Source organism: Hibiscus syriacus, unplaced genomic scaffold, assembly GCF_006381635.1.
Source record: "Hibiscus syriacus cultivar Baekdansim isolate YM2019G1 unplaced genomic scaffold, ASM638163v2 tig00110221_pilon, whole genome shotgun sequence".
In the NCBI taxonomy this organism is placed as follows: Eukaryota; Viridiplantae; Streptophyta; class Magnoliopsida; order Malvales; family Malvaceae; genus Hibiscus; species Hibiscus syriacus.
In genome coordinates this window covers 3,463,641-3,535,729 of record NW_024062635.1, presented here as the reverse complement: position 1 = coordinate 3,535,729, position 72,089 = coordinate 3,463,641, and the positions used below count along the sequence as shown (strand labels likewise).

Genomic DNA, 72,089 nt, shown 5'->3' with positions numbered 1-72,089 from the left:
TTCTAATGGTCCTTGTCATTCTCAGTTGCCTGTTCGGGGTAACTTTGATATCTTATATACTGGAGGATATCATAGTACCAAGGTCCTTCATCATCTTCTTCTTCAATGTTAAAGCAGTGGGCTGGATACTCATAAGCCTTCATCTCAATAGGCGTCATTTGAATGCTCGTTCATCTTAAAGGCCGCTGCCAAAGTAGCCAAGGCGTCCGCCATTTGATTTTCTTCTCTGGGGAGGTAATTGAAAGTCACTTCTTCGAATTCTTCAATAAGTCCCAGAACTAATTTACGATATTCCACAAGTTGGGATCTTTGGTTTCCCATTCACCTCTGAGTGGTAAATTACCAAAGCTGAATCCCCATATACCCTCAGCATTTTGCTTTGAGTTCAATAGCTGCTCTAAGACCCATAACACAAGCCTCATATTCAGCCATATTGTTTGTACAATCAAAATTGAGCCGACTGGTAAAAGGATAATGCTCTTCACTTGGTGAGACCAAGATTGCCCAATCCCATGCCCCAAGGCGTTTGAAGCACCATCAAAGTTCATCTTCCAGTATTTACCGTGAGAGCAACTGTTTCTTCCTCCGCGATAGCCATTAAATCCTCATCTGGAAAATCGAAGTTCAACTGTTCATATTCTTTTGAAGCCCTACTCGCAATGAATTCTGCTATGGCGCTCCCTTTAACTGCCTTCTGGCTTACATACTGGATATCAAATTCGGACAACAGGATTTGCCAACGGGCTAACCTTCCTGACAATGCAGGACCCCCATTAGATACTTTAAAGGGTCCAGCTTAGATATGAGCCAGGTAGTATGATACAACATATACTGTCTAAGTCTTCTGGTAGCCCACACTAAAGCGCAACACAATTTTTCAATTGGTGAGTATCTGGCCTCACACTCCGTGAACTTCTTACTGAGTAGTAGATAGCCCTCTCCCTCTTCTCAGTTTGATCATGTTGCCCCAACACACATCCCATTGAATTGTCATAAACGGACAAGTAAAGAATTAAAGGCTTTCCTGGGATAGGTGGCGCTAGGATCGGAGTATTCGAAAGATATCTCTTACTGCCTCAAAAGCCTCTCTGCAATCTTCACTCCATTCTCCTGAATCATTCTTACGAAGAAGGCGGAATATGGGATCACATCTTCGGTCAGCTGCGAGATAAACGAGCGATGTAATTTAATCTCCCCAAAAATCCTCGAACCTCTTTCTGTGTTCTTGGGGCTGGCAAATCTTGAATGGCTTTTACTTTATCGGGATCTATTTCGATTCCCTTTCGGCTCACTACGAATCCCAACAGTTTTCCCGATGTCACCCCAAAAGTACACTTATTTGGGTTAAGTTTTAGTTGGCACTTCTTTAATCTTTGAAAGAGCTTCCTCAAATTCTCGACATGTTCCTCCTCCGTCTTGGCTTTGACAATCATATCATCGACATAGACTTCAATTTCTTTATGCATCATGTCATGAAACAACGTCACCATGGCCTCTGATAGGTTGCCCCTGCATTCTTTAATCCAAACGGCATGACTTATAGCAAAACGTCCCCACATAGTGATAAACGTTGTTTTCTCCATATCTTCAGGGTGCATTTTAATTTGATTATAGCCGGAGAAACCATCCATAAATGAGAATAAGGAATTTCCAGCAGTATTGTCCACTAACGTTCTATATGTGGCAAAGGAAATTATCCTTTGGACTAGCTATTCAGATCTCTATAGTCGACACACATTCGTACTTTCCCATCCTTCTTTGGTACTGGGACAATATTTGCTACCCACTCAGGATATTTGGCCACTGTGAGAAACCCAGCATCAAATTGTTTTCACTTCTTCTTTAATCTTGAGCAGCATCTCGGGTCTCATTCTTCTCAGTTTCTGTTGTACGGGCTTACAATCAGGCTTTATTGGTAACTTATGGACAACCAATTCTGTATCCAGCCCTGGCATGTCCTCGTATGACCAAGCAAATACATCCTTGAACTCTTGAAGTAATTCTATCAAGCTTTGCCTCCCTTCAGTAGACAGGGTGGTACCAATCTTTATTTCCTTTCTATCTCATCTGTACCCAGGTTCAAGATCTCTGTAAGCTCTTCGTGAGGCAGGATCTGCTCATCTTCCTGTTCCACCATCTTTAGTAATTCTGAGGGTGGTTCACATCCCTCATCATCATCACAACCTTCGATCTCCCCTTGACATATGGGCATCTCGAAATCAATCTCCGGGTCAGAGTCATTAGCATTCGTATTATTGATATCTGAGTTCCTGAAAGGATAACGAAAAAGAAGATATATACATATATACATATACATATGGGAGAATCTTTTCCCATATAAACAAATAGAAAGAAATAATATATGTGTATATTCAAACAAAAATGCATGAGGAAGTGTTGCCATTCGGAATTAACAAAACACATCTTTTATTGAAAGCAAGTAAAAACACACAACTTAACCCTTTACATCAAATCACCTACTGTCCCAGGGTATGAACAATAGGAAGAGTTCAGTGTATTACTCTGCAAAAGATTTGTAAACTACGGGCAATTCCTCCGCAGTCCAGTTGTTCAACACAAAGCCCAGTGGCGCAGGGTAAATGCCCATAGCTCTCATTTCTTTGAACTCCTCATCGGTTATGACATTAATGCCCAAGTCCTCCAAGGCATTCTCAACTATCCCTTTACTGCTTTCCAAAGTCCCTTGAAACATATATCCTCCTGATACGAAAATGCTGCTCAATGGGGGAATGTCATGGGCTCCCACTTGGGTCCTCACCAGTCAATCTTGCCTTTCTCAATTCCTGAATCTTCTTGATGCTTCTCATTTTTTCTTTTAAAGTTGGCTGATACCCTAAACCGAACCTGTCTCTTTTAGTTACAGGGTAGATTGGGCCCACCAGTCCTTGCAACCGACGTCCAAACCTTTGCCAGTTTTTGCTCCTTCCAAGAGTCAGCTTAAGCCCCATTTTGGTGCAGTTTGACAATCTAGGCTTCGGGATCTTCTTTCCTTCTGCCACAAACATGGCATTGACGTATTCCAACGATCTGAAAGAACATTCAACAGCTTGCTCTTCCACTTCAACGTATGGAGCAGTAGTAGAAACCGAAGCAATAATGTCTTCCTCAGCATGAATGCATATAAGCCTCCATCCATTGCAAATTTTATCCTTTGGTGCAACGTTGACGGAACCGCACCGGCCTGATGAATCCAGGGCCTTCCCAATAAATAGTTGTATGTAGGCATGATGTCCATCACAAGAAACTCCACTTCGTATATCGCCGGGCCAATAGTCAAAGGGATATCAATCTTGCCTAGAACTTCTCTCTTCGTTCCATCAAAAGCTCGAACCACACTTTGACAGCTTCTCATCAGGGTGCTGTCCACTGGCAATTTTTCAGGGTCACCAAGGGCATCACATTTAACGCCGAACGTATCTATCAGTACTCTGGATAGAACATGCCTTTGCACCTAACTGTGATGTGTAGGGCCTTATGATTGCCAATCATCCAGAAGGGATCTCGTCCTCAGAAAAAGATAAAAAATTATCGGCCTGGATGTTGGCAACTAGTCGGTCCAGCTTTTCTGTGGGTATCTCCTTCGGGACAAATGTTTGGTTTAAAACTTTTAACAGGGCGTTGCGATGAGCCTCTGAACTAGAAGAAGTGATAGGACAGAAATACGGGCGGCAGCTTGTGCAATTGCTCAACAATACTGTATTCACTAGTTTCAGAAATTTTAAAAATTCCATCGCTTCTCCGTTACTGGCTCATTGACGATGGGTTCATCTTCTTATCTGCACATCGATACTTTTTCCTTTCTCGACAGCAATCTTTTTCTCAGGTTCTTTGTGATAACATACCATTCTGGTCATGTGTCCCACTTCATCTACCTCTTCCTGTTGCTTTGTCACCTCTCCTATTTGACAAGTATATCTCCAGGGTACCTGTTTTTGTCTTTGTACAGGAACGGAGAGGGAGGTGTAATAATCACCTTTGGAGCTACCTTCTCAGCCACTCGATTCTTGGGAGTAATGACGAGGGGACAACTAGCACTATAGACCTTTGGATGATCCCTCAGAGGCGTAAACTTCCGCTTCTTCTTTCTCAGCCCCTTCTTTGAAGAACTCGATTTCCTTACTATCCATCATCTCTTGTACCAGCCCTAAGAAATCAGAACACTGTTGTATACTGTGTTTGTGCAGTTATGGTAGTGGCACATCTCTTCGTTATTGAAATGTTCACGTGGCAGATTAGTCTTTAATAGTCCTACCTTGACCATTTGGCGCCACACCCAAGACATGGGTGACATCACCTCCCTAACATTTACAGTCGTTTTTCCTTTCTCTCAGCGACTGCATTAATCCCGGCTCCTGCATGGTTTGGCAATGGATTCTGGGCTATGTTTGGCTGTTCACTGTCACCAAAGTTGATGACGTTTCTTCTTCTCAGAGCTTGGACGACCTTTTTGAAAGCGGGACAATTTTCAATAGAATGTCCGGAAACCCCTGCATGGTATTCGCACTTAGCACTAGCATCATACCACTTGGGATACGGGGTTGTATAGGGTCCACATGATAAGGTGAGACTACATGTCGATCTATAATTCGTGGAATAACTCCTTATAAGTCATGGGAATCGGATCAAATTGAGGCCTCTCTCTCCTTGGATCTCTTGCCCCTGCCTATTGTCAATTGGGGTGATGCTACCGTTCCCTGTGGTCGGGACACTGTGATATTATGGGAATCATACTGCCTTATTTTGTTGACTTCGTTTTCCTTCTTCCTCATCGGTTGTTCTTGCTGGAATCCTCCCTCAAGCTTCCCGCTTTTGATCGCCATTTCAATCATTTCTCCGCCGTAACTATATCAGCAAAACTTCGAGAAGGATTACCAACAAAATGTGAGAAAAATGGAGCCTTCAAGGTATTAACAAAAAGTAGGTTCGTTTCTTCCTCTACCAACGGTGGGTGGATTGTACTGCTATCTCTCTCCACCTCTGAGCATATTGTCTGAAACTTTCACTATGCTCTTCTCCATTGCTTGCAGCACCATTCTGTTAGGCCTGACGTCCTTCACATGTTTATACTGGTCGAGAAAAGATTTGGCCAGGTCTTTCCATGTCCTGACATCAACTCTCCTTAGTTGATTATACCATCGCAATGCTGAGCCTACTAAGCTTTCCTGGAAACAGTGGATCAACAGCTGGTCGTCCCCTACGTAACCAGTCATTTTCCTGCAGAACATTGTGATATGGGCAGAAGGGCATTGGTACCGTCGTATTTCTCGAATCAGGGTTTTGAACTTGGGAGGTAGGACCAGATCAGGAACTAAACTCAGTTCCTTAGCGTCGAGACCATACAAGCTGGTATCTTTTCATAGCTTGTACTTCATTTGCTAGTGCTTATATTGCTCCTGCAACAACTTGTTTTCGCTCTTCTTTGCTTCTTCATCAAGGTCCGGGACTGGTGATATGGGCTTTCTTCGGGATGCGAACAAGATCCGGTTGCGGATTCACTGCAATGCCGTCAGGATTTATGTGTACTTTGGTATGGACAGAGTTCCTTGGATATTCGGAGACTGTACCGGGGTAAACCCTGGGGGGTAAAGTGGTTCTTCACTTGTTTGCTCATGGGCCTTTCCGTGTCTGGATTTCTCCCTCCCAGCATATTTGCCAACTTAGACAACATATCCTCTTGAGCCTTAAGCATATCTTCTTGCATTTTCTCAGATCATCTTGCAACTGCATTGAGTTCTTTCTATTTGAGCAATCTTATCATCCATGGCCTTCCTTGTTATAGTGATGCTTGAAATTTCCCAGTATTCTGTAATGTATCCCTTATTGTTAATTTTAATGCTTTGAGGATGAATGCAAATTATGTGAAGTGCGATAAAAATGCAATACAAAAAACTTAAATTGCAAATAAAATGCAAATGCATGCAGAAAGACATTGATTCATAAGACGCGATCAGTCTTAGAACAACTTCATTTAGGACAAAAGCATCTTTACAAGAAAAGTCCACTACAGAAATGGCCTAGCTCTCATGTTCAGCTCTACTATTGACTGACAAGCCAATCGACCCTTTCCTACGCCTGATGCTGGATTGGCATAGCTCTGGATGACTTTTGCTTGGAGGTCCATCTCTCCCAACTGCCTCGCAACGCTTAACTGATTCATGGTCTCTCGGATCACGTGATTCACGTTTGTCTTCCAGTCTCTAAAGTGATCGTTTGAGTTTTGCCATTGCAGTCTGGTGCCTTGGACGGTGCGCTCGAGACCAGCGATTTGTGTCTGGCAGCTTCGTAAGGCAGCCTCTAAATCATGAATCTTCTTTTGCAAAGCAGCGTTCTCCTCGAGGCTAACCCTTTGATCCACTTGGCAACGCTGACTGTTTTCTGCAGATAAGGAACTTTCAAGTGCATAACGTAGGCACTGTACTCTTCATTCTTTGCCTTGGCTCGAGCTAACTCTTCCTCATGCCTTGATTCCATTTCGTGCATCTCTTGATTGAGTACCTCTCCGTTCGTTCTTTGCTCCGCACCTCTGTATCCAGAGGAATACTTCATCCTGTTTGCCTTGGAGCACATCTCCCGATGTTGCCTTTCTAATTTTACTCTTCTTTGCTTTGCCTCTTCTCAGTTTTGAGCTCGTCGATTCTTTGCTTTCGAACCTCAAGTTCAAGTTGCATGTTATTGCCTTCATTCTGAGTTCTTCAATATTAGCATGCAATTCTTCTTCTCGCTTCTTGCTCAAGGTGTACCTTTGTCTTAACTCTTTAGCCTCTGTCCTTTCGCTCTTCATGCCCTAACCCAGGACCTTCTCTCGGACTCAAGTTCTTGATTTCTTTTCTTCTTCTCTGTCTCTACTTCTCTGACTCGGTGCTCTCTCTCGGCTCTGACGTCTCTAACTCGGCGATCCCTCTCAGCCCGGAGCTCTAACCGCCCATGCTCTGAAGTTCTCCCGAGGCAGCAATTGCCGTGCTCGACTCATTTTTGGTAATCGCTCTGTAAACTAGTGAGATTGGCCTCCACTTCATCCTTTCTCTTGCGCATAAGCTCAAACTGTGTATTATAGAACCCCCTATCGATGTCCAACATGAAATTTTTGTCTAAGGGCCTCACACTCCGCTTCCTTCCTGGCGATTTCCGCTTCGAATTCACTCTTCAGTATCTCCAACTTAGACGGTACGTATTTAAACTGTACTTCCAAAGGAATTGTTTGGTCGCGATCCGCCAACGGAAGGATATCATTCTTTCGCACCGCCCTCCATGCCACGTAATCTGGTGTCAGCATGACCTCAGCCGCTATGAAATCAGTTCTAAAGGTTGACTTCCACGCCTCTGACATTGCACGAGCAGTCTTCTTGTAATGATCTCCACAGTACACAAATTCAGATGCCTTCAGACGGATGTAGCTGGGACGAATTGGCGTGCCCCAAATTGCCTTAGTACCATCAGTGGCGCATAACCTACTCCACCCCATAACCCTAATAGGGTTACCCAATCGGAATCCCCGCATTTGTACAACACATCCACAAAAGCTAACCAGGGGACACGCCACACTATATCATGTTCCTGTAAATTTCTGAAGAGTGAAACCCAATCTTCCTGGTGAGATGCTCTGGCCACTCTTTAGTGAGGAAATCTTTAAGGGTGAATAGGCCGTAGAAAACCGTCGATACTCTCGGTCAATTTCCAGAAGTGACTGCGTATCCAAACAGTAAGCAGCTGGACACACACCGGTGAAGCGGCTACTCTCAGCTCTTCTGCAATCGCTAAGTGCTCTGAATGTTTCAGCCAAAACCGCAGGAACAGGGTTACCTTTCTTTCCAAACGCTCGAATAAATCGACCACTGCGGCTTCCACGTGATAAAGAACTTTCGGGAAAATCATCAAACCATAAATTCCCAAGGCGAACATCTCCATGCTCTTCTCGATATCGCTATGCTTGACGATAAGCTCCTTGAGGCATGACCAAGGGAAGCAATCGGACTCTCCCTTCTTTTGGATTCGATCAGCAACCCACTTCTCTCCCATCCCAGTAAGCTTGCTCTTAAAGGATTGGGTCCTTGAGGCTTTTGAGTAGATACGGTCCAAGTGTATCGTCTCGAAATGAAACAAGGAGGTGTATTCTTCTAACGTGGGAGTCATGTCTTCCTTGTTGAAAGTGAAGCAGCTATATGCGGGATTCCAAAACTGGATGAGAGCTTTGATTAGGGGTTCGTTACTTTCACTACAACAGAAGGGCGATGTCACCATACTTTTGCCAGAAAGAGTATTTCACCTCAGAATTCCAACTTTCCCAAATTTCGCGTAACTCTTGCAAATCGTTTTGCTTTAGACTGACCGGAGCAACCTTGGTAGTACTGATGTAATCTTCAGTCAAACTGTCGCCTTTCTTCCTCTGAGTTTCCTCGGACCACGACCTCACTTCTGCGTTATCCACTTCCTTGTTATGAAAGCTCTTGTCCATTTTATGACCGCCTTCTACTTTTATGACCACCTTGTGAATCAACACCTTTCTTCATGAATGATGATGCAATGCAGCGGTAATAAATAAACACAACAAAAATAAAACTGTGTTAGTATATACAATGAATAGTCAAAGAATAAACAAACAACATGAAGATAGAAAATATATAAATCCTAAACCTAATTCACATGGTATCTACCCAACATGGCGTCTACCGAATCATGCTTTAGTAGATCCTACCCGACATGATATTTACCCACATGTTTTGTTACTCATAAAAAAAAAATCCTAACCGCATGGTATCTAATTCACATGCATGTTGAAAAATAAACCTAACCACATGATCTCTAGTTCGCATACTTTTTGCAAAAAAAAAATAAATTCGAGGGAAAGTTAGAATGAGTTTCCCCTTTGTGTCTGTGGACAGAGATTCAACATAAGATGGGCAGAGTTTCAGTATTTCTAAAAGGGTCCTCGAATTGTCCTTTGCTGGTGCCCCCTTGGGCTTGCCAGACCCTCGATCCTCGCCCATTATAGGCTTAAAACCGGATCAAGTTCAATTTCGAGAGGATACATTTCCCTATGTCCATGCGAGGAAACTCAATGTTTCACTCGTAAACATAAGGCATGTACCCCAGAGGTTACTAGCTAAAGCCCATGCGGAGAAAAATAATTTTTCTCACGTAAGCGTAGCTTTCACCCCTACCGGGACAGAGCACAGTAAGAAGGCTCTAAACATCGAAATGGTTGTAACGACAGTGAGGGGAAACCCATAATCCTTTGCCTCGATCCAAGAAAAACAAAGACTAACGAAGGTCAGAAAACTGAAACATGTAAAACACACATTAGTACAACTATTTATTCATTAACCAAATTACAAATTAAGATGTAAATAAACTTCAAACAAACAAGGGATCAAAAACCAAATTAAAGCGAACTTATAAATTTCGTTTGCAAAGACAATTAATTAATCGACGATCGGCCTGACTCTCTAAAAAGTCCCCAGCGGAGTCGCCAAGCTGTCGAAACGATTTTTACGCGGAGCGGGGGGGGGGGCGAGATTTTTGAAACCGCGTCATTTTTAATTATTATCTTTTCAATTGGATTTTAATTAAAAACATGCGATTTTAGAAAACCTCTCGTTTCGAAAAATTAGAAATTCCTTTACGATGAAAATATAAGGTTCGAGGAGTCGCCACCAATCTTTGATTAGGGTGTGATTGGGCACCCAAAAAACATTTTGTCATTTTAAATTAATTTTAATTAAACGACAAAGAGGTCTGCGTTATCAAAATCTGAGTTCGGGAGTCGGATTACGTGTGGGGAAGGATTAGCACCCCCACAACGCCCTAAATCGGTACCTAGTCGATTAATTAATTTCTTTGCAACGAATTTCACAAGTTCAAATTGATTTGATTAATGATCCCTTTAAACGACAAACATGCCAATTTGCAACATTCAAAGCAACAAAATAGATTTAATTTAAATTACCAAGTCATTAGAAAGATAAAGAATATTCGATTATTTAAAATATCGAGACCAGATCTTTAGTTCAGTTCTAACGACCTTTTCTCGAAAAGTTTAAATAGTCGAATATTTCCTTTTCTTTCGCTCCCAAATTTTACAATGACATATCCAAATTTAATTAGGCGTTACTGACGGGATACCATTTTAATTTAAAATCGTCAAACAACTTTCCTGTAAGTTAAGGAAAGCCATTCTGATAATTTTAGATTAAAAGGGCATTACCCTTAATTCCGATTATGCAATAATGTCAAGTTATGATATGAGGATATCATGCAAAAATATACAAAGTGATGTTAATGCAAAAATAATTAAATATGCGATTAAAGTGAACGAATTCAAACATGCTCATAAAAATAAACTACACCTACGTGCGTATGAACAACATGCTTAAATAATATATACATGCATATATTTTAAAATAAATCTAAATTAATCTAACAATCATGCATAAAATATTAAAAGGACTAAAACATAAAGAAAAATAACAACAACCTTTTCATAACATTTTCATTCTGGGTACTGCAAACAGAATATAACCAAAATATTGCATAGGATCAAATTGAAAGCTTCTCAAATTACATATCCCAATGCAAAAAACAAGAAAATGGCCATAACCATGATAGGACCAAAATAAAATAATCTGGAAACCAGGAGGTAAGATTAAAATTCCCTAAAGCTCGGTTTAAGGACCAATGTAATGAAACAAAAGAGGAAGGACCTATTCTGTTGTTAGCCCAACGTCCTAAAACCCGGTTCTCCTTCCTAGCCTTAAACGTTACCGTTTCATGCCTCCGTGAAACTACGCCGTTTTGGCGTTATAACAAATGGGATATTAGGGTAAACTCCTGAACCCATTCTACCCTTAGCCTAAACACCCCTCACCGTTCTCTGCCTCTCCCATATCCTCTCTGCTCTCCCGTCTCTCAACCCTAAACGAGACAGAAGGCCACCGCGGCCTCCGTCGTCAAATGGCTCCGATGAGGAGCCTAAAAGGCCAGAAATCGACTCTGGTCAAAACCCACTCAAAAGATCATCTCCAAACTCAAATCCAAACCCTTACTATCTTAAACCCATTTTATTTCACTTACCCAAACACCATGGAACCACCGCGGTTCTGACTCCGATGAAGGGCCACCACCTCTCTATCTAACCAAATATTCACTAGTCTTAGACCGAAACCCCCTAAATCCCTGAAACCTGAGTCTAAAACGGACTACACGACTGGAAAACCACGAAAGATGAAGGATTTACCTTCTCACAAGCGGGGTAGGGATTCCTAGCTGGGACGACGAGAGCCTTAGATCAGGTAAGTAAGTTTTCGGTTTACCAACGTTTTTTTTGGATTCGCTGTTATCTCTGGTTGTGTTCGCTGATAACTCGATCTTCGGGTATTTTTCTCTTTTTTGTTCTGTTGATGGCTGATCTTCGATTTTAGGATCACTCCTCCCTTGTTGGTTTTTTTCGTTCTGTCCTTCCCTCGCTGATGACTCTCGGTTTTTTTCTTAAATATTTGATATTTATTGCTTTTCTTCCCTGGAAAAATACCTGAGGGTCCAACCCTTTACAACATTTGGTTCTGGTTTATATAGAACCAGATTTTACAATATTTTTGTCTTCTGATTTCTCTTTCAAAATCCCGTGAGTCTACTGCAAGTTTTTCTTCGTTGACTTGGGTTTTGCTGCCTTGAAACTTGGTTCTGAGTCTTCTGTCGTGTTCTCTGATATTGCAGGTTGTTAAGGTTCACGTGGGATGGCGACCGTCGTAATTGGGTCCAACGGCGGTGGCAACTTAGTGATCGAGATGGGTTGGCAGCAGAACGTGATCTGGACCGTTGGATGGGTCCAGATCCGAAGGTTGCGCTTCAAGGTGGCGACTGAAGGGTCCTAAAACCCTAATGACTAAAGCATGCATGCCGTTGGATCTCCCTGAATCCAACGACTCTTGATGCGCAACGCCAGAGGGTTAGGGAAACCTTATCAAAATTTAGGGTTTCCCTTAGGCTTGGATCAGTTCTGGCCCCAAACGGGTCTTGGGTTGGGTTGCTGGAATTGGATCAATGACCCTTTGTAATTTGGGCCTGTAAAAATCAAAGACCATTTTTAGTGCATTTTTAATTGTTTAATTGTTTGCATATATATATATATATATATATATATATATATAATACCTACAAAATACCAAACTTATGCTAATAACCGAAATTGCAATAAAAACAATAATAAAACCCGATTAAACACGAATAACACCCCGGACAAATTGAGCGTCTACAGTATAATTTAGAAAACTATAATTGATAGACCCAAATAAAATACAAAAATAATTGAGTGACTAAATACGTAATTTGTTTCAAGCCTTAACGCCTAAGGAAAGACTAAATTATTAAAATGAAGGGGAAAGGAGGAGCTACTAGAAGACTCGGCAGCTCTTCTGCCACGTCAACCGCGTTTTTTTCCCGTCATCACTCGTTTTCACCTTTGTAAATCGAGAATTATTTACATTCTCAAGAGTGGAGATTAATTTAATAATTTGATTTTCGATTTTGACAAGTTGACACCTAACCTTAAACAGCTTCCACGAAATTTCTCAATTTCATACCCCTTTAATCTATTTAATACCCCTTTAAACCTTGGTTTGTCCCTCATTGCCTTGCTTTAAGCCATAGCAGTTTCGTAAGTTAATACGGATTGAGCTCTCTCTTTTTGTTATCCAGTTAGCGAAATTATCTTCCGTTAGATATGGAGAACAACCAGCATCCTTTTGGCAGTTCAGTGATCAACTAAGAGTCCAAAATTCAAACTTTGCTAATCTTTCACTCAACGATTCCATATGGAGCAACTCTTATCTTCCCAAGAGGCCCGATGAGAGAGGAATTTCGATATCAGAGTCGGCGGTGACGTTAATTCCGTCAACAACTTGAAGCCAAAGGTCTCCGATTTCAACTCTTTCAACAACGATGGCTGGAAAATAGGAGCCGCTACCAACAACGCATCGGGTTCGGTCCAGTTGGATCCCAGATGAATTTAGGATCAACGGAGGGTTCACTAAAGGGATTTATTCAAACCCAGCAGGCAACAATAATTTCAATGTTAATTTGAAGGCTAACAGAAACAAAACAGAGGAGAATCATGGAAGCAAAAATGGGAAGAAGAAGAAGAACAAAACGATAAATAGCAACGACAACAGGATAAAGATGGGAAGACCGCTGCTGATAAGAGGTTTAAAACACTGCCACCATCTGAAGCTTTGCCTAGGAATGAACTGTCGGAGGCTATATCTTTGTATGCAACAACGATACCATGGAAGAGAATCTCAGAAGACACCTCTTTGGTATGTCTTTGTCCTCTTCTTCTCCTCTGTAATTGTAAAGGATTGATCCTAATTTGTTGTTATGAATCGTATGCAGGATTGCCTCCACGTTACCGAGATTCAGTCCGGGCAATAACTCCGGGCCTGCCTCTGTTCCTCTACAACTACACCACCCACCAACTCCATGGAGTTTTTGAGGTGCCGACACGATTCCTTAACTCTGACTACTGTTTTTTTTCCTTCTAAATTTATAATGGTCTCATGTCATTGTATTCAGGCTGCAAGCTTTGGTGGATCAAACATCGACCCAACTGCCTGGGAGGACAAGAAATGCCCCGGCGAATCACGATTCCCTCTCAGGTATTCATTCGTTCTTACAATTTATATAACAGCAAATTATGTCCTTGTTAGTATCTTTTGAGCAATACCATGGTTTTTTGATTCTCCACAGGTTCGTGTTATTACAAGGAAGATCTGCGAGCCTCTTGAAGAAGACTCATCAGACCAATTCTCCATCACTACGATGGTCCAAAGTTCCGGCTTGAACTCAGCATTCCGGAGGTAAAATTTTCACACGGCCAAAACTGTGATGCTAATTCAGAAATATTCTTAGTTTTACCAAGCCTGGGTTCTGATATTAATTTTTACTTGTGCTGTTAAAATTTGCAGGCACTTTCCCTGTTGGATATATTTGCTGAGCAAGGTGCTAGTTTGGGCTCTGATTTTAATTTCGAGGAAGATGCTTGACCAAACTTAATATTAGGAATGCATATACAAATACACAAAACATACGGAAGAGAGAAAAATAGAGTAAATGTATTGTGAAACAAAGAATGTATTATGGATTAGATCCGTAACTGTTGGATGTAAAACTTTTTTCCAACGTGCCTGTTATGTTTGCCTTTTTTTTAAACATAAATACGGTTTGATGTACTGTATACATAAATAATACTTGAAAGTGGTGATGAGCATCAACCTAATTTGTGGTATTATATGATACTTTGAATTTTGGTGTGCATATGTGCACCGAACCGCGAGAAATGTAGTTTCTGCAAAAAAAATTAGAAAAGATTTAAGCAGTGTGATAACCTAATTAGAATTTATATGAAAATTTATAAATTATTCTTCAAGAAGATTCAATTGAGATTCATATAAAATTTATAGATTATCGATTAAAAAAATTTAATTAAGATTTATATAAAAATTTATAATTATTCATTAAAAATAATAATAAAATTCGAATTTAATTTTATAAGTTCTTTATTTTATGAATCTGTACCAATATTCGTGGGTGTACTTTCTACAAGTTATTTATTAAGAAATGACGCGAAAGTCAAGGGAGGATTGCCTAATAATTTCCTTAAGGGACTACAATGAGCTTTAAATTATAACTGATTGGTTTCACGCAAATTGCTTTTGAACAACTCGGTTTCTTATGGCTAAATTATGGGAAATAGTGACAAAAGAATAATTAATTAAATAAGGTGATTGGTTAAGAAATCAGTCGAGTAGTTGAGGTCTGATTTTAATCTTTTATACTCATCATTTACTTAAATTTTTAAAAAATTATTTAATTTTACTTCCATTTTCATCAATTTAATCTTGAAATTATAAAAAAGATGATAAGATCATCGATAACTATTTGTAATTTATTAAAATATCTTTTAATTAATAACGGCTTATTAATTATTGTATAAATAACTTCATCTTCATAATTTTAAAATTACCCAGTTCCTCCAATTAATTTTTTTCTTTAACCTTTTTCCTGTTGTTTATGAGAAGCTATTGTTAATTCTAGAGCATTTGAGGTTCAGTTTCTTTAGTATCCCATATAATTTGATTAAAGTAAAGGAGCAGTTTAAACTATGCCAAGCGGATAAACTTGTCTTTTAATGCAATGGGCGGTCGAGGTGTGACTCCTCCTCCAATAAGGGTCATCCTTTTTATGCCAAATTGGTTGGGTAGATGTGCACTATTCTAACCTCTCTTTTCTGCTCATACGAGATCCCTTTTGTTTTTAATATATGGTTCATATTTGATTGTTGGTGAATTTATTGGCGATTGTCTCGAAAAATCACTTTAAAAACTTATTTTTGCCCGATACTGTTCAAACTTATTTTTATTTGCCGGATATTATTCAAATTTTATTTTTATTTAACACCTTTGCAGGAAGGTGCGACTCCTAGACCACGTCTTATGTTGATATGACGTCACGTGGGTAAGGCGCATCCCCTTTAATGTGTAAAAAATTAAAGTATTATTTTTGGTAAATATTTTTAAAATGGTGTCTAATATGTAATTAATTTCTATTACGGTGATATTTATGTAAAAAAATCAACTTTATTTATTTATTTTTTGTATGTGAAAAAAACTTTCTACATTAAAATCTTTAAATATTCTTTTACAAATTATTTTATAACTCGAAAAATTTTGATTTTTGCATGAAATTACATGATACGTATAATCTAATATATGAAAACTTTGAGGGTAAGTATTTAAAAATATAAATAATTTTAAAAGTTTTATAACTATATTTCTTTTACAAAATGATGATGATAATAATAAATATTTTATAATTTAAAAAAAAATATTTCATATGTTTTTGAAAAATTATTGACTTTTAAAATTAATGTTTAAAAATATTAAAAAAATATTAAAATAAATTTTTAATTATAATTGAATTTTGCAATAAAAGTCACTCTACCTTTAATTTTTCTGTGTGCATGTGGGCAACTATATTCAACAGAAAAGAATTGAAAAGAAAGGAGCTCATACTCGGGAGAAAATGATGAGACAAAACAGTTTTTGTGAAGATTGAGCAGAAAATATCAACTCTTTGATCGGATGTTTATTTGTGATACAATTGAGTTAATATTTAGACAGCAGTTAGAAAATTTTGTGTTATTGACTTTGTACGATCGAAATTTCATTCGATTCTGTAGCTTTCTACACCTACAACTGTTTAACAATCATAAGCTTGACTTTAGATATTGAGAATAGAGTTTTAAAATTAATTGTTTAAAAATAAAAAATATTAAAATAAACTTTTAATTACAATTGAGGGATCAAATGAATTATTATTCATTAATATTATTTTTAACAACAGTTAATAATGTTATTCATTTTAATAAATTAAAATTTAATATATTTTTAAAATTAATATTAGAAAGAATATTTTAAATAAAGAGTTGATATTTTTTTAGCTTTACATTATATTTTTATTGAATTTTATTCACTCTTAATTCTTTTTTATCATATTTTTATTTATTTTTTAAAAAAGTGAATAATAATTTATTTGATCTCTCAATTGTAATTAAAAGTTTATTTTGATATTTTTATATTTTTAAACAATTAATTCTAAAAGTCAATAAATATTATTAAATGTTGTTAAAATAATATCACACAAAAAATAAATAGATAACATTGGCGTTTTTACATAAATATCACCTTAACAGATAATTACATATTAGCCACTATTTTAAAAATATTTATAAAAATAGCTCCTGCATTTTTACACTTTTCACAATGCGTGTTGCAGGTGGCGCCCCTTACCCCACGTGGCGTAAGGCGCGGTGCATAGGCTGCGCCTTCCTGCAAAGGGTGTTAGATCGGGAAATAAAGTCTGGACAGTGCCTGACAGGGAATAAAAGCTTTTTAGAGTGATTTTTTGAGAAAATCGCCGAATTTATAACTTTAATTATTTATATATTGTGTATAAATTAAATTATCCTAGCGATTAAAGAAATAATTGTTATTTTTAGATATATCATGTTCGAATACATATAAACGTTCATTATCAAATAATTGAGTTTTTTATAACATATATTACTACTTGTAAATATTGTAGATTAATAAAAATAATAAGTATTATTGTTATTTTATAACTAATAATTATTAAGAGCATAACTTAGTTATTTTATAACGAGAGAAGGTAACACCACCACCTACAGTCGTCGTTCATCAACGTTGGTGACCAAGAAAAGGATCCCGTTCGACTTTCTCTCAACCCCAAACTTAAAGAAGGTTTTTTTATAACCCTAAATAGATTTTGAAAGGGTTACCTTCGGTTTCCAAAGGATTTCTTGGTCTTCAATAAGGAAGATTGATGATGATGGTCCTCGAATAAAAAAAAGGTAGACTTCTTGAATATTACTCTTTGATTTTCGAATAGCTATTTTTATTCGAGAGTAGACCCTCTTCCTAGATTTTTTTCTTTGAGATTCTTCTTTTTTTTCCTTTTCCCCCGTTCCTTCCTTTAATTTTTATGGTAATGGTTTTTTTGGTAGAGGCTAAAAGCATAGGCATAATGGCTCCCTGGATTTTCCGAAGTGTGGGTGGATTTGGTTTAATTTTTTTTATTTAGATTAGACGTGATTTTTGGATTGATTTTTTACTTTTTTTTTTGCAGTGATGACGGTAGCACAGTGACGATTCGACTAAAGTGGCTAGTGACATGTTTGGCAATGGCGGCAACAACAACTATTGAAAGTTGGTGGTGGCATAAGAAGGATGGTCTAGGGTTAGGTTAATTTTTTTTGGGTTTTGGGCACAAAACTATGCTCATTTTTTTTAAGTTCTTAAACTATTTATTTGGTCAAACTAGGTACTTAAACTATTATATTTAAGCTTAATACACTTTTAGATGTCTAAATTATACCTCAAATTAATTTTTAGTGTCTAAAAATTTTTCTTTAAAATTAGATATCTAATGTTATCGTTACATTTTTAGGTGTCTACCATTAAAAAACTATTAAGTAACACGTGTTACGTTTAGTTTTTAAAAAAAATATTTTTAACAATATTATATTTAAAATAAAATATAAACGTGACACATGCCATTTACTAATTTTTTTAAATAATATACACCTAAAAGTGTAACAGAAAAAATATTATGCACCTATTTTTAACAAAAAAAAATCTTTTAAAACTTAAGTCAATTTGAAATATAATTTAGACACCTAAAAGTAATTTTACTCCTGTTATTAATTGGCATACTGCAATATATTTTCAAGGGATCTGGATGAGTGATTTAGGCGTTCACGTACTCTCCTTTTATCTAAGATTTGAACTTTATTTATTAAGTAGCAACTCATGTCAGTATCCAATTGATTATTAAATTTATTAAAAAATATCAAGAATAAATGTGTATTTATATTAAACTTTTTAATAATACATCACATCCTTCTTAAATATTGACTACTAATGATTTGATTGGTAATATTTAAATAATTAATTGAGTTTTAAAAGACGAGAAAATAATCTCAGTGACCAAAAATGCCTTATAATATACGATTTTAACAAACTTTTTTTGGATTTGCCAAAATGACCAACTAAATCGTAATGCGATCGATAATTCGCAACGCGATCTCCGGTATCGCAAATCAGTTTCCAGATTCGCAACACGATTCTGATTATCGCATTGCGATTTTCCAAATTCGCGTTGCGATTTTCCGAATTCGCAATGCGAATATGTAAATCGCAATGCAAATATGCAATGCAAATATGTAAATTGCAATGCGAATATGTAAATCGCAACGCGATTCTGACTATCGCAACTAGATGCTGACTATCGCAACGCGATGCTGACTATCGCAATGCGATTTTCAAAGCGCCATTATTATCGCAACTCGTATTTTTTTTTTCAAATTCCAATCGGAACACTGAACCGTCCATAGTATATCACGTAATCGCAACTCATAACCTAAAACCCTAAATCACAACTAAGTCTCATCTCTATCTCTCACTCTCTAAGGCGACATCCATCCCCATCTCCGACGAAATCAGTCCCCATCTCCGGAGAAATCCGTCTATCTCCATCTCTCAGAGCCACCCTCACAATCATTCACGGTCAGAAATGGAAAATCAACCAAATCAACCACCGAGGGTTAGTTTTTTTAATTATTTTTATTTTGAAATTTTTGCATTATTATTAGGTTTTTCATATTGAAATTGATGATAAGTTTACTGGTAATTTCAATAATAGATTAACCATTTCATTTAGATTGCTTATTAAATTCATTTGATTGCTGCCAATACTGCTAAACTGTTTAGTCTTTAAACCCTGTGAATTTAGTATTTGTCTTTGTTTTGTCTTTTGGTTGAAATAATGCAATTCATTCAAGTTTCAATTTTAGTATTTGAAACCGAGAATCGCAACGCGAAATGAAAATCGCAATGACAGAATCGCAATGCGATTTTAGTTTCGCGTTGCGATTCTCGCGTTACAATAGTCAAATTCGCGTTGCGATAGTCATTTTCGTGTTGCGATTTTCATTTTCGTGTTGCGGTTTTAAGTTTCATAAACTATTCTTCTTCTGCAAATTGAAACATGAATGAATTGCATTACTTCAACAAAAAAACAAAGACAAATACTAAATTCACAGTGTTGCAAATTTAAGCTTGAAGAATAAACTACTACTCTTTATGTTTATTGTTCTTGGTATATCTTCACAGTGTAGTTTTTGGTATATCTAACTTGGTATGTTTATTGTTTTTGTAGAACTTTTATTCGGCTCAATTGACCTTAAGAAATAAAGTAAGCCTGGCCAAAACAATTGCGTCGAAGCTTTCACCTGCATAAAGAAAAATATTTGAGGATACTTGCTTCGGGCCATGGCTGAAAGTACAACATCCGGGTGGAGATGCTATGTTGACCCATCTATTTCTTTAAACCATGACTAGCGATCTACCATAGACTATACAACATCGTGATGAAGAGATATGGTTTGATTACAAGGTCCATTACAGAGGCTGACACCCACGGAAGCTGAGCTTGCCACTGATTGGTGGCAAGCTAGTAAGCATTTTTTTGATGGCACAGATGATGAGCAGCCTCCACTTCGAGAGCCATCACCTCACCCAGAGCCATCACCTGATCGACCCGACTATACACCTCCACAACGAGAGCCATCACCTATTCTGTCACATCATCGAGCCTCTTCTCCACCATCACCCTCATGATAGGTGACCGGTAAAGATGCTACGACATTTATCTCCCTGTTCTCTGCCTCCACTGGATGAGTTAGGGTAGTTACGTGATGAGGTTAATGCCTTGCGTGAGGAGGTCGGTACTTTACGCGATGACAATGGTGCATGGCGTGTGGAGGTGTCCACTTTACGTGGTGAGGTAGCCACTCTACGTGAGATGGTAGAATCGTTGCAGAATGAGGTTCATACTCTACGCAACGAGGTAAGTTTAATATTTTTCATATTTAACTTGATGATAAATTTACTCATAATTTCACTTAGATTAACCATTTCACTTAGATTAACCATTTCACTTAGATTGCTTAGTAAATTCATTCGGTTGCTGCCAATACTGCTAAACTGTTTATTCTTTAACCCTGTGAAGTTAGTGTTTTGTTTTTGGTTGTCTTTTGGTTGAAGTAATGCAATCCATTCAAGTTTCAATTTGCAGAAGAAGAATAGTTTACTTTCGCAACGCGAAAATGACTATCGCAACGCGAATTTGACTATCGCAACGAAAGAATCGCAATGCGAAATGAAAATCGCATTGCGATTCTCTCGTTGCGATAGTCAAATTCGCGTTGCGATAGTCATTTTCGCGTTGCGATAGTCATTCGTGTTGCGATTTTAAGTTTCAGATTCTATTCTTCTTCTGCAAATTGAAACTTGAATGAATTGCATTACTTCAACCAAAAGACAAAGACAAATACTAACTTCACAGTGTTGAAAATTTAAGTTTCAAGAATAAACTACTACTCTTTATGTTGTCATTGAACCTGTACTAAACCTATATGTTGTCCTTTTAAATGTTTATATAAGTGATTACTTCTGGAATGTTATCTGATGCATTTTGTGAACAATGATAGAATAATGACTTGGGTGAATACCATGCAAGTTTGAAATATATTTGTCTTGTTTTCACTGTTTAATATCATGTATGTTTATTTACTGATTTATGTATTAATTTATTTTTAGCGGCCCGCTAAGGTAGATGCTCTACGTCGGGTTTTTCTTGTAAGACGGAGTTCACGCATCAAACGGCGTGCACGTTCCATTACGTCTACGTTCACCCCAATAGTGCTAAGAATCCGTAAGAAAAAGCCTGACTCACCTGTCATCGTTCAAGAGGCCTCCCCTATCATTCAAGAGGCCCCTATCATCCCTCAAGATTCCCCTCCCACCGTTAAAGATGCCACTGTCATCGTTGAAGAGGTCCCTCCCAACATTCTAGAGCCTGATTCACACGGCGTAATATATCGAATTATTGAGAAACCCCCTCACGTACCGGACATGATGGATGACTATTGGCTTTCGTATAAGTTACCGACCAGTACCATTCCGGCAGATGAAGTGGAGAGGAAACAACTACCGGAAAAATTCTGGATAATACCCTTTGGGCTAAGACCGCAGTTGATTTTTATCTACATGAGTGGAGCCAAGGGTTTTACGCTGACATATACAAACTCAACGATGATATGCATTTGTTGATTGAACGGTCTTGGTGGGGTGTGTTATTAGGGGTTGAAGACAATGGCTATTTCGATGGGGGGTAAGTCTTATATTTCTTCTTATATTTCATTTTGATTAATTTTTTTAAAATTTATGTAATTCACTAATATATGTCTTTTTTTGTAAAACAGCATATTGATGCATGGGTGTCACGTCTTCTAATAGTAAGGAAATTGAAGAAAAACAAAAAAAAACGCGATATACAATTATGCCGACGTCTTTTCACGTAGTTCACTTGAAGAATCAACGACAGAAATCATATATGTTGGCTAATGGACAAGCTAAACTTTATCCTGCATGGTGGGAGGTCGATAAGGTTAGTATTTATTTGTTTAAATATTTTAAAGGTGTTCATAAATAAGTGCGCAATTTGAATTATTACATTTCGATGCAGGTGTTTATCCCTGTTTTGGAACGTACTCATTGGCTTCTCGTCGAGCTTTAGCTCCTATCCCTAAAGACAATAGTATATGACAGCATGATAAATTACATATCATTGTCTGATTTGAGAGATATTATTAAGGGATGGAGCTCTCATTTGGCTAAATTCTTGGATGCGATTAATTATTGGACTTATTCTGGAAACAAGAAGCCAAAGAAGTTCAATGTTACAGTTATCAGAGACGAGACCGCGCCACAACAAACGCAGGAAGCCAGAGGGGATTGTGGTCCTCTCGTATGCATGTGCTTGGAGCGTTTGACGACAGGAAGTACACAGTTTCTACCTCCCACTGATAGAGATAGAGGTGCAGTAGGCTTGTGGTTTCGGCATTTTATGGCTAGAGCGATATATGCGAGACGCTGCCTACCTACATCCGCGTTATGAAAGTATCCATAAAAAATTTGTAAGTCAAATGCAAGTGTTGTTAAGTACCTAGAATTCAATAATGATTTGTTATTTTTTGGTTTTAGATGTGTAGAAAGTGTTGTTTGAGCAAATGTTAGGTTTCTGCAGGTTAATCCTGAAGTGAGCTGCATGAAATTGATGTATGGGTGCATAAACAACTGTCTGTGGTACACTTTTTTTTTTATTGTTTAATTAATTCTTAAAAGTCTGATTTGTTTAATTGATGAGGAAAAAAATAAGAATTATTAGCAATTTTTGCTTGTTTAATTGATTTGTAAAAATTGATTTGTAAAAGTTGATTTGTTTAATATTGATGTGTAAATAATTCTTATTTGTGCTTGTTTAATTGATTGAAATGTAAAAGTTGATTTGTTGATTTCAATCTGCATCATATTGAAGGCAAAAGACCTGTTGAAAGTACACTTTCACAACGCTAAACTCAAAATCGCAATGCGAAAGCCAAAATCGCAACGCGAAAGTCAATTCGCGTTGCGATAGTCTAATACGCTTTGCGATTTTCTCGTTGCGATAGTCGAATACCCGTTGCGATAATCAAATTCACGTTGCGATAGTTAAATTCTCGTTGCGATAGTCAAATTCGCGTTGCGATAGTCAAATTCGCGTTGCGATAGTCAAATTCACGTTGTGATTATTTCGTTGCGATAGTCAAATACACATAATACACCGTTTGCATTTAAAAATCACCTAAGTTAATAGTCCCAAAAGGTGAAGCCGGTTGTGATTGGGATTTTGATTTTGATTGCGATTTTGATTACGATTTTGATTGCCTTTTTCTTGACACCATATGAGCTTTGGATTTTGATGAGGATCCATATTTTGGTAAAGGAAAAAATGATTATGATGAAACTGGTGATCCACATGTCAACCTTGTATGACCACTTTTCTTACACCGACTACATGTCGATCTCTTATTCTCTTCACCTTTAGACGGTATACGATCGTGACTTTTTGGTCGGCCAGGTAGCCTTCTGTCCATGGCTGGTGGCAAAACTGTTTGTAAGTCATCTGATATGTCCCACTCAGAAGGATGTGGAATAGGGTAGATAATCTCGGCATAAGTCTGTCGATATACTTGTAGTATAGCAATCCATAGCGTATGCGCTTGAATCATCTTGGTTTAGATGAAGAGCAACTTTTATAACATGACCACACGGATAACCAGATGTTTGCCATTTCATACAACTACACGTCTTTGCATTTAGATCGACAAGCCCATTTAAGTTATTATCCAGTACTTCAAACAAAGTGTTTGAACATGGTTCAACTCTCCATGACGTTGACTTCACAACACGTTTCGTTATCTTTTTTTCAGTCCATGGTGTAACACGATGTTCCAATGTTCCTGTAAATTTAAATAAATAATACTTAGTAAAAATATGATAAGTTACGAATTTAAAGAATATTACCTGCATGGTTTCTTTTCTTCTAGTACCACTATTGAATAGAGGCTCGAAAAACTCCATTAACATAGTAATGGGTAATTTCCGAGAATGACGAATTAGAGCGTTGATTGATTCTGCACTATTAGACGTCATGAAACCATATCTTGCTCCAAGTTGATGTACTCTTGACCATCTTTCAAACCCGACATCTTCTAGTGTTTGAGCACACTGAGGCAAAACACGTCTTAAACAATTTATATGCTTTTTAAAATCCACTTCCCGATAAGCTTTTACAGGCTTCCATTATGTCCATTTGTGATTTTTTATACCAGAAGACCTTGATTTTAGATTTCTATACAAATGAACACCACAAAGTCCATGAGAAGCATCTGGGAAACACCTTCTAACAGCGTTATCAATTGAGTTTGACCTATCGGATATGATTGTCAGATTGCTAATAGGACCTATGCAATCCCTAAGATGCCCCATAAACCATTTCCATGAATCAGAGGTTTCAGATTTGCCAACCCCGTAACCTATTGGCAGTATCCCATTGTTAGCATCCATGGCTACTGCTAATAAGTTTACTCCAAGGTATCGACCTTTTAAATGTGCTCCGTCAACTATAATAACTGGGCGTATGCAAGTAATAAACGAACGAATCTACAAAATCATATACACAAGAAATATAATTATTTAAATGTGAAATGCATGTAACTAACAAAAATGAGTCAACAAAATTATATTGATTTACTAACCGCAGCACCAATGGCGATAAACAGCAACTCAAAGCATCCATCTCTATCTATTTTGATATGAGTTACCGACCCAGGATTTTTCAGCTTTAAATTGTGACAATAAGCCGGTAGTTGGGCAAGCGATGCTTCTGGCGACCCCCTCAACAATTCCAAGGCATAACATTTGGTTCTCCAAGCTTGAGAATATGAGATACTAATCTTGAACCGAACATTCATGTCAGTCATAATTTCATGTCCCCGATATACCTGCCATTCAAAAACATTAACTCAGCCAGAAAACCACCCAACACCTTTTTGTTTGCATGTCTATGGTGAGGAAAAACTTGGGTTCTTGAACATGTATGTTTATCAATAAAAGTCCTAACTTGAAACATTTCGCAATCTTTTATCATCTTTGCAATCATACGCCACGTACAGTTTTTGTCAGTCATACACCTTGTTTCGAAACGATCTTTACTTGATTTGTTAACTTTTAGTTGATAGCCATCTTCCACACATTTCGTATACAAAGCTATCTTCAAGTCTTCCTTTGTATCAAAACAATCATCTTTCTTGATACGAATAATTTTTGTGTAATAATCAACTGCTATCTTTACCAACTCTTCTTCCGGTATATGAAGTAATTCTGGCATATTCCAGTTATACGCCCGTGGCATTTTCTTCGGGGACTTTTCTTTGTTGATTCTTATTCTTTTTCTTCTTCAGGGTTATATGAATTACAGAATGGATGTTCAACATGTTCATTCACAGTCGTAACTTTCTCCTCATTATCATCAACAACATCTTCCTCGGCAGCGGTTGTTTCATCATCAAAATTTGGGTATTGACCAATATCAAAATCATTACATGCAGGGTCTGTTTCTTCTTCTGAAACATCATCAAAATCTGAGTATTGACCAAGATCAAAGTCCGGGTATTGACCAAGATCAAATTTCGAATACCGACTAGTTCTCACAATTTTTTCTGTTGGCTCATCATCGTCTAACTGGTCAATACGAAAACCGGAATTTGCCGCTGAAAGTTATTGGGATTGGATTAGGGAAAGGTTGTGGGTTTTGAGATTGTGTTTGGTATTGGAAATGTGGTGAAACAAATTTGCTTGGTGATGAAATTGTGGTGGAACCATTAAATTTTGAGCACCGTAAACTGGGTTGAAAAACTTAGTTGATTACTACCCGCTACTAACCCAACTTCACTACTTCTAGGTTCAACAACATACAATGTAACATCATCTTGCGAAACACTAATGTAAGCAATGAATCGTTCAACATCTTCATTATCGGTTAACAAATAAACTTTACCTTTTCTCTGATAAGATAGCCTAAATCCACTTAAGGGCTCTAAATTCAATTTATTGCAATACGTAACATTAGAGTTTCATAAGTTAACTTTTTTAATGACAGTTTTAGTTGAAGATTCATGGGTAAAGACATATATTGTAAAACACCATGAACATTCTCCCATGACCCTCCAAAACACAAATCTATCCAAACATGATCAACATTAGATGATTTCATTATTGTAAATTAATTTACTAAACAAACGAGATGCAAAACTAAAACCTGTTGCCGGATGGGGAAGGATGTCGTTGGATATAGGAACGAATGTCGCTGGAGAGAGTGATATATGGAGATGGAATGAGTTGCGATTTAGGGATTTAGGTTATGAGTTGCTTCTGCTGCATAGTTATATACCCAAAACATTTGTGTTGCGAAACTAAAACATGTTGCGAATTTGAAATTCAGTGTTGCGATAGTCAGAATCGCGTTGCGATAGTCAGAACCTCGTTGCGATAATCAGAACCTCGTTGCGATAGTCAGTGATAGTCAGAATCGCGTTGCGATAGTCATAATCGCATTGCGATTTACATATTCGCATTGCGATTTACATATTCGCATTGCGATTTACATATTCGCATTGCGAATTCGGAAAATCGCAACGCGAATTTGGAAAATCGCAATGCGATAGTCAGAATCGCGTTGCGAATCTGGAAACTGATTTGCGATACCGGAGATCGCGTTGCGAATTATCTATCGCATTGCGAATTATCGATCGCATTGCGATTTATTTGGTCATTTTGGCAAATCCAAAAAAAGTTGGTTAAAATCATATATTATAAGGCATTTTTGGTCACTGATGTTATTTTCTCTTAAAAGACAGGTAATCAAAATGTAATATGCCCATAATAAAATGATCATGGAGGTATTTCACCATTCTTTTTAGGTTTAAAGTAAAAATAAGTTCTTAAACTATGTTCATTTATTCTTTTTGATACTTAAATTATTCTCTGGTTAAATTAGATATTCAAACTATTATATTTAACTATTTTAAGTTCTAATAAATTCAGTTAGAAAATTATTTTTTTGATTGTTTACACGTCATACAAAATTAAATATTTGTTTTGATAAAAAAAATATTTATGGGCTTAAAACAAAAATGTGGTATAGTTTAAGGACTTATTTTGACAAAAAATAGTTGAAGTAATTAAAGTGATTAAATATACTAATTTAAATACCTAGTTTAACCAATAAATAGTTTAAGTGCCTATAGAAAAATATTGTTAAAAACATTTTGATGTTTCGATATAACAAATTAAGTGTTAATGCATTTTAAGATTTTATATTGAATTTTAAATTATATATTCGATTAAATTATTCAAATATCAAAATATCACTCCAAGTTTTTCAAAAGTCAATTTCAATCCTTACTCAAGTGTAAAATCAAGTTTCAATCTTAAAATAATCTCAAAACAATTTTACAAAGTATTTCGAACCGTTTCAAAGCCAAAAATTACAGTTTGTTCAGAGGGAACCGATTCCCCCCCAAGGGGTACCGATTCCCCCTGAATGGTTTGGCTCCGAGAAATAATAGATTACTCGGAGGGAACCGATTCCCCCAGGGGGTACCGATTCCCCTTGTTTAACGGTCGAAATATTTAAATTTTACACTTAGGGAATCGATTCCCTATGAGGGGGTACCGATTCCTCCCACGCTCTAAGCAGTTTTATTAATTGTTTTCACACTTAAACGGCTCCATTGACTCCACTAATCATCCCCAACGTTCAGAATCAATTGAGAGAGTATTTAAACAAGCTTAGAAACCATTGATCAATAACAGGAAACAACAATCAACAAGAATCAAGAGAGAATCAAAGAGAAAGCATCAAACCTCAAGTTTGAGCATTTTCAAGCCTATTTCATTCAATATTCATTTTTGCTTTCAAGAACACTTATTGTGCTCAATTTTATTATTCTTGGGTGTTCTTTCTTTGTTCTAGAACTGTGCAAACATCTTGCCTCTTGAGGATTTTCTTGTAAGTTTGCAAAATTTTTATTGTTCTCTTTGGGAGACAGTGTTCTCAAGGATTTGGGGTATAATTCTTGAGGGATTTGTAAGGTTATTCTTTTCCTCAAAAGAAAGATAAATTAGTGAATTTGTGGAAAATCCTTAGTGTGGATAGTTAAGGTAGTGGACGTAGACTTTGATTGAGAAAGTCGAACCACTCTAAATCATTGTGCAATTACTTTCAATTTTTTGCAAAAGCTTCCACCAAATTTAATTGCCAATTCACCCCCTCTTGGTCGATTTCATCAATCGATTAACTCAATAATTAGTATCAGAGCCTCACTCATTTGAAGGTTTAATCACCTCTTGAGTCGATTCAGGAAGATTTACATCGATAATCAAGTCATCAATGGCCTCAACTTCAAACTCCGACTTCGTTCTTGATTCATTGCCCGTCAACAAGCCTCCTTTCTTCAATGGAGCTAATTATGCTTATTGGAAGAATAGGATGATGTATTTCATTCAAGCAAGTGACATGGGAGCATGGAATATTATAGAAGACGGATACATCAAACCCTCAACTCACCCAAGATTGTGGAGTGAATGAGAGACAAGAATGTTCCAGCTTAACTCCAAAGCTATCCATATTATCTTTTGTGCTCTTGGGCTAGATGAATACGGGAGAGTATCATCTTGCACAACCGCCAAGGAGATATGGGACAAACTAAAAGTCACTCATAAAGGCACAAACGAGGTAAAAGAATCTAAAATTAGTCTTCTAACTCATAGCTATGAATATTTCATGATGAAACTGGATGAAGATGTCAAAGCTATGACGGATAGATTCTCCACGATTGTCAATAGTCTCAAATCATATGGAGAAATCATTCCAAATAAAAAGCTTGTACGGAATTTAGTTTACTCTCTTCCAAAAGCTTGGCAATCAAAGAAGATGACGATCATCGAGGCTAAGAACTTAAAATTCTTGACCCTCGATGAACTTATTGGCTCTCTCCTTATGCATGAAATGATGCTTAAAGAAGAGGAAGACCTTGAGAAAAGAGACGAGCCAAATACGGAGACTGAGAAGAAGAAGAACGTGGTAGTTGCTCTCAAATCAACAAAAGATGAGAGTGATTCGGATGAAGATGATGAGGAAATGACATTGTTTGCCAAAAAGTTCAGAAAAATGATGAGGCCAAACCGAGGAAGAAAGTTTAAACGAAATGAAGGCTTCAAAACTGAACCAAAAGAGAAGGACTCAATCATTTGCTATGAATGCAAAAAGTCGGGGCATATCAAATATGATTTCCTACAATTGAAGAGAAATGGTCAATCAAAGATTAAGCACAAAGCTCATGTAGCTACATGGAGTGATGAAGAAGGTTCCGATAAAGAGGAACAAGAAGTAGAAAACTTGTGCTTGATGGTATTCGGGGAAGATTCTAAGGTAACCTCTAACTCATATGATTTGGATGATTTATCTTATTATGAGTTATTAGAGGAATATAATGGGTTGACTTCGGATTATGATAAATTGTTTTTAAAATATAAAAATGATATCTCAAAATTGAAAAATGAAAATAATCTCATATCCAAGACCAACAATGATCTTGAAAGTAAAATAAAAAATTTTCAAATCAAACTAGAAGAGTTTGAAAAGAAAAATTCTGATTTGCATAATTTACTTTCAAAAGTCAATGATGATCATCAAAAGAAAATTAATGATCTTAAAGCTTCTTTTGATAAAGTTGGAACAAAATGTTTTAAAAATGGAGAAAATTCAAAAACCAACTTTGTTAGAAAGAGTTTTAAAAACTACAATCATAGAGGTCCCCGAATAAACTCTAATAGAAAAATTGTTAGAAGTATATGGGTTCCTAATGAACTCATTACTACTAAAGATAAGGATATCCTACACAAATGAATACCTAAGGGGACTAGGATTTTGGAAACTAATGAATATGGACCCAAAAGAATTTGGGTACCAAAAATCAAAAATTAATCTATGTTTGTAGGGATATGAGCATTGCTACAAGGCACGGGAAACAAATTCAAACTCATGGTACCTTGATAGTGGATGCTCAAGACACATGACCGGAGACAAAAGCCGGTTCATAGAGCTTAACGCCAAAAATAGAGGAGAAGTAACTTTTGGTGATAATTCAAAAGGTCATATTGAAGGTATAGGTACAATAGGTAATACCTTTTTCATACAAATTAAAAATGTTTTATATGTGAATGGATTAAAGCATAATCTATTGAGTATTAGTCAATTGTGCGATAAGGGATTCAATGTCATGTTTGATACTAATGGTTGTAAAGTCATTGACATTGCATCTAATCGGATTATGCTTGTTGGTCATAGAATAGGAAACATATACATGGTGCATTTAGACTCTATAGATATGACTAATTTATGCCTAGTTGATAAGGATGAGCATGATAGTTGGTTATGGCATAGGAGACTAGGACATGCTAGTATGAGTGTTTTGCAACGGTTAATTCAAGGAGATTTGGTTCGAGGGCTGCCTAAACTAAAATTTGATAATGATAAAATCTGTGATGCTTGTGCTAAAGGAAAACAAAAGCAAATTTCGTTTAAATCCATTAATGATGTATCCACTAGTGAAGTATTACAATTGATCCATATAGATCTTTTTGAGCCAACTAGGACTATTAGTTTGAGTGGAAAACAATACGCATTTGTATTGATAGATGACTATTCTAGATATACTTGGGTTCTATTCTTAAGTACTAAAGATTTGTGAAAACAATTTGCCAAAATATTTTTGGACGGAAGCCACAAATACCGCTTGTTATGTTATTAATCGAGTAATGATTAGGCCTATTTTAAAGAAAACTCCATATGAACTTTTTAAAAATAAAAGGTCTAACATTAGATATTTTCATCCTTTTGGATGTAAATGTTTTATTTTAAACAACGGTAAAGATAATCTTGGCAAATTTGGTGCTAAAAGTGATTAAGGAAATTTCCTGGGTTATTCTTTAAATTCTAAATCTTATCGAGTATTTAATAAAAGAACTTTAGTTGTAGAAGAGTCTATACATGTTGTTTTTGATGATAATCTCCTTCCGAGGAATGATTTTTATGTTGATGATGATGTAGGTATTATACAAGCAAATGACGTTAGAAATGACGTTGGAGAACCATCATCAAAGGAAGAAACGAAAGATGAAGAAACTCATGATCCCCTCGAGAATCCAACCATTGAAGAAAGGGAAGTCTCTTACCCAAGGGAATACAACTATGTCAAGGATGGTGAAATAATACGTGATCTATCCACAGGGGTAACAACTCGATCTTCTCTTAGAAATATATGTAATTATGTTGCATTTATCTCATGCATTGAGCCTAAGAATATTAAAGAAACATTAAAAGATGAACATTGGATTATGGCTATGCAAGAATAGTTAAATCAATTTGAGAGAAGTAAAGTAAGGACATTAGTTGAAAGGCCTAGTAATAAGTCTACTGTAGGTACTAGATATGTATTTAGGAATAAGCTTGATGAGAGTGGTAATATAGTGAGAAACAAGGCTAGACTTGTTGCTCAAGGGTATACTCAAGAAGAGGGCATCGACTATGATGAAACATACGCTCCCATAGCTAGGATGGAAGCAATTAGAATGTTATTAGCATTTGCATTTTTCAATGAATTTAAATTATATCAAATGGATGTTAAAAGTACATTTTTAAATGGTTTTATAAAAGAAGAAGTGTATGTGGAACAACCTCCTGGTTTTGAAGATTCAAAATATCCAGATCATGTTCTTAAATTGACAAAAGCACTTTATGGTTTAAAACAAACTCCTAGAGCTTGGTATGAAAGATTGTCAATTTTTTTAATTGAAAAAGGGTTTTCAAAAGGGAACGTTGACACTACATTATTTTTAAAGCATAAAGGTAAAGGTTTATTAGTAGTTCAAATTTATGTTGATGATATAATATTTGGTTCTACTAATGATGTTATTTGCCAAGAATTTTCTAAGCTAATGCAAAGTGAATTCGAGATGAGCATGATGGGGGGAGCTCTCATTTTTCTTGGGACTCCAAATCAAACAAAGAAAATATGGCATCTTTATCAATCAAGCTAAGTACGTCAAAGATATGCTCATGAAGTTTGGAATGGAAAATGGGAAACCTCATGACACTCCAATGAGCTCATCAACAAAGATTGACATAGATGAAGGAGATAAATGTGTGGATGTTAAATTATATAGGTCAATGATTGGCTCTTTGCTTTATCTAACCGCAAGTAGACCGGACATTATGTTTAGTGTTTATTTATGTGCTAGATTTCAATCATGCCCTAAGGAACCACATTTACTAGCTGTTAAGAGGATCTTTAGATACCTTAAGGACACCCCTAGTTTAGGACTTTGCTATCCTAGAGACTCTAGCTTTAGCTTGCATGCCTTCTCTGATGCGGATTATGGAGGATGCAAATTAGATAGGAAAAGCACCTCCGGTACTTGCCAATTCCTTGGAAATATGCTGATTTCTTGGTTTTCAAAGAAACAAAATTGTGTTGCATTATCTACCACTGAAGCGAAATACATTTCAACCGGTAGTTGTTGTGCATAGATTTTATGGATAAACAACAACTTTTTGATTATGGAATTGAAGTAGGTACTATTCCTATCAAGTGTGACAATACTAGTGCTATTTGTCTCACAAAAAATCCCATCCAACGCTCTATAACTAAGCATATTGAAATTAGACATCACTTCATTATAGACCATGTCGCTAAGGAAGATGTAGTTCTAGAATTTGTTGATACTTTGCATCAATTAGCGGATATCTTTACAAAACCTTTAGACAAAGAAAGATTTTGGACACTTATGAGAGAATTAGGTTTAACTGACTATCTTCACTTAGTGTTTAAACTATTTTTTTAGCACTTTTTAGAATAAATGAAAAATGCTTATAATAATAAAATTTTTGATTTCATTCTTTGCTATTAGTTAGGAGGAGTTTGTGGTTCTTAGTGAAAATTAATTTTATGTTCAAATGTAGTTTAAGGATAAAATTGATTGGTAGAACATGATTAATTTTCAATATATGAGTTGCCAATACCACTAGAGCAAATTAATTTAGCATTTTGAGTGTTTAAAATAAGATTTTTAGCATTTTGGTACAGAGGGAATCGATACCCCTTGCAGGGGAGCCGATTCCCCCTTTGAAGGGGAACCGATTCCCCCATTGGAGGGAATCGATACCCCCCATGGGGTTTGAAATTTAAACGCCCCAAATACCCTATTTTCTCAAAACTCTTTCTCTCCTTTCTCACACAGTTCCAACCTCTTTATCTCCCAAATCTCCACTTTGCTTCAAAACATCGATTTCTAGTCGAATCACTTTATATTTCATCTCCTAAACCTGCTAGAATCATTAAAATCGTGCAAACTTCATCCAATCTCACTCAAATCCGAAAATTTTCAAGGTAATTTTTTTAAACTCACTTTTTATTAATTTTGAACATAGAACTAGTTTTAATTAGTTCTAGGTTGAAATAGATATTGGGCATTACTTAGATTTTGGTTTAGAACTATAATCTACAACTAATTTCTTCAAAAACACAAGATTTTTCAAAATTCTTTGAAATTTTCGAAATAAAAAAATTGTTTTTCAAATTGTTGTGTTTTGATTTAATTGTGTTGTTATTATGAAAATGATATGTATATTGATTTTCAAAACTTGTTTTTCAAATAGTTTTCAAAACTTTTCCCATTAGGATTCGGTTTAGAGAACCTTGAAATATTGCAGACTCAATTGAGTTTTGGGATTAATTAAATTACATACATGTGTTTAAAATTGCAGGTTACTCTTTCTATTCCGATTCCCTTAAGTCATGTCTCACAAACGCTCTAGACCTTCCTCTAGTCGATCAAATCAACCACAAAACTAATCTCAAAATCCACCTCCTATCCAACAAATTCCTGATCCCAATCCCGATGATCCTAATATGACCATTCGTAATTCATGCTTCAATGAACTCGGTCGTAGACAAAATCTTTTCTTTAGGTATTCTCACTACTTTGAGTCTTACAAAATTCGGGAAGAACGAATCTCATCTATTCAAGTCATGCTATACATTAATTTTAGATATCTTCCTACCCTTCGAGAGTGGAAATTCGATAAACTTTTTTAACTTAAACCAATAGTTTATCATCAGCTTGTTCGTATTTTCTACTCTAATTCCATTTGCATTCAAAACCGGGATAAAACTGCAACCATAGGAATTCGATCCTATCTTCTAGGACGATTCTTTCATATTGACCCAGAATACATAGCAGCGCATTAGGACTAGATAATGACAGTTTAGAAAATGAAAAACAAATGGTAGGTTCTCAGTATAAACGAAGGGATAATGCGAGTGTTTTAGATCTTCATGATCGTTTCCTTCATCTAATGATCTCTTGGTGGTTTTGACCATCCAGAGGCCGTTACTCCACTCTTCGAGCCTTAGATCAATTTTGGCTACATTGTGTCCAAAATAATATTAAAATCAACCTACCTCAGATTATCTTTGTTGAACTTGTCGAAACTGTAAATCTTATTCCTAATAAGAAACATTGTTCATCTCTAGTTTACGATTGTATTCTGAGTAATCTGTTTTCAAAAGTTGGGCTTAGGGTTGGTCTTGATGCCGCTTTTCCACTCAAAAACCAAATCAACCTCTTATCTTTAACTAAATCGGGATGGAAGATCAATGAAGAAACTAGTCAATGGGTTCGTACCAGTGAGCAACCTCCGGAAGCTGACGAAGCCGACGATGAGCCGGAGCAGCACGAGGAACAAGCACGACCAAAGGATCAAATGCCTCCATATTTTCAATCCTTTATGGAGACATTTGATTTCCGGTATGCATCCATGGATTTACGCTTTACTTCCATAGAGTCTCAGTTATCCACAATGGGAGCTCAACAATTGGAAATTCTCCGGGAGATGCTCACGAACAACGTAACTATGAATGAACATATTAATGCACTCACACATGAGATGGTCGCTATGCGAGCTCTTTTTCCTCCTCCCGATCCTCTTATGGATGCTTGATTGTTGCCGTGCTTTAGTTTTCTTTGATGAGATTTAGAACTTATTGTTTTAACATTTTGGATGTTTGGATTTATTATGAATGTTGGATTTTTATGTTTTAGATGTTCTAGATGATTTGAACTTATATTTATATATATATTTGGTTTGGTTAAATTCATTCATTATTGCATCATTTACAATTAGATGAATATAACCAATTTTTACCATTTCACATTCATTTATGAATATTGGATTATGAAACTAACGGCTAACGTCTTCTCTTGATTGTGATATTAGCAGCTTAAGCTATATTTCTTTATAATCAATTGGCTATGCTTTTTAAAACCTTGTTTTAGAGTCTTTTTGATTTAACAAAAAGGTAGAGAAGTGTTATAGTAAGGAAGTGCTAGAGAAAGGGGAGTAATTTTTCAAACTTGATTTCAAAAATGATTTTCAATCAGAAAATCTTAAAAATATTAAAATGTTTTGTTATATCAAAAATGGGAGATTGTTGAAAACATTTTGATGTTTCGATATAAAAAATTAAGTGTTAATGAATTTTAAGATTTTATATTGAATTTTAAATTATATATTCGATTAAATTATTCGAATATCAAAATATTACTCCAAGTTTTTCAAAAGTCAATTTCAATCCTTACTCAAGTGTAAAATCAAGTTTCAATCTTAAAATAATCTCAAAACAATTTTACAAAGTATTTTGAACCGTTTCAAAGCCAAAAATTACAGTTTGTCCAGAGGGAACCGATTCCCCCCCAAGGGGGTATCGATTCCCCCTGAATGGTTTGACTCCGAGAAATAACAGATTACTCGGAGGGAACCGATTCCCCCTGTTTAACGGTCGAAATATTTAAATTTTACACTTAGGGAATCGATTCCCTATGAGGGGGTACTAATTCCCCCTACGCTCCAAGCAGATTTATTAATTGTTTTCACACTTAAACGACTCCATTGACTCCACTAATCATCCCCAACGTTCAGAATCAATTGAAGGAGTATTTAAACAAGCTTAAAAGCCATTGATCAATAACAAGAAATGACAATCAACAAGAATCAAAAGAGAATCAAAAGAGAATCAAAGAGAAAGCATCAAACCTCAAGTTTGAGCATTTTCAAGCCTATTTCATTCAATATTCATTTTTGCTTTCAAGAACACTTATTGTGCTCAATTGTATTATTCTTGAGTGTTCTTTCTTTGTTCTAGAATTGTGCAAACATCTTGCTTGTGAGGATTTTCTTGTAAGTTTGCAAAATTTGTATTATTCTCTTTGGGAGAGAGTGTTCTCAAGAATTTGTGGTATAATTCTTGAGGGACTTGTGAGATTACTCTTTGTCCTCAAAAGAAAGACAAATTAGTGAATTTGTGAAAAATCCTTAGTGTGGATAGCTAAGGTAGTGGATGTAGACTTTGATTGAGAAAGTCGAACGACTTAAATCGCTGTGCAATTACTTTCAATTTTCTGCAAAAGCTTTCACCAAAATTTTAATTGCCAATTCACCCCCTCTTGGTCGATTCCATCAATCGATTAACTCAACAAATATAACATAGTTTAAGTGTATTTTTTAATTTAAGCCTTTTTCTGTAATATACTTTTGTCAATTATCAATACAGGCCTTTATTAGATCTAAACTGTGTTTTCCTGCAACCAATTAGGATCGATTACTCATTTATGACGATCCACGTCTTCACTCTAATGATTAATCCTAATCGTCCATCAAGACAGAGAAAACACAACTTTTGACATTAGATTTTTTACAGAAGAAATACATAGATAATTATTATTCGTAACCGTTTGATTATAATTTGGTAGTAGCCAATCTCCAAATCTTCTATAAAGAACTCTTAAGGAGAACCACCCCTACGTTCGTGCCATCGTGCATACCCTGCAAGTTTCATCAAGAAGAAAGCAAAAAAAATTCCAAGGTTCGTTCATTCTCTTTAATTTTCTTTTTCATAAGTTACATAATATTAGATTTAGGTTCTTATTGTAACAACCAGAATTCTTCCCAAATTAAACCCTAGAAATTGGACATTTTTTACCAAAATTACTAATTCGAAAATAGGGACTAAATTACAAATTTAGAAAGTTCAGAGTATAGTTCATAAATCCTATGAGTTGGATGACCAACTGTGTTATTATCCTCTTTTACTTTTTAAACTCAAACACCCCCCTCGTTTATATCACCGCGCGGCGCCTTGTGTTCTACTCCCATCTTCCTTTGCTTCCTTCTCGCTGTTTAAGGTAATTTCGTCGATGGTCATTGTCCTTTAAACCCATCGTGACCTCGCCGTCGCCGTTGGTTTGAGATACGGAGGTACCCGCGAGTTTGGTTTGTAAAATGCTGCCGCCACTGTTGTGATTGGCTGTTTCTGGTCGTGGTAAGATCGGGTCTTCGCCGGGGAAGGCTCGACTGGCTTGGGTCACGGCTGAACAGCCTCGGTTGGTCGTGAAAACTCCTTCTTCGGTGCTGTTTATGTTGCCGCCGCCGTTCTGTTTCAATCCGGCCGCTCTGTTTTAATTCTAATTCTTCTATTGAATACAGATCAACGCCAATGGATCACTACACGTTTCATGTCCCTTTGTAATAGCCGTTGTATTGAAATTGCCGTTGAGTACGCTCTAGTTTGTTTAGGCATATGCATGAATGGTAAAATTCAAGCTAATAACATTAGACTCCAAACAATCATATATATAATTTAAAGTGGAAAATAATTAAAAATTCAGACCAAAGTTTCAAAAGCCAAACAAAAACCAGACATTCAATGTCTCCGGTAATGGAGTTTGCGGCATCTAAAGAGAGCAACAAAGAGGGTAAAAATGAACCGTTAGATCATTTGCTTAACACGGATCCAACGCTTTCCAACAGTTTGTCACACTCTGCTGATACGTTCCTCAAAGCTGCCAACGCTCTCAAGAACCAGGTACACGCTTGTTTGTTTCTTGGAATATTTCCTTTTCCTTTTTTATGACAAGAAAATTATCCTTAGCTCTTACGCTTAAACTTTTACAGGTTTTAATTCAGATATGGAAACAAGCTTTTACAGGTTGTTTTAGAGTTTCAATTAAAGTTTTTTTTTTAAATGTCGTCTCTGGGTGTTGATAGTGGAGGTAACTTGGGAAGGAAGAGGTGGCGGGTAGGGGAATAGACCCGACTGTGTACACGGGTTTGCTGGAGACAGCTTTCACTTGCTTGCTTGAGATCTTACGAGGTGACTGGTAATCGGCAGGACTTGCTTTTGGCCGCTGAGATCGTTGACGCGTGCGTCCCTGTCGCACGTGCCTCCACTAGGTAATTAAGGGTTTTTTAGCTCTCTATATATACGGACACTACTCAACGATGAGGTTATTGCTAAAACTCGTTTAGCTGCTTAATGTTGCACACTCATCCATTCCTTTAAAATATCTTAAGAATCAATCTTACCGTACAACAAACTACATATATTTTTGGCACTTATGTTTTATTTATTAATATGCAATTATCGTTTTTTCAATTAAATATATATATTTTTTAAATTATGTATAACATTATATTTTGATTAGTTACAAAATTAACATAACTGTTGATGTAATACATTTTTAAAAAATTTCAATGATAATTTGATATTATCTTATGATAACATATGAATATTACATTAAAAAATTAATGGGAGGTAATCAAAATAAAACTAAAACTTGACGTTATATTTGATTTTGAAAAAAATAATTTGATGATCAAAACGGAATAAGAATGGAACTTGGATAATAAAGGTGTAGTTTATCCTTTTATTTATTTTAATTTAAATATAAAGTCTTTTTTAATCATAACAGTAATGTTATTATTGAATTGTGCTTTCTAAAATGAGTGACCAGGACAGTTTCCTTCTCCCATTTTTTTCATTAGGACAGTTTTCTTTACTGAGTTGATATTTTCACTTGGAGCAGTAGTATCCAATTATTTAAGGTACCATCAAAGTCTTGGACTCTTCTTAAATCTCTTCCGCGAAGTATCTTTCTTCATCCACACCGTATGTACATAGAGTTTCCCTCTTTCCGAAGACGATGCGGACGATGTCAAAGGAACTTTAAGGTACATGATGAGTAACTTATTCCCCCATAGTGAAAATTACCCTTCGTGTGAAGGGAACACAAGGGACAAGTTGGTGCAGTGGTCTCATGGTGCAACCGGTATGGCAATCACTCTAGCCAAGGCATCACAGGTTATCACTTAATGCCAAACATTAATCAGAGCCTTTAATACATTTCGATTTGTAATCTCTGCTTTGTTCATGAAGGTGTATTCGAACAATAGAGACTTCCGTGACGCTGCTATTGAAGAAGGGGAGGTTGTATGGGAAAATGGGTTAGTAAAGAAGGTGGGACTAGCTGATGTTATCGCCGGAATGCCTATGGATTCCTTTCACTTTATCGACCAACTGGAGAGACCATTTACGAAGAAAGGGCAAAAGCATTTGCCAGCTTCTTGTACCAAAATGAAAGGAAGCTTGTAAATGTTGGAGATGGACACGGACTCGGAACCTATCATGGCTACTCTCTTTCCAATGATTTGCTGGGACAACGTGCATCTGGTTTGATTTGCTTGCACCACGAAACGTTAAGTTCCCAGGATATGAGCGCTAAGAGAAAATGATACTTTAATCTGTCAACTGTTGTAATCCAGTAATTAGTGTTTTTTTTATAAAAGATGTGATTAGTATCTTTAATTACACAAGTTTATGCGAGTTTGAGTTGGGTGAATGAGAACCTTCATGGTAAATATTGTAAAGTGAAATATGCAATATAGCATCTAAAGTGAGACGCCTTGGTAAAAATTATTTTCCGACTTTACGGGAAAAAAATTAGCATAGATTTCAAGGTGAAATATTTTGCCAGTAAAATTTTATCCCTTCCTTTATGAATACTCATAAGAATATTAATAATTTTTAAAATTTTGACCTCTTCTATGGTTTTTCTGTCAACAGTTGGATTAACGAGTCTTTTTTGGAACCACCGTCGTCGACTGTTGATCAACAAATCTTTTCAGAACCATCGTCGTCTAAACGAGTCTTTTCTAAAGAAGAAACAATTTTTTTTAAAGTTTAAAGGAAAACTGAAAAAATAAAGACTAAAATAATAATTTTCTTTAAGTTTGAGAGTTAACACTAAACTTTTAAAAATATAAATAACAGTGGAATTTTTTCAAATAAACAAATCACGAAAATTGATTTTTTTTAAACATATAAAGACACATGAATAGAGGGAGTATGTGTGGCCCAAAGAAGTCTTTTATGTTAGGGGGCGTACTAAACTTAGGGGAATTAAAATTTCAACGGCCAAATAGATTTTCAATAGAAAATGTATAGAAAAAAAATTAAAATATATGATAATTTTAAATTTTTAGGGTGGGCGAGGGGTATGATCTTGTTACACAATGTAAAACTCTTTCAGTTTTACACAAATTTATCAGTAAAACCTTTTAGTTTTACATATTTTTAAGAGCGTTAGATGAATAAAATAGACGACTGTTATTAACAATAGTCTAAGTCAGAGCCATCTCGAACATTTTCGAGGCGCTAATCAAAAATAAAAAATAGGATCTGATTGAAGGAAAATATATTCCATTACTTTAAACAATTAATTTAATATCGTTGAAAAATTATTAAACTTTTTCGAACATTAATTTCATTGTTTTGTTAAGAAAACACCTTAAATTCGACTAAGAAAATAAAAAAATCGAATGTAGGTATAAATTATGATATGAAGCTTTATCATGAATAATAAATTAAAAAAATAAAGAATAACATATTATGTTATCATTTGATTGAGATTGGAAAAGATAAGAGTTAAAGAAAATTAGGTAAATTGAAAAATAAGATTTGTGAAAAAAAGAGACAAATATGATTATATTTAATTTAAAATTAAATGAATTAACGAGAGAGGTGGAGAAAGGGATGAGAAATTGAGAATTTTATGAAATTGTAAAAAATCAGAAGCCTTAATTATAAATGTAGAAATCGAAATTGAAAAAAAATAGGGGTCTCAATTACAAAGTTAGAAAGTGATATTATAAAAACTTAAGGGCCTCAATTATAAAGTTAAAAAAGTGGGATTAAAAAATTAGGGGCCTCAATTATAAAGGTAGAAATTGATATTAAAAAAACTTAGGGACCTCAATTGAAAAGGTAGAAAGTGAGATTGAAAAAACTTAAAAGCCTCAATTATAAAATTAGAAGTGAGATTACAAAATTAGAGCCTCAATTATAAAGGTAAAAAAATGTATTGAAAAAATTAGAGACTTCAATTATAAAGATAAAAAGCGAGATTGAATAATATTAGGATCTCAATTATATAGATAAAAAAATAAGATTTAAAAAATTAAAGACCTAATTATAAAGATGAAAACATAGGGGCCCCAATTATAAAGATTAAAAAAATGGGGGCCCTAAGCAATCACTCATGGAGCTCCCCTAATAGTCGGATCTGCTCTAAGTGAATCTTAACCCAATATATATATATATATAACCAACGCTGCTTAATTTGAAGGTTTTGTTATGGTAATTGGTTGTACAAATGCATGCATAGGTGTATGCAGTAAATAGGAAGGATGCCCCTTCCTTTCAAGGTCTAATTCCAATTCTATGGTGCTCCAGTATACAGATTTTAAGACCTGGAATGCTTCTCCATATTCAAGCAAACCAATTCCGCTAAACTAACAAAGGTGTAGTAAATCCCAGCCCAGAGTGATCAAATGAATACAATAACATCATGCATAAACTAGGAAAATGAAGTAATATGTAGTTACTACTTACCTTGACTCAGGCTCATCAGCAGTTCCTACGGGACTCACTCCGGGCCCTCCTCCTCCAGAGGCAACATCATCCATGCTATGACCACGCCGCTTATAGCAACCTCCGGATGCAACGAATGCAGGGCAAGGACGGTAAGCCTTTATAGGCCACCAACCAAAACCTGGGACTGTTGCAATCCTTCCTTGAATCCTCCTCTCACCATTGCATCCCCTCTCCAGTTCCTCTTTTCCACAGGCCTTGCAACCCCTGTGAATATGCCAACCATCTTCTTAAGTCAAAAATATCAAAAGAAAACACAAATACAGCCCATTGGAATGAATGATCGGCAGTTCAAAATGATGTAGGCAAGGGTTTGGGTTTTTTTTCCAATCTTAGCCTGAAACCTTGCTATGAGGCCCTCAAAATCGGATTTTAGATTGTACCCGACAAATAACGTGATGTACTGCAGGCATTAGTTAACAATAAATTATATAATTTATGGATTCAAGAAACTTAAACGAAAAGTGTCTTTAACCCTAATTAGCGGTATGAAAGTTGAGCAGTTAGCATCAAAATTCAACCCATTGGTTAAACTTTCATATTAACTTACTAAAAGGATATCCAAGTTATACGAATATGGATGGTACCTGAAAGGGGGATCTTTTCAAGTGCAAGCATGGTGGAAGATTCTGATTGGACATCAGATGAAGCAGTACGTTCATATTCAGAAGTAAAGGAGAAAGGGATGGTAGGCCTAAATGAGTAGTTGATGGAAGTTAAAGAGATGGAAGAGTAAGGGCGATGAAAGGAGGAGGTTTTATGAGAGAGTGGTGGGGGTGAAGCGCCACAGCCATTCCCTCCTATTCTTCAATTGCTCTGCCTCTGAGTGGAAATGGATAAACAGTCAGTCACGAGCTTCCAGTGTTGTAAGCAAAATATATGGTCCACAACGAGACACAGCAGAATGGCAAAAAGTCAAAATCAGAAGGTTTCACTGAGATTTAAACTCGGGTTTACTGGATTCAGTCTCCAATATCCTGACCACTAAACCATGGAACCGAATTGATACCGGATTATCATTGTTGTGTATTATTTCAGTCATCCCTATTTTACTTATGATTGAAATTCTAGCTTTGAAAATGCATAAACTCAAATTATTTAAATTAAAGTACGTGAAATAATTCAACAACTTATGCATAGCATATATATTGACCATAGAATTTGACCTTGTGTAAAATATACTCATGAGACATGAAGCTTTTGATTATCCCATATTTATCCATACTATTATTGCACCGTCATAATATTATTGATTAATTATATATCAATTTAATTAAAGTATATTTTTATAATTAATAATAATTGTCATTTTGACAACTAAATAATAATCAAAATTTTATTACAATCATATTTGTCTCTTTATACTTATATATCTTTTGAAAAATGTTTTTACATAATCTTAAATGAAATAATAAAAAAACCTAATTTAAAAATCAAGCCCACATTTGTTATGATTTGTATATAAATTATTGATCACTTAACCTATAACCATTATTAGATAAATTTTAATAATATATATATATATATATATATATATATAATATAATATTTTCCTTCACCCAAAACTATCATTAAAATTTTGTAAGTTATTCAAAAAGTCCTAATTTTGCGAATCCACCTTCAATCCACATATTTACGACCATGTCAAGAATTGTCGACAAAATATAGTATCTACAGCCATAATTATGATACACTATAGTGACGTTTGGTTCGCGAAAAATAACATTATTAAAAAATAATTTTTTTTGAAATTGCATTCCTATGTTTAGTTCAAGAAAAAAATTATTACTATAGAAAATTCTTATTCTAATAGTAGCATTTCTTGATTAAAATAATAGTCATGCATTACCTCCAAATTCTTAGTTATAAGACAATTCAAACCACTTTAGACAATAATACCCTTAGACTAATAAATTCTTTTATAATGATCTTTTTCAATTCTTATTTTTTTGTATTTTACTCAAATTTATAAATATAATAATAATAGTAGTAGTATTAAATACAAAGAGTTTAATTTAGTAAAATATTAATAAATTTGAATATATAAAATTATTTCATATTTTTAATAATCAGTATATTAATTATTTATAATTTATGAGTTGAAAAATAATATGATTGTAAAAATGTTATTATTTAAAATAATATCTAACTTTAAGTTATTAAAAAAAACAAATCTTATACATTGAAAAATATTATCTTTGCCGACTCAATATTATTTTTTTCATATTATATTATATTTTATATAAAAAAACATATGATTCTTATGAAAATTATTTACAAATAGAAGTTTAATATATTAATTATATATTAAATATATTTTTTTTTCAAAAGTTATAACGATTAAAACATTTCTATGATTTTTTCAAATATTTATAATTTAATATTAAAGTTTATTTAAAAAAGCATATATCAAAAGGATAATTTGGTAAAATATGCATTCAAGTAATCTTATATTCCTTCAATCAAACACTATAATTTTGTACTCCTGCTAAACAAACCAAACAAGGTAATACAACATTCTCATAGTAATGTTACATTCTAGTAATGTTATTCCTAAGGGGGCGTTTGGTCAATGAAAAAGATCAATACTAAAGAGATTGATCTTTTTCGGAATTGTATTACGATTGTTTGGTTCACGAAAATAATTATTACCATGTAATAACTTTTTACCAATAGTAGCATTTTTTTGTTAAAATTGTGAGAATGTCATTACCTCCAAATTCTTATGTAATGAGTAATTCACGCCACTTTGGACACAAATACCCTTGAAATAGTTATTTTTTCATATGAAACCTTCTCAATTATTGTTTTTCGTGTTTTACTCAAAATTATAAACTTAATAATAATAATAATAAATAGATTAATTTAATAAAATATTAATAAATTTGAATAGTTAAAATTATTATATATTTTTAATATTTAGTATATTAAATATTTATAATTTTATGAGGTGAAAATATTATTATTGTAAAAATGTAATTATTTAAAATAATATTTAATTTTGAGTTATTAGAAAATACATCTTATATATTAAAAATTAGTATATTTGTCCACTCGAGACCACAATATTATTTTTCATATTATATATTATATTTTATATAAATAAATACGGTACTTCTAAAAATTAATTAAAATTATAAGTTTGATATACTAATTATATTAATTATGTGTTAAATGTATTTTTTCTTTAAACTTAGATAGTGCAATAATTAAAATATTTTTATAAATTTTCATTCAAATATTTATAATTTAATATTAAAGTTTTACTTGTTAAAAAATATATATATCACAAGGATAATTTGGGTAAAATATGCATCCAAGTAATCTTATATTCCTCAACCAAACACTATAATCTTGCATTGCTAAGCAAATCAAATAGGGTAATACAATATCTCCAGAGTAATGTTACATTACAGTAATCTTATTCCCAAAAGTAATCTTACATTTCGTAAACCAAACGCACTCTAAAAATAATCTTACATTTCGCAAAACAAACACCCCAAACAAAAAATCAAAGGACTAAAATGTAAAGGTCCCCTATTTACCAAAATATGCAAAACTTAGATTAGAGGTGGCAAAGGGTCATGTTTTTGACAACCTGACCTAATCCAATACATATCCTCTACCCGAACCCAATTCGACCAAAAAATTATATATCTTCTATCTAACCCTATCCGAAAATTATATCTTCCACCCGACTCTGACCTGACTCAAATTTTTAGAGTATAAATCCGACTCAATTCGACTCGACCTGGTATAAAAATAAGGAAACAATAAGCGGTGGTGGAAATGAAATTAGGTTTAAATGAGCATTAAAGAAATGTCAAATGGTTCGAGCATAAGTATTTGAGCCTTCATTGTTGAATTGTTAAGAGAATTTCAAACTAATACGATCTTGTTATGAAACTATATAAATGTATAACAGAATATAAGAGTAAATAGTATATTTTATTACTCATATATAAAGAGCTTGCATGTGCATCCTTTTATAGGATCTAAAATCATAAGTTACTATAGCCAATTTAAACTTAAGCGTTGTAGTACATTAACTATGAGAGGTTAGAAAATATTAAATGAAATGAACATACATTATCATAAGTGATATTTATAACACTCCCCCTTGGATGTTCATTACTAGAAAAAGAGTACGACACATATTTTCTCCCCCTCATGAACACATCATGAAAGATCTCTTAAGCGGCGTAATCCAATATTGAAAATTAATTTTTCAAATGTACTAATAGGAAACACCTTAGTAAATAGATCTATCAAATTTTCAATTGAACAAATCTGTTAGACATTAATGTCCCCATTCTTTTGTAAACCATGAATGAAAAAGAACTTTGGTGAGATGTGTTTTGTTCTATCACCTTTTATGTATCATTCTTTGACTTAGTTAATGTTGGTTGTATTATATTCATATAAGATTATCGGAGTTATTCTTTCGGAGCATAAACCACATTCTTCTAGAATATGATTAATTACAGACCTTAGCCACATACATTCGCAGCTAGCTTCATGGATAGCCAAAACTTCAACATGATTAGAGGAAGTGGCAGTAATTGACTGTTTCGTAGAGAGCCAAGAATTTGTAGTACCACCATATGTAAATACATAACCAGTTTGTGATTACACATTATAAGATCAGATAAGTACCATGCATCTGCAAAACCAACCAATTCTGTTTTGGATAAAATAGGGGAAAAACAATCATTTTTCTTTCGCACCTTAAAGATAATGAAATATCTACTTCACACCATTCTAATGTCTTCGGGTTGGACATTAGCTAAATCTTTCTAATAAATTGAAAACAAATGATATATCAAGTCGTGTATAACTAGAAATATATATAAATGTACCAATAACACTTAAATATGATACTTCTAGACAAATAAGATTTTCATCTTTATCCGGAGAATGAAAAATATATTTATTTACATCCAACGATCAAACAACCATTGGGGTGCTCAACGGATGTGCGCTATGCATGTAGAATTTCTTTAGGATTTTTTCTATGTAAGTTGATTGATATACAAGAATTCCATCCCCTAGGTGTTCAATATGTAATCCAAGACAAAATCTTGTCTTTCCAAGGATTTTCATTTCAAATTTTATTTAAGTATTCCATTTCTATTGAGATCTCTTTAAGAGTTCCAATGATATTTAAATCATCAATGTACACAGCAATAATCAAATCCAATGTTGAAGCTCTTAATAAAAATGCATGGGAAAATCAGACTGTTCTTATAACCTTCGACTAATAAGTACTTGCTAAGGTGATTATACCACATGTGCCCAAATTGTTTTAATCTATAAAGAGATTTATTTAATTTGATTATATAATGTTCCTGAGAATCAGAATTAGTTGCTTCTGGCAAACTAAATCCTTCTGGAAGTTTCATGTAACTGTTATTATTAAGAGGCTCACATAAATAGGTTGTAACATCCATTAGGAAAAAAGCAAGTCCTTCATTTATTGTCGGGCAAATAAAAAATATAAAAGAAGTTACATCCATAATTAGGGATTTTTTTTCTTCATAATCGATTATGGGTCTTTGTGAAAATCCTTGTGTAACCAAACAAGCTTTATATATCATAATTTCTCCTTTTTCATTTCTCTTTCTCACAAAAATCAATTTATATCCCACGAGTTTTACACTATTTAGTGTACAGACCACAAGTATGAATACTTCTCTCTTTGTAAGAGATTTTAGTTTCGCCTAAATCGCCTCTTTCCATTTTGGCCAATCATTTATTTGTTTACATTGTTCCATTGATACATGTTCATGATCTAAATTATCATTCAAAATCTCTAGTGCTATATTACATGCAAATATATCATCGACGTCAATTGATTTTGGTTCCACTTATTAATAGACGTGACATAATTTGTTGAGATATCTTTATTATTAGGTACCTGAGTTATGTCAAAATTGTCTTCTAGAGATCTTTTAATATCTTCTAAATTTTTTTTCATATTCTTCTATCAGCCTATCATTAGATATAACTCCTTTTCTTTTTTCGAGGATTCTTTTCCTTATAACATAATGGTTTACCACGCTTCAAGCGTGCCAACGACTCATTAACAACTAGAGTTTGTCCCTTCAGGACATCAATTTTAATTGGAGCGTTCATTGCTGGTATATGTAGGTATATGTGATTTAATCACTCCTTTAGGATTGTAAAAGCATCTGGCAGTTGATATGCTAAAATTTTGTAAATGAATTATCTTTTTAGCTTTCAGTTCACATTGTTGGGTACGTGGATAAAAATGAGATAATTATAATTCATTCCAACTTAGTTTCCTTTCCAAATGATTATTTTCTCCCCCTAATGTTGGGAAAACTAACTCATTAAAATGGCAGTCAGCAAACCTAGTTGTATATAAATTCCCCATAAAAGGATCAAGATATTTGATTATTGAAGCGGATTCAAATCCAACATATATTCCCAATCTCCTTTGAAGACCCATCTTTTTGCATTATGGTGGAGTAATATGAATATATACTGCACTCCCAAAAATTCTAAGATGAAAAATATTTCGTTCTTGACCAAAAACCATTTGTAATAGGGAGAATTTATGATAACTTATTGCCATGATGTGAATTAATGATATTGCGTATAAAATAGCATGACCCCAAACAAAAATTGGAAGTTTTGATTTCATTAGCAACAGTCTTGAAATTAATTGAAGGCGCTTAATAAATGACTCTACAAGACTATTATGTCCATAAACATGAGCTACATGATTTTCAACACTTATTCCAATTGGCATACAATAATCATTGAATGCTTGAGAAGTAAATTCACCAGTATTATCAAGACAAAATGTCTTTATAGAAAAATCAAGAAAATGTTCTCGTAGTTTAATTAACTAAACAAGTAAGCTCACAAACGCTAGTTTGCGGGTTGATAACAAGGAAACATGTGACCATCTAGTCGATGCATCAATTAAAACCATAAAATATCTAAATGGTCCATAAGGAGGGTGTTTGGGTCCACGTATATCACCTTGTATCTGTTCTAAAAAGTTAATAGATTCATTATCTATCTTAGTTAGTAATGGTAGAATAATTCATTTTCCTTGAGAACAAGCTTTACTTGAAAAAGCATTACTTTGAAGAATCTAATGGTTTTTTAATGAATGACCACGTGAATTTTCAATAGTTTTTTGCATCATAATTGAACCGGGATGGCCTAACATTAGCATGTGTTTCAATTGTACTAATTCTAGTGTAGTACAATCCAGAAGAGAGTGTCGACAAGTTTTCAAAAATTATTTTATTACTTTGAGTTATATTCGTAATATGAAAATATTCAACATCTCATTCATTTATAGTCTTAATATGATATCCATTCTGACGAATATATTTAAAACTTAATAAATTTCTTTGAGACTTCGGAAAGTATAACACATTGTTAATTTGAAATTTAGTTCCATTTGGTAATAATATATTTGCTCTTCTAGAGCCTTCTATGATTTTAGTACTTCCAGATATAGTACTAACATTAGCTTGTTGCATTGTTAAATGAGAAAAAATATTCCTTATGCTTAAGTATAGTATGAGTAGTTACATTGTCTGCTAAGCATAAATCTTCACAATTTATCGTATATTGTATTTGAGAAATAATCATATTCTTCAAAGGAAAAAACATATCATAAAAATATTCAAAACATATAAGTATTTTGAAAGTTTAAAATATAACGAATATGGTGTTTAAAAAGTAAATTAACATAAACATTATTCTTTTAAATAATAAATTGAAATTTCAATTATTCCCTTCAGGGGGTGGTGAAGAAATCAGCTACATCCAAGTGAGTTTGACCAACAATGCCATAATCAGAAACATTCTAGTGTGCTTGACCATCTATGTCGTATTCATTTTTATCATTTCCACAAACAAATTTTTTTTATATTTTCTTTCCTTTATCTTTTACTGATTGTTAATAAAGGTCCACAAGATATTTTGGCTTACGACAAGTATGAGACCAATGGTTTGTACCACCGCACCGATAGCATAAAGATTATGCTTTCTTAATCTGATTATTGTCATTCTTATTATCTTATAATTCCACTTCCTATGGTTCTAAGATTTCTTAAAATGACCACTTCATCCACGTCCTCGACCATGTTAATGACATCGACCACGTCCATAAGCACGACCACGATTGTTGGTGATGCCTTTATTTTTTTTCCACTATAAGACGTTGCATTCACTTCAGGGAATGGACTGGCTCCAGTAGAACGAGACACATGATTTTTCATTAACAATTCATTATTTTACTCGGCCCCAAGAAGACAAGATATCAACACAGAATATTTCTTAAAACCTTTTTCACGATATTGTGTATGTAGAACAATATTATTTGTGTGAAAAGTGAATTATGTTTTTCTAACATATCCTCATCGGTGATACTCTAACCACATAATTTCAATTGTGAAGTAATTTGAAACATGGTTGAGTTATATTCGCTTACTGATTTGAAATCTTGTAATCTCAAATGCACTAATCATATTAAGCTTTAGGAAGTATAACAATTTTCTGGTGGCCATAGCTTTCCTTTAGATTATTTTAAAGAACAAGGGGATCTTTAACAATCAAATATTCATATTTTAGTCCTTCATGGAAGTGACGACGAAGAAATATCATGGCTTTAACCTTATTTTGAGCAGATTCTTTATTCTCTTCTTTAATAGTGTCACCTAGACCATTTGCATCTAGGTATATTTCAGAGTTTAAAATCCATGACAAATAGTTCTTTATGGAAATGTCTAGAGCCACGAATTCTAAGTTCGCAAGATTTGTCATTGATATACTAACATAAAACAAATAAATTAATTAAAATAAATGATCAATATTATTGATAACTATTTATTAATATAAACTTTAATACAATAAAAAGTTAATAACATAACCGTAGATAAATATAATAAATATTCAACAATGTGAACATTAAAGAAAACAAGTTAAACGACGTGAAATGTTTAAATTTTATTTATTATTTAAAAATTATTCAATGGCTTAATGATTTTAAGAAAATAAAACAATAAAAACTCTTTAAATTTAGCATTGAATTGTAGAAACTTTTAGAATTAAAAACGACATGATTCTTTCATTCAATGACATGAACTTTTAAGAAAAAAATTAATGAAAGATATATAATTTACCTCTGATTAGATAGAGACGATACTTGATTTTTTTTTTTTGTAAAAAATATTTCTTAACAAAATCATGTTGATAACGTGTTATAAAACTATATAAATGTATAACACAATATAAGAGTGAATAGTATCTTTTATTACTCATATATAAAGAGCTTGCACATGCAACCTTTTATAGGCTCTAAAATCATAAGTTACTATAGCCAATTTAAACTTAATCATTATTGTACAGTAACTTTGAGAGGTTAAAAATATTAAATGAAATGAACATCCATTGTCATAAACGATATTTATAACATATCTTATAATTACCACACATTAATAGAAAATTGTAACTCGAGCAAAGAAAATAAGAGGAGAACTAAAGACTTTCCAGGCCATTACCCACCAATTTATTAGCCCAATAAGCCTTATGAGGTTGAAGCAAACTCAACCCAATGACTTAACAGGCACTATGAATGGAATAAATAGTTGCAAGCTTTTGTCCATTTTCCAGATTCTGTAGTAGACAATTCCATTTCGATCAAAACACTTCACCGCGAAGGAAGAACCACATTCTGTCTGAAGTTGACTACATTTGCTATACCCGTAAATCAGGAATAAAGATATAGCCACGTTCATGGTGAACAAATGGAAATCTTCGGACAATAATAACCCACGCTCATGGCGAATAAATGAACATTAGCACAAGGTCTCTATCTACAGTAATTATATGACCTCAACCAAATTAAGAAAACATTTGATGGGCTCCGTTTACACGAAGAATCGGGTTAAATATGAAGATCCCTCCGTTCTTGCTGCTCAAACATGCTGTAAGTGAGCTAGCTATATTTTCTTCTAGGGTTTGAGCTTCACTGATCTCTTACTAACAATGTTGATGCAGTTAAAGAAACTGAGATTCAAGCTTTGCATGAGCTTCAGAAAAATAAGCACTTGTCTCGATGATGACAGCTATATAAGCAAGGCAAGTTTTATTTTCTTTAGGAAAAGAAGAAGAAGCATGCAGGTATTATTAATGGAGACTAATTTCTAACATACAGGAAGAGTTTCGGATTGGCTTGTTCAGGAACAGAGACAAGCAAAGCCTACTTGCAAACAGGGTAAACATTATCTTTCACAGCTGGTTCCGTTGTTTCACGAGACAACTGCTGAACTGAAAAATTCCTGGTTTGGTAATAGATGTTCCATTTATTTGATGCCAACAGGGATGGGTTTATAGAATTCGGAGAGTTCGTTCGATCTCTGAGCATCTTTCACCCAGACGCTCCTCGCTTGGAAAAAGTTGCGTGTAAGAAACTTTCTTCCTTTCATGCTTCTGAATGCATGTGCGCATGCAACTGAGACGATACATTTATGTCCGCTTATACCAACAACCATCTAACTTTTTTGAGGAAAATAAATAATTAACCCCTATTTTTAGCACTTAAATCCTTCGACTAATTCTAAAAAAGAAATCTATTTTTTTTTTGTTTTTGTTATCTGACAATTGCGAATGGAGTAAACTGATTAGGAGGGTCGCCCTTGTATCTGCAGTATTCGATCTGGATTAGTCGATCAATACATCAAATAATGGTGGTTATACCAAAAATAAATAAATAAATAATTGAAATAATTATGAAAATATTTTATAATATTTTATAAAATTAATTAATAATAATATTTCATCATACCATTAAATTTTAAGATATTTTTAAAGTTACTTATAAATAAATAAAAATAAAAAAGCAATAATGCATGCAAAATCTTGGATAACACAAATAAAACTAATAAGGGTTAACTACATGGTTAGTCACTTATCTTTTAGTTTTGTACATTTTTTGTCACTGATTTCAAAATTCATAGGATATGGTCACTTACGTTTTTACTTAAACAAGATTTGGTCACTTACATTTTCGAAAGTTAAAGATTTAGTCATTGCAAGTTTAACGGCCGTTAACCATTAAACAAATGATGACCTGGTACGATAATTAAGTTAAATAAAAAACACGACATTTCCAAGCGGATTAAAAAAATGAAGTCAATGTTTAAACCATTTTTTACTCCCTTAAACTAATTAAAGTGGATGACACAGTAATAACCCTCTTATTCTAAAAAAATGCGGGATTTGGGAAAACCTTTTGGGTGCTTCATTTTAAGTTCATTTTCTCGGGGATTCATTTGAGTTCTTTCAGGATTATTCGTGGATTCATTTTCTCTAGGTAAAATCAAAAGTTGTCAGGGATGGGAGAAAGTTATTTGGGTTCAAAAGTTCTTAACTTTAGGGTTTCTTGTGGGTGCTTTATGTTCTTGATGTGATTAGGGTTTATTTTGTGGGTTCGAAGAAATGATTGAAGAGCATCTTCATGAAAAGGGGATAATGCAATAGAGTATGGTAAAAATGTCATTATTTGTACTTTTTGAACTGGTTGTTTGATCATATTTATTGAAGTGGTTGGTTTCTTCAATAATATGGGTTAAGGGTTATGCTTTTGTTTTGTTTTCTTCGATATGAATTATGCTTTTGTTTTCTTCGATTATTTTTAAGGTTTTTGTAGTAGATTATTACTTTGTGGTTTTTTTCTCATATGTGGTCCATATTGTTTTGTAGTTCTTTGTTAATGTTTTTTTACTTTTTTTTTTTGAGAATATGGATTATTTATTGAACTGTTTGCTTTGTCCATACGAGGTTGCTGAGTAATATGCGGTCAATATTGTTTTTCATTGATTATTTAATAAAGTTTTTGTAAGGTATATTCTAATTGGCTTTCTTCTTACATATGATACATATTTTATTTGTTTTGTTTGTATAGTATATTGTATATAAAGTATCACTGTAGTTTGTATGCCATGTTGAATTTTGTTTGTTTGTATGATCTGGTATAGTTTAAAACTAATGTATAAAGTAATAAGTAGGGTCAGAAGATTTTGCATCCAACTAATACAGTAACATGATCTTTGCAGATCCTAATTCAAACTATTTTAGTTGTGTAATTTATTACAGTGGGAATTTTTGTTTTTCACATGTAGTAGAATACATATCTACTTCTATTGCATATTATGATATTCTTGATGCATTGAGCTTCTCCATGTTTGATGTATATGATATGATGGATAAGTTAAAGTTTGTTGGTCCTTTTGAAGTGGATTGACAATTATCAGGTGGTGCTTTAACTAAAGCTTCTCTTAGGCCAATGCGAATGGATTTTAATTGTGTGGAAGTGGTCAACAGTTTGCCTAGTAATAGGTACATTCATATTTATCTGGTTGAAAAAAATGGTGCTTTTGAAAATAGATATAGAGAAAAAGAAGTGCAAGCTGAGGAAGAAGTAAAAGAAGTATAAATCGATGAAGAAGTAGAAGTTGAAGATGTAGTCGAGGAAGAAGTAGAAGTAGAAGATGTAGAATAATTTGAGGTTAGTGATTATTAGAATATGCATTCTAGAATATGCAGTGCATTCTAGAACATGCACCGCTTGTGTGCATTGAGTGTAGTGTGAGTTGTTATTGTTATTTTGGATTCTGTTATGAATGTTGCTGTAGGAAGTTAAGAGATTGAGTAAACTTGAAGTCATAGATGCTATATAAGGTGGTTATGATGTAGTTGCATGTTAAGCATAATAAAATATCAAAATTTATTAATTGAATCTTAATTTCTCAACATGGTATCATTCGTCGATGATCCTGTGGCCATCTCTCTTTCGTTTTGTTGGTCTTTGCAATCAATTGGCCTCGCTATTCTTCTTTCTCATAATTGAAAATCTATGGCACCGAATTGTTCAAACCACATTGAAGTTCCACCAACTGTTTCTACTTCTGAAGAAGATGAGGAGACTATCTCCAAGGACGAAGACGTTGAATCCTCATCTGAGGAAGAAGAAGATGATAATGAACCTAAAACTCAGATCCAAAAAGCCTTTATCTTCTCTCGTTAAGGCTTGTTCATCAAAATAGCCTGATGAGACGGAGCTGGATGCCAAGGAAGCGAAACTACCCAAGAAGAAAGTCGTGGAAGAAGGGAATAACATCGTGACTCCTACTGTTGAGGAGGTTGAAAAAACTGGTGAAGATGCGAAGAAGCTGATTTTCCAACAGTTATTCAGTGAAGACGACGAGATTGCTCTGTTGAAAGCCCATGAACAGAATGTTTTCGAGCTGTCGAAAAAGATATGGAGGCAAGATGGAGGAGATTGTAAATCGCCAAACTGGAGTTGTTCATTAAGTGAAGTGAATTGGTCAAGGAGCATGCCAAGTTGTTGCTGGGTGACATGGGTCAAACCGAGAAATCACATGAAATGTTCAGCAAAGTTCACCCCCTCTCTCAACCTCAAACTATTAAATAAATCATTATCTCTCTCTGATTTGAGATCTCTATCTTCTACAGTCTCTTATTCATCAATGGCGACTCAAGGCTAAGTCATTACTTGCAAAGCGGCGGTGGCTTATGAACCAAACAAGTCACTGGTAATTGAGAATGTCCAGATGGCTCCACCGCAGGCTAGTGAGGTTCAGATCAAGATTCTCTTCACTATACTCTGCCACACTGATGCATACACTTGGAGCGGAAAGGATCCTGAGGTTCTATTCCCATGCATTCTTGGATATGAGGCTACTGGGATAGTAGAAAGTGTGGGTGAAGGTGTAACTGAAGTCCAACCAGGTGATCATGTCATCTCTTGTTACCATGTAACATCCTCAATATCGGGTTAGTGATTTAAGTGTAAGATTTTTAAATTCAATGACTAAATTAAATAAATTGAAAAGTGAATGAATTAATTGAAAGATGTTGATATAGGATGAATTAATAAATGAATGAGAAGTAAAAGGGTAAATAGGTCATTGAACAAGTGGATGAATAAAATATTAAATGGGGTTATATTATAAACCCACGTGGGGCTTATGTAGGAAACAAATGTTTCCAGATTTCTCTCATTTTTTCTTCATTCTTTCTTCATCTTCGTCTTCTCCCAAACGTGAAGCACCCAAGCTCAAGGTAAGAATATGAATCTTGGTTGTTTCTTTGATTTTTGGTTTAGTAATGAAAGTTTGGATGTTATATAAGCTAAAGGAAAGCTTATATGACATTAAAACAACAAGATAAATGTTTTAGAGATGGATTTGAAGAATGAATTTTTAGATGAAATTTTGATATGGATGAGTTTTTGAAGTTTGAATAAGATTTTTGACTTGTCAAGAGGTTAATTAAGGAATATGGAGTGTTAGAATTAGATTTAAAACATGTGGAAAATTTGGTATGATTCTTAGCTTTAAGAATTTGAATGAAGTATTGGAGATAATAAGGTGTGTGAATGATAGAAGTTAGTTAAAATGGTTGTAGTTGAATTTAGTGGTATGAAAGGAGTTTTGTATGAGGAAATTCAGTGATGAGTTGATGAATTTTTGGGTGAAAATTTCCAGAACATAATAGGGGAACCGATACCCCCACAGTAGGGAACCGATTCCCCCTAAAGGAAAAATGAAATATTAATTCCTTAAATTTGTTTAAGCTATTAGAGGTTAATTGCAAGGTTTAGGCTTTTGATAATTGTCTTGGAAATTATGTTTATGTAGATATAAAACGTAATCTTGTTCCAGAACAATCGAAGAGTTAGGATTGAATCAACGAAAGAAAGGCCAAGGTGAGTGCATATTATAAGTATAGTACAATGGAATAAGATTTGTGATAAGTCTAATTCCTATGTTGATTTTTATAGTACAATAGTTATGAACATGCATACATGATAATTATTATAATACATGCATCAAGTATATATGTTCATATGATTTGATAAATGATATATGTGAATAGATTCAAATGCACATGTGATATGATAAGTAATATGAGCTATGTGATCACAAGAGAAATGACATAAGCACATGAACATATGAAACATAAGAATAATGCCCATAGTATACGATATGAGAACTATAGGTATAGCATGCCAAGAGTTGAGGGTTTCATATGTCCTTCGGGACAACTCATAGGTCTTTCGGGACATATTCACAGGTCTTTCGGGACAAATTTCATATGCCACTCAGTGGGACTTATACTAGCTGTGGTGACAGCAATAGTGCACAACCTCAATGTACTCAAATACCTTGAGTTCTCAGTAATGTACATGGGCTTATAAAATGTTCATATTCATCATAATTACATATGACATGATTGAATGGATAAATTGCACATTCATATTCATAAGGAATGCATAATTATTATATTTATATGCCTCACTAAGTCTATGACTTAGCGTGTAAGTGATTTACACATAGGTACATAAAAACAAGAAGATCGATCTTAAGAGCAGCAAGGCAGCATATCATCATTTGAAGACCAGATCAGAAGAACCTTACAAAGTATGTATGTTTATGTAATATATATGTTGGCATGTTAATAGAGTTATTTAGTACAAATGCTCTGATCGACTTTTCTAATGTTTTGAACGTATTTATGTAAATGTAAATGTATAGTAATGAACGGTTAAATTTTTACGAGTTTTATGTACGTTTTACGGAAGTATTGTAGAAATACTGTAGCTGGGGAATCGGTTCCCTATTTATAAGCGGGAAAATTTAGCATTTTGGTATTGTAGCATGGTACTGTTCATTGTCCAAATCTTCGACCAATTTCAACCCAAAGTGCAGGTTTTATTATTTGCTCAAGAAGAAGGAAAAGAGTATGGGGAATATTGGAATATGCATTCTAGAATATACAGTGCATTTTAGAATATACACCGCTAATGTGTGCATTGAGTGTGGTGTGAGTTGTTATGGTTGTTTTGGATTCTGTTATGAATGTTGCTATAGGAGGTTAAGAGATTGAGTAAGCTTAAAGTCATAGATGCTATATAAGTTGGTTACGATGTAGTTCCATGTTAAGCATAATAAAATATTAGATTTTATTCATTGAATCTGAATTTCTCAACAAGGTATCATTCGCCGATGATCATGCGACCATCTCTCTTCCATTTTGTTGGTTTTCGCAATCAATTAACCTCGCTATTCTTCTTTCTCAGAATTGAAAATCGATGGCACCGAATTATTCAAACCACATTAGAGTTCCACCAACCTCTTCTACTTCTGAAGAAGATGAGGAGACTACCTCCAAGGACGAAGACGTTGAATCCTCATCTGAGGGAAAAAAAGATGATAATGAACCTCAAACCCCAAAACTCAAATCCAACAAACCCTTGTCTTCTCTCGTTAAGGCTTGTTCATCAAAATAGCCTGATAAGACGGAGTTGGATGCTAACGAAGCGAAACAACCCAAGAAGAAAGTCGTGGAAGAATGGAATAACACCGTAACTCTTGTTATTGAGGAGGTTGAAAAAACTGGTGAAGATGCGAAGAAGCTGATTTTCCAGTAGTTATTCAGTGAAGACGATGAGATTGCTCTGTTGAAAGCCCATGAACAGAATGTTTTCGAGCTGTCGAAAAAGATATGGAGGCAAGATGGAGGAGATTGTAAATCGCCAAAATGGAGTTGTTCATTGAGCGAAGTGAATTGGTCAAGGAGCATGCCAAGTTGTTGCTGGGCTACATGGGTCAAACCGAGAAAGCACATGAAATGTTCAACAAAGTCAGCCCCCTCTCTCAACCTTAAACTATTAAATAAATCATTATCTCTCTCTGATTTGAGATCTCTATCTTCTACAGTCTCTTATTCATCAATGACGACTCAAGGCCAAGTCATTACTTGCAAAGCGGCGGTGGCTTATGAACCAAACAAGTCACTGGTAATTGAGAATGTCCAGGTGGCTTTGTCGCAGGCTGTTGAGGTTCAGATCAAGATTCTCTTCACTACACTCTGCCACACTGATGCATACACTTGGAGCGGAAATGATCCTGAGGTTCTATTCCCATGAATTCTTGGAGATGAGGCTACTGGGATAGTAGAAAGTATGGGTGAAAGTGTAACTGAAGTCCAACCAGGTGATCATGTCATCTCTTGTTACCACGCGGAGTGTAGAGAATGCAAGTTCTGCAAATCAAGAAAAACAAACCTATGTGGCAAAGTTAGGACTCCCACTGGAGCTGGTGTCATGATGAATGATCACCAGATCTACTTCTTAGTAAATAGGAAACCAATCTTCCACTTCATGGGGACCTCAACGTTTAGCTAGTACATGGTTGTGTATGATGTTAGTGTTGCAAAGATTGATCTACAAGCTCCTTTGGACAAAGTATGCCTTCTTGGTTGTGGTGTTCTAACTGGGCTTGGAGCAGTTTGGAATACAACCAAAGTTGAACCAAGGGCTATTGTTGCTATTTTTGGCCTTGGGACTGTTAGTCTTGCGGTTGCAGAAGGTGTAAAATCAGTTGGTGCTTAATAGAGTTATTTAGTACAAATGCTCTGATCGACTTTTCTAATGTTTTGAACGTATTTATGTAAATGTAAATGTATAGTAATGAACGGTTAAATTTTTACGAGTTTTATGTACGTTTTACGGAAGTATTGTAGAAATACTGTAGCTGGGGAATCGGTTCCCTATTTATAAGCGGGAAAATTTAGCATTTTGGTATTGTAGCATGGTACTGTTCATTGTCCAAATCTTCGACCAATTTCAACCCAAAGTGCAGGTTTTATTATTTGCTCAAGAAGAAGGAAAAGAGTATGGGGAATATTGGAATATGCATTCTAGAATATACAGTGCATTTTAGAATATACACCGCTAATGTGTGCATTGAGTGTGGTGTGAGTTGTTATGGTTGTTTTGGATTCTGTTATGAATGTTGCTATAGGAGGTTAAGAGATTGAGTAAGCTTAAAGTCATAGATGCTATATAAGTTGGTTACGATGTAGTTCCATGTTAAGCATAATAAAATATTAGATTTTATTCATTGAATCTGAATTTCTCAACAAGGTATCATTCGCCGATGATCATGCGACCATCTCTCTTCCATTTTGTTGGTCTTCGCAATCAATTAACCTCGCTATTCTTCTTTCTCAGAATTGAAAATCGATGGCACCGAATTATTCAAACCACATTAGAGTTCCACCAACCTCTTCTACTTCTGAAGAAGATGAGGAGACTACCTCCAAGGACGAAGACGTTGAATCCTCATCTGAGGGAAAAAAAGATGATAATGAACCTCAAACCCCAAAACTCAAATCCAACAAACCCTTGTCTTCTCTCGTTAAGGCTTGTTCATCAAAATAGCCTGATAAGACGGAGTTGGATGCTAAGGAAGCGAAACAACCAAGAAGAAAGTCGTGGAAGAATGGAATAACACCGTAACTCTTGTTATTGAGGAGGTTGAAAAAACTGGTGAAGATGCGAAGAAGCTGATTTTCCAGTAGTTATTCAGTGAAGACGATGAGATTGCTCTGTTGAAAGCCCATGAACAGAATGTTTTCGAGCTGTCGAAAAAGATATGGAGGCAAGATGGAGGAGATTGTAAATCGCCAAAATGGAGTTGTTCATTGAGCGAAGTGAATTGGTCAAGGAGCATGCCAAGTTGTTGCTGGGCTACATGGGTCAAACCGAGAAAGCACATGAAATGTTCAACAAAGTCAGCCCCCTCTCTCAACCTCAAACTATTAAATAAATCATTATCTCTCTCTGATTTGAGATCTCTATCTTCTACAGTCTCTTATTCATCAATGACGACTCAAGGCCAAGTCATTACTTGCAAAGCGGCGGTGGCTTATGAACCAAACAAGTCACTGGTAATTGAGAATGTCCAGGTGGCTTTGTCGCAGGCTGTTGAGGTTCAGATCAAGATTCTCTTCACTACACTCTGCCACACTGATGCATACACTTGGAGCGGAAATGATCCTGAGGTTCTATTCCATGAATTCTTGGAGATGAGGCTACTGGGATAGTAGAAAGTATGGGTGAAAGTGTAACTGAAGTCCAACCAGGTGATCATGTCATCTCTTGTTACCACGCGGAGTGTAGAGAATGCAAGTTCTGCAAATCAAGAAAAACAACCTATGTGGCAAAGTTAGGACTCCCACTGGAGCTGGTGTCATGATGAATGATCACCAGATCTACTTCTTAGTAAATAGGAAACCAATCTTCCACTTCATGGGGACCTCAACGTTTAGCTAGTACATGGTTGTGTATGATGTTAGTGTTGCAAAGATTGATCTACAAGCTCCTTTGGACAAAGTATGCCTTCTTGGTTGTGGTGTTCTAACTGGGCTTGGAGCAGTTTGGAATACAACCAAAGTTGAACCAAGGGCTATTGTTGCTATTTTTGGCCTTGGGACTGTTAGTCTTGCGGTTGCAGAAGGTGTAAAATCAGTTGGTGCTTAATAGAGTTATTTAGTACAAATGCTCTGATCGACTTTTCTAATGTTTTGAACGTATTTATGTAAATGTAAATGTATAGTAATGAACGGTTAAATTTTTACGAGTTTTATGTACGTTTTACGGAAGTATTGTAGAAATACTGTAGCTGGGGAATCGGTTCCCTATTTATAAGCGGGAAAATTTAGCATTTTGGTATTGTAGCATGGTACTGTTCATTGTCCAAATCTTCGACCAATTTCAACCCAAAGTGCAGGTTTTATTATTTGCTCAAGAAGAAGGAAAAGAGTATGGGGAATATTGGAATATGCATTCTAGAATATACAGTGCATTTTAGAATATACACCGCTAATGTGTGCATTGAGTGTGGTGTGAGTTGTTATGGTTGTTTTGGATTCTGTTATGAATGTTGCTATAGGAGGTTAAGAGATTGAGTAAGCTTAAAGTCATAGATGCTATATAAGTTGGTTACGATGTAGTTCCATGTTAAGCATAATAAAATATTAGATTTTATTCATTGAATCTGAATTTCTCAACAAGGTATCATTCGCCGATGATCATGCGACCATCTCTCTTCCATTTTGTTGGTCTTCGCAATCAATTAACCTCGCTATTCTTCTTTCTCAGAATTGAAAATCGATGGCACCGAATTATTCAAACCACATTAGAGTTCCACCAACCTCTTCTACTTCTGAAGAAGATGAGGAGACTACCTCCAAGGACGAAGACGTTGAATCCTCATCTGAGGGAAAAAAAGATGATAATGAACCTCAAACCCCAAAACTCAAATCCAACAAACCCTTGTCTTCTCTCGTTAAGGCTTGTTCATCAAAATAGCCTGATAAGACGGAGTTGGATGCTAAGGAAGCGAAACAACCCAAGAAGAAAGTCGTGGAAGAATGGAATAACACCGTAACTCTTGTTATTGAGGAGGTTGAAAAAACTGGTGAAGATGCGAAGAAGCTGATTTTCCAGTAGTTATTCAGTGAAGACGATGAGATTGCTCTGTTGAAAGCCCATGAACAGAATGTTTTCGAGCTGTCGAAAAAGATATGGAGGCAAGATGGAGGAGATTGTAAATCGCCAAAATGGAGTTGTTCATTGAGCGAAGTGAATTGGTCAAGGAGCATGCCAAGTTGTTGCTGGGCTACATGGGTCAAACCGAGAAAGCACATGAAATGTTCAACAAAGTCAGCCCCCTCTCTCAACCTCAAACTATTAAATAAATCATTATCTCTCTCTGATTTGAGATCTCTATCTTCTACAGTCTCTTATTCATCAATGACGACTCAAGGCCAAGTCATTACTTGCAAAGCGGCGGTGGCTTATGAACCAAACAAGTCACTGGTAATTGAGAATGTCCAGGTGGCTTTGTCGCAGGCTGTTGAGGTTCAGATCAAGATTCTCTTCACTACACTCTGCCACACTGATGCATACACTTGGAGCGGAAATGATCCTGAGGTTCTATTCCCATGAATTCTTGGAGATGAGGCTACTGGGATAGTAGAAAGTATGGGTGAAAGTGTAACTGAAGTCCAACCAGGTGATCATGTCATCTCTTGTTACCACGCGGAGTGTAGAGAATGCAAGTTCTGCAAATCAAGAAAAACAAACCTATGTGGCAAAGTTAGGACTCCCACTGGAGCTGGTGTCATGATGAATGATCACCAGATCTACTTCTTAGTAAATAGGAAACCAATCTTCCACTTCATGGGGACCTCAACGTTTAGCTAGTACATGGTTGTGTATGATGTTAGTGTTGCAAAGATTGATCTACAAGCTCCTTTGGACAAAGTATGCCTTCTTGGTTGTGGTGTTCTAACTGGGCTTGGAGCAGTTTGGAATACAACCAAAGTTGAACCAAGGGCTATTGTTGCTATTTTTGGCCTTGGGACTGTTAGTCTTGCGGTTGCAGAAGGTGTAAAATCAGTTGGTGCTTAATATGAACGAGTAAGCTCTAAAAAAATTGATTAAATTAGAACGGAATGAAGCATTGCACTTTCGATTCAAGTTGAACAGAAGGAGGCATCACACTTTCGATTCAAGTCGAACAGAAGAAAGCATCGCACTTTCGATTCAACTAGAACGGATGATTTACTAAATCATTGTCCAAATCTTCGACCAATTTCGACCCAAAGTGCATGTTTTCTTATTTGCTCAAGAAGAAGGAAAATAGTATGGAGAATATTGGAATATGCATTCTAGAATATGCAGTGTATTCTAGAACATGCACTGCTAATGTGTGCATTAAGTGTGGTGTGAGTTGTTATGGTTGTTTTGGATTCTGTTATGAATGTTGCTATAGGAAGTTAAGAGATTGAGTAAGCTTGAAGTCATAGCTGCTATATAAGCTGGTTATGATGTAGTGTCATGTTAAGCATAATAAAATATCAAAGTTTATTCATTGAATCTTAATTTCTCAATAGTGATGATGAATTAGGGTTTGATGAAAGAGATATAGAGTACGAGAATATAAGAATGAGTATTCAATGACAAATGAATGATTGTGTACCTGATGATGTGAGCATGAATCCTGAGCCAAAATTAGATGTTGAGAAATTTGATGAACTTCGTACTAATCTTGAGTCTGACTTAGATGGTCCTAGGTTCTACGAGTTTAATAAGGAAATTGACATAGCCAACCCTAAATTTAGTAAGGGTTTAATCTTTCCTAATATGATTGTCATCAATGAAGCTATTAGATAATATGGAAGCGTCAATAGGGTTCCAATAAAGCTTGATGGCAAAAGGCTTCAGGCAATTTGTAGTCTCAATTGTCCGTAGAAATTATGGCAAGCCCCAATAAACCCTAAAGGAAGTACGAACCAAACTTGGCAAATAAAAACTTTTGTTGACTCTCATAATTGTTCAAATGTCATGAAAAATAGGAATATCACAACTTCTTGGATGACCAAGTATTACATAAGAAAATTTATGGTCAATCTTAACTATGTTGTAAGATCACTGAAAAGGGATATCATGGAAAAGTTGTTTCAAATGTATCACTTACAACTTTTGGAAGGGCTAAGATTGAGGCAATTGGTATAATTGAAGGCAACCACAAAGCACAATACAGAAGGATTTATGATTACTTGCATGAGTTGAGAACTAAAAATCCCGGAACAACTATAATTTGTCATATAGATTGTAGATTATTCGAAAGATTGTAGATTATTCGAAAGATTGTATGTTTGTCTACAAGCTTGCAAAGATGGTTTCAAAGCATTCTATTTTGAAGAGTTATTTTCATGGGTATTTGCTAGCAGTAGTGTGTATTGATGCAAATGATCAAATATATCATATAGCATACACTGCAGTGGAGAATGAAAACTCTGGATCTTGGTTTTGGTTTTTGTACATACTCAAAAATGAATTGGAGATTGATGACTCATATAACATTTGTTTTATGTTTGACAAACAAAAGGTAACCCTATTCCACTTCCATCGCTTAACATGTCATTTATTATGATTTTATTTACTAACTTTGCTTTTTGTTTGTAATGTAGGGACTTGTCGAAGTAATTCAAGAAATCTTTTCTAATTTAGAGACAAGAAAATGCGTGAGACACATGTATAGCAATTTTAAGACAATTTATAAAGGGAAAGCTCTTAAGGATGTTGTATGGAAGGTCGCTCGAGCTACATATTTGCGAGAGTATGAAGATACAATGACTCAATTAAAAGCTTTGTATGTTTATGCATATAATTAGGTTAAGGAGAAAGACACAACCTAATGGTCCATATCACACTTTTCAACTAGGACCCAACCTATATTTAATAATGTAGTTATTTTTTTTGTTTATTCAATTAGTAACTAACATGATTTTATTTACTTTGAATTCAATTTTGGAGACTAGAGATAAGCCTATTTTAACTATAATAGAGATCATTCGAACAAAACTTATGAAAAAAAAAGGAAGCTGAAAAGTTCCCGAAGCCTCTGTGTGGTAAAATCCAAAAAAAAAGATTGACAACATAATTGAAAAAAAATCCAAGTATGATTTTGTTTAAACTATTGGTAACCTACAGCTTCTGTTTACTTGGATGGTAACCTACTGCGTGAAGTATTAGGAAATGTAACATACTGCTTCGATGGAAATGTAATTTTGAATTACTTTTATTTTTTGATTGTTCTGTATTTTGTTCAGATGTTGGCCCTCACATGTTGGTGGACTCATATATCAAGTTCAAGCTGGTCCTGGTCACCAGCATACTATGGACCTTAGTCAGCATTCATGTTCATGTAGAAAATGGGACCTGACTGGTATCCCTTGTGTCCATGCAACATCTGTCTTTCCACATAATAATGAAAGACCGAAAAATTATGTTAACGAGTACTACAAAAAGAGTACCCAAGTTGTTATATACTCTAACATGATTAATCTCGTGAAATGTATCACCTCTAATTCAATCTAATTATTCATTTTTTTAATTTGTGTTGTTTTTTCACTTTATTTTATATTTTCTACTTTGATTTTTAAATAGGTCCTCTTCAATGGAAAACAATAAATGCCATGGAACCAATATTGCCACCTACTTTAAGGAGGCCACCGGGAAGGCTGAAAAAAAGATGAGAAAATAAACTGATGAAGTTGTTAATCCCAAATTGAGTAGGAGAGGGTACCATGGAAATTTCACCAAATGTGGTGAGCAAGGGCACAATCGAAGGACTTGTCGAGGAGAAGTTGGTGCAAACCAACCTATTAGAAGACCCATGGTTAGAAGCCACCAACATTATCAACCTCCATTTGGCCACCATCAACCTTCATCATCTACTCAACATCAACCTCAAAGGCAAACAATACCTCCAATGAGACATTTTCTTCCTCTATCGACTACTATTAGATGGATGATGCCAAATGTGACTCCTCCACCAACAATCAACTTGGTTCAACACAAATGTCTGTAACCCTTCACATGCAACTCAAGAAGCACAAGCTTCTACTAGGGATTGAAGTTGCACAAAACTTATTTTGTGAATGACCTCAATATATGAATATTTTTTTGTGAACCAAAATGATTCTGTCTGTAATGTCCTTTGCATAGGCATTACCTTTTGTGATTAAACTTTAACAAATTTGATCAGATTTTAACATTACTAAGCTCATTATTTTGTAGTTGATTATATGATTTATCAGCTTGAAACTTGACATATGAGATATATATTTCAGGTTTAGTGCAATACAGATTTTAAGTTATTATTTTATAACTCATTTGTTGGTTTATCCATTGCTTTATTTTATAATTCATTATTTTGTAGTTTTAATGCAATACAAAATTTAGATTAAACTTTGAGGGTTGCCTAATTTTCATTGCCTTATTTTCCAAATTTGAAATCAAGTTAATACAAACTAATTGAAATTTTGGGTCTGGAAATATTTTTTATCCGAAAAACTTAAAAATTTCATTTCACATTTGATAAAGAGATGCATTAGAAGTCATTGTTCCTTGAATCATACCTTGAACCCTAAATCAGGCAATATCCTCACCACCATCACACAAAATCAAAGAACATGCCTTAAACCCTAAATCAAGTAATATCTCCACCATCATACAAAAAGTACCATAAAAAATCTTTCAAACATTAGACACATTATTTCATAACCCACACAACAATCAAGCACAAAACCAGTAAACATAACCAACAAATTCGTTCAAACATTCTTTCCCTCTCGCTTTTCTTCAGTTTCTTCAAGAGTCCTACAATAATCACTCTTGAACTAGATGTGATAGGAGCATCATACCAAGCGAAAAATCAACAATAAACCTAGCTCCCATTCCCATACTTGTTACACCCATAGAACCTCCTACCTGGGTTCTCATCAATCGAAGCAGTGATGATTTTAGCTCGTACTTCACAATGACACATGAGCACGACATTGCTTGCTTCCATCTTCTTCTTCTTCGTCTTTCTTCCTCACCGTGTCTTCTTCTTATTAGGGATTTTGAGGCTGCTAGGGATTTGGGATTTGGAAAAAAGAATGATAGAAAAATCTTTGTTTTAGGGGTGCTAGGGATTTGAAGAAAAGTAAAAAAGTATTTCAATTCCACGTTTATATCATTTTATTATTTTATTAAAAAATTTAATCTAACTCAGAAAACTAGTGCCAATTCAGAAAAATGTTATTGGTCTAACGGCTCCAAACCTGTGATGACTAAATCTTGTTTAAATAAAAAACGTAAGTGACCATATACTATGAATTTTGAAATCAATGTCTAAAAGTGTACAAAACTAAAAGATAAGTGACTAACCATGTAGTTAACTTAATTAATAATTAAATTTATAAAAACAATCAATATTTTTTTATTAATAAGGGGTAAGTATAAGATATTATACATTCATAGATTATTTTTAACCATTTGACATTAAATACTAATAAACTTAATATTTTTTGTGCTCAAACACGGGATCTCAAAGAATAACAAGTTTTTTACTACCGAGTTCGTTTGGTTAATAATTAAATAAAAAAAAGAAAGAAAATATTTAAAAGGATAATTTTTCATATAACAAAATTTACTATTAGCGCAATATTATTATTCACCAACTCTTTTTTCTTTCTTTTAATTATAGCTGAGCGTTCGAAATAAATAAATATTTATTTGTTCTCCATATTAAGATTCCGATCCTTTTCCTGCCTTAGTTCATCTCTCTCTCTTTTTCTTTTTTCTTTCTTTAAATTTTATTAAGTTTTAAAATTAGTATTACCTTTTGAAATTTTATTGTTTTCATATTTTAATTTTTTTCTAATATTTTAACATAATTTGAACTTTGAAATATTTAATTAAGTACTATTTATCAAATTTAAATATGTTGTAGTCTTTTAATACTTATAATTTTTAGTTCTATTATAATTATTTCAAATTTATAGTTTGTAAAATATATATGTAATTTTCTTCTTCTTTTTTATAATTCTTAGGTATTTTCAAATTTCTCGTATAGGTACTTTCTTTTTAACACTTGTATTTATATTTTAATGGTATTTGCCTTTGTATGGACTCGGTTGTAATGGGAATCTCTTTCGGTGCATGTACACCAAATCCTTACACACCATGCCACCGTCTCATCCGCTTTGCTGGCTCAAGGCAAAACGCCGTTTGTAGACACGTTTTTTTTTGTTGCGTTTAAAAGTACTTTTAGTTAAAAAAAAGTGTTTTAACCGTAAAATCAATATTAAACATATAAAAATTAAAAAAAATGTAAAATGGTGGTTTCAAAGATGAAATTTCTAACTTTTTTTTTATTTATTTTTGACTCCATATTTAGAATTAAATTTATATTTTTACTCTTATTAATGCATGTACTTGATTCATTTGTCATGAAAAAAACTTCGAAACTCATTTTTCTTTATTAATTATGTATTTACATTTTATTTCTTAATTTAATACTAAAATCTTTTAAAAATAATTTATTGTTTAATAATTTATTTTAGTTACATAAAAATAAATAAAAATTACGGTTTATATATTAAAATATTAATAGTGAATTATTATAAAGTATATTTTTATTATAATTATATTTTTTTATTTTTTTATTTTTATTATAGTTTAATTTGATCTATTTATATATAATAATATTTTTAAAATTTATTTATAATATATATCTTATTATTTTTTTGAATGGTTAAAATGATAAATATATCATTTAAATTATTTTATTTTAAATTTTAAATGAAAGATTATTGTTAAATTAAAATAATTAAAATATTATTTTAAATTAAAATATTAAAATAATTGATAATATTTTTAATAAAATATTTCATATATAAAAATATTATTAATGAATTATCTTAAAATATTTTTTATATTTTATTATAGATTAAGCTGATATATTTTATATATCATAGTATTAATAACTAATAAGTGTAAATATAACTTAAATGTTATATTCTTAATTGCAGTATAATGTCTAAAATTGACATTTTTTAAGAATAAACTTTTAACATTAATGTCAAACAGTTAAATTTTAAATTATACTTCTAAAAAATATTTTTATAACAGTTTTAAAAGATTTAAAGTTGCTTTTCAAAATCAATACCAAACTATCCCTTTGAACTCCATGACAAACTCAACAACTCTTCAATTATTTATAATTATAATATGATTTAAGACTTGTCTTTCCTACTTTAATCTAATTTGTTCCATAGTATCATTTCCCTCACTCAAAAATCATTGATGCAATTGTATAATAATAGTTTGATAATGTACAAATATATATATAATATACCATATTATTTTAATTTTAAACATTCCAGTCGATTAGAACTCATCGAATGGCTTCAATGGTGAAAAGAAATGTTGTATTTTTAAAAGATTCAACTTCGAACAGTTGTGTTTAAAGATGTGTATTGTCAATAACTAAGAAAGAGTATGAACAAATACTAACTTATAATCATTTCATACTATTCAAAATATTATACAAACAAAATTTTTAATCTAATTTAGTGGTTAAACACCAGACACTTTGTAAAAGGGTTATAGGCAATAACAAACGAATCCATGTTATCATTAGTTTTTAAACATCCGCTTATAAAAAATCGATAATTCTATTAAAAATAATTTAGTGATTAAAATAGAAAATTGATAAATTGATGACCAATTATATAAATTTTATAGTAAAATAATAAAGTTCATAAATTTATTATAACAATAACAATTCGAACCGAATGTAAAAGTTAAAATGTAATATGACAGATACAATTTTTTTTCCAATTTATAACAACAACAATAATAGCTAAAATGTTATAGAATTTGATTGTTTGATTTTTATTATTATTTTTTTTGTTTTGGATTAAATAAAATAAATTATAAATAATTATAAATACACGATTTTTTTGAAATCTTATCATAGGATATGTTCTAATATAAAAAGGGCAAACTACATAGTTGGTCACATTTGTTTCAGTTTTTATAAACATATGATCATTCCACTCAAAAAACATAATTCATAATCACTTTCGTTTCATTTTAATTAAAATGTTGTCATTTTTGTTTCTTTTTAATTAAGATGTGGCCATGTACCCTAAACAACCATTAAAGGTTTAGTGATTTGATGACATGACATGTTAATAAAATATTTTCATTTTCATTTTAGCCTTTGAATTTAGATAAAATTTAATTATGGACTTTTTTTTATACATCTAAAGCAATTTACAGACAAATTTTCAATTTACCACTTTTAATATGCTTTTATTCTTAATCCCCCTTACACCGCACACCCCATCTGCTGCTCCTCCTCCAACTATGACAGTCGCGGAAGTCAGTTTAACAATTCTTTAATTTTTGTTTGACGGCGGCTTTGCCATAGCCGGAGGATGAGGAGATGGGGTGAGCGGTGTAAGGGGAGCATATTAAAAAATGGTAAATTGCAAAGCTTGTCCTGAAACTGCTTTAGATTTACGGGAAAAAAAATCCATAATTAAACTTTATTTAATGTTCAAGGGTTAAAACAAAAATTAAACCATTTTATTAACGTGTCACATTATAAAATCGTCAAACTTTTAATGACTGTTTAGGATAAGTTACCACATCGTAATTAAAACGAAACGAAAGTGAATACGAATTAAGTTTTTTGAATTGAATGATGATACATTTACAAAACTGAAATCTGTAGCTTACCTATAAAAAAGAGATAATGAGATTATATCATCAAATTTTATTTTTATTTATAATATCACGATATTGAATTAAATGACATTTTTAACCAAATAAGATGATGTAATCTTTTAATTGCGAATAAATATGTATCACGTAAGATCGAGCTTTTGTCATCCCAACAATGTTATATGTTGAAAACTAATACTTGAGAAATATTCTCTATTTCATATCTCAAAAATACAATACAACTTCTGAAATTGAAAAAAAAAATAACACCTAACTAAATACAAACTGAAAATAGTTACAAAATAACTTCTATTCTACGACTGCTAACACTCCCACTCAAGTTGGTGGGTGAAAATGTTTTTTACCTCTAACTTGGACATTAGATAACTATGTTGTTGAGAGCTCAAAGCCTTTGTAAAAATATCAGTTAGCTGATTTGTTGTAGAAACATGTTATGTGCAGATGAGTCTTTCCTCAATCTTTTCTCTAACAAAATGACAGTCTATCTCGATATGTTTAGTTCATTTGTGATAGACAGGATTCGCTGCTATTTGCAAGGCTGCTTTATTCACACAATGTAGCTTGACTGGTTGCTTTCTCTCAAAACCAAGTTCAGCTAACAATCCATTCAACCAAACTAATTCTGTAGTAGCTACCTCCATACTTTTATACTCTGCTTCAACAGATGACCTTGCCACAGTTTGCTGTTTTATTTATTTCCACGAGATCAAAGAGTTTCCCAATTTGATACAAAAACTTGAAACTGATCTTCTTGTAGCAGGGCAAGAAGCCCAATCCAAGTCGCCCAGGTGAATAAAGAATAATCACGATTCTGCTATTTTTTCGGTGAATAAAGAATAATCATATTTGCTTTGTTTGTAACCCGCACTTATCAAAGCTTCTGTCAATTTTAAGTTCCACTGCCTAGATGCTTGTCTCAAATCATAAAAAGACTTTTGCAATCGACACACTTTATGCTCCCCCTGACTGCAAAAACCTTCTGGTAATTCCATATAAACTTCTTCGACTAAATCACCTTGCAAGAAAGCATTATAGACATCGAGGTGCAGCAAGGGCCAATTAAACATAGACGCCAAAGCAAGAACCGAACGAAAG

At 34.2% G+C, this 72,089-nt stretch overlaps 5 pseudogenes; all 5 read left to right on the top strand.

Annotated features, from left to right (window-relative positions):
* Nucleotides 1-12,614: 12,614 nt before the first annotated feature.
* LOC120114310 lies at nt 12,615-14,287 on the top strand (annotated as a pseudogene).
* Nucleotides 14,288-37,930: 23,643 nt separating this feature from the next.
* Nucleotides 37,931-39,787, top strand: LOC120114234 (annotated as a pseudogene).
* Nucleotides 39,788-55,451: 15,664 nt separating this feature from the next.
* On the top strand, nt 55,452-59,447 carry LOC120114257 (annotated as a pseudogene).
* A 1,204-nt stretch (nt 59,448-60,651) lies between these two features.
* Nucleotides 60,652-61,379, top strand: LOC120114264 (annotated as a pseudogene).
* Nucleotides 61,380-62,584: 1,205 nt separating this feature from the next.
* Nucleotides 62,585-63,314, top strand: LOC120114265 (annotated as a pseudogene).
* Nucleotides 63,315-72,089: the final 8,775 nt, after the last annotated feature.